The sequence below is a fragment of the Vigna umbellata genome, chromosome 8, assembly GCF_029865625.1.
Source record: "Vigna umbellata cultivar VRB3 chromosome 8, Vumbellata_1.0, whole genome shotgun sequence".
NCBI classification, from domain to species: domain Eukaryota; kingdom Viridiplantae; phylum Streptophyta; class Magnoliopsida; order Fabales; family Fabaceae; genus Vigna; species Vigna umbellata.
This window is the reverse complement of record NC_142172.1, coordinates 16,154,613-16,226,701: the sequence shown is the minus strand read 5'-3', so window position 1 is coordinate 16,226,701 and position 72,089 is coordinate 16,154,613. Positions and strand designations below refer to the sequence as shown.

The 72,089-nt window shown below is 30.4% G+C and overlaps 1 long non-coding RNA gene, 1 other non-coding gene and 1 pseudogene across 3 annotated transcripts; 2 read left to right on the top strand and 1 right to left on the bottom strand.

Annotated features, from left to right (window-relative positions):
* Positions 1-28,541: 28,541 nt before the first annotated feature.
* On the bottom strand, positions 28,542-29,195 carry LOC148194126 (uncharacterized). The gene is made up of 2 exons (XR_015781317.1): positions 28,953-29,195; positions 28,542-28,876 (listed from the first exon to the last, which is right to left on the bottom strand). It is a non-coding gene; the product is annotated as an uncharacterized LOC148194126 (long non-coding RNA).
* A 9,988-nt stretch (positions 29,196-39,183) lies between these two features.
* On the top strand, positions 39,184-39,266 carry TRNAL-UAA (transfer RNA leucine (anticodon UAA)). The gene has a single exon. It is a non-coding gene; the product is annotated as a tRNA-Leu (tRNA).
* Positions 39,267-42,280: 3,014 nt separating this feature from the next.
* LOC148194124 (uncharacterized) lies at positions 42,281-60,359 on the top strand (annotated as a pseudogene). The gene is made up of 6 exons (XR_015781320.1): positions 42,281-42,438; positions 42,963-43,063; positions 58,138-58,613; positions 58,918-59,061; positions 59,148-59,558; positions 59,633-60,359. The product of XR_015781320.1 is annotated as an uncharacterized LOC148194124 (transcript).
* Positions 60,360-72,089: the final 11,730 nt, after the last annotated feature.

Sequence of the window (72,089 nt, the reverse complement as noted above, 5' to 3'; positions counted from 1 at the left end):
ACAGCAAAAGACCATAAAATTATGGGCAAATGGGATTGAAACATTAAAGATATAACAACATTGAGAATGTGTTGATGTTTTCTCTCAACGACTCCATTTTGTTGAGGTGTTTCAACACAAGATAATTGATGTTGTATCCCTTTTTGTCTATAAAAATCTGTCATTGTAAACTCATTACCATTACCTGATCTAACAGCTTTTACATCAATGCTAAATTGTGTTTTTATATAAGAAACAAAGCCAATAAGTTGTGATCTTGTATCTGATTTACTTGCCATAAATTTAATCCATCTGTATCTAGACATATAATCCACTATAGTTAAAAAATATTTGAAACCATCAACAGAAGAAGTACAATAGGGCCCCCAAATATCAACATGAATTAAATTAAAAGAGGCTTTTGAAACAGTAGTACTTAATTGAAAAGGCAATTTTCTTTGCTTAGAATAATGACAAGCATCACAATGAGTGTATTTTGTATCGGGTAAAGTGGCATATATGTTGCGTAATTTGGTATAACAAGAAAAAGAAGGATGCCCTAGTCTATAGTGTCAAATATCTATAGAGTTATGTCTTATTGTAAAACAAGAAATAGAATTCGCAGGAGTAATAGCAGCTGGTGAACCAAGGGGTGTGGGTGCAGGAACTATCATGACATATAAGCCATCTCTTTCTTTAGCTTTCCTAATCATCTGCAGGGTTGACTTGTCCTGTATTTCACAGGAAAATTCAGAAATGTTAAGTTTACAAGATAGAGATTTTGTTAACTTTGTGACTGAAATAAGATTGACTGAAAAATTAGGAACAAGACATTATGTAAAGTAAGGTGTGGGCTAAGTGAAACTGTGCCAGAAAAATGAGCAAATGAAGAGTTTCTGTTGGGTAATGATATTGTAATTGGTGAGATTCTATGAAAAGAAATAAAATGAGATAAAAAACTGGATATATGATCAGTAGCACCTGTGTTTAGAATCCATTGGGAATAAATATTACCTGGAGCCTGAGAAGAAGTGGAAGCATTATGAGGGCTCACAAAATTGGTATAATGTGGGACTCTAGGATTAGATTGAGGAAGAAGTGCCAATAGATCATGAATTTGCTCTTGAGAAAGTCCCAAAGTCGAGGAATGTGATTGTGCCTGAGAATTATTATAAGAAGGAACTACTGTAGAAGAATGTGTGGTAACATTGTGGACTCTTTTGAATTTGAAATCAGGTGGTAATCCATGTATTAGAAAGCAAGTATCAATGGTGTGGTTGGTCCTGCCATAGTGAGTGCATTGTCGAGGTGCACCAAACCTTCCCCTTGAGGAGCGAGCCTGAGAACCTTGATAGAGCCTGAGAACCTTGATAGAGCCTGAGAACCTTGATATGAAGATCTTCCCCGACCATAATCATTGGCAGGGGAGGGTTTACCTCTGCCATTGAAGGTAGAAAAAGAAGGTTTAGATTTAGAAACTTGTGCCGCCATGACTGGAGGTTGAGAAAGAATTCCTGATTGTAATTGTCGCTCATGTTGAATTATCATCGAAAAAAATTTGGGCAAAGAAAGCAAGGGATCCATGAGAAGGATCTGAGAGTGGACAATAGAGTAATTATCATTCAAGCCTCTAAGAAAACAAAGAACACAATCATTTTCACGATATTCCTTCATTGTCTTAGAAACAACACAACAAGAAGCATAAGATTGTCATTCAGGAATTGGGCGAAAATTGCAAAGTTCATCCCAGAGAATCTTCATTTTAGTGTAATATGTAGTAACACTTAGGTCAGATTGATGCATTGAATAAAGATCTTGATGCAATTGTGAAATTTGACCAGAATCACCTTGGGAGAAATGATCTTTGAGATCCTTCCATGCCGCAACGACAAAGTCAATCCAAATAATACTTGTAGCAATCTCATGAGAAACAAAATGATTGATCCAAGATAAAACCAGATTATTGCAATGCTTCCATGCTGGAACCATGGGATCTGTATCAGCTGGACAAGGAATGGATCCATCAACAAAGCTAAATTTATTCTTCATTTGTAGTGCCATATACATCGAGCGAGCCCATTCATGATAATTGTGACCTTCAAGAATCGGGGAAGCAAGCACCAACGAAGGATTCTCGTTAGGGTGAATGTAATAGTCGTATGTTGTATCTTGCAACGATGCGAGAGTAACAGAGGTAGTAGCCATAGAAGGAGAAGAAAAAGGCAGGAAAGTCAAGAACAAAAGGTAGAAGATGAAGATCTGGGCAGAAACAAAATTGGTTTGCAGAAGAACGTGATGAAGAATTAATTTTCTTCTGATATCATGTTATGAGAAAAGAAAGGATGGAAATTCTATTTCTTATTCCATAATAAGAAGAGAGTACAATTTACATATATATAGTTGTTTGAAACAATATAAAAACGGAATATAAATATAAAAACAAAATATAAATATACGAACATAAATGCACATATATAAATAAAAAATAAATTAAATTCAATAAAGACGAAAAAAATACATAGGTGAAAAGTTTGATATTGTTGATTTTTGTATGTTCTGGTTACGAAAGGGGAAAACCATATCTACTTAATAGGTTATGAATCCTAACAATAGGACAGTTACTAGAAAACTCTTCTTAATGTTATATATTATATATATATATATATATATATATATATATATATATATATTAATTGTTGAGAATTTAAGATGAATCTAAGTTTCATATTGAATAAAAATAAAAGAGTTTAGTATCTTATTTGAAAGAAAAAACCTATAAATGTATTATTTTTATTTTTTGGTTAAAAGTGATGTTATGTACGTTAAACTTATGTCTTATTGTTTTAGTATTTATATGGTAAATTTCTTTAAAAGATTAATTAATGTACTATATCAATACACGTGGTTATGAAGATAATAACAATGTAAAAATGACTCAAAAACCATAAATAGTGTGTTAAGATTTTGAATTGAAAGTGACATTAATCTTTATATGAATTATTTTAGATTAGTAGTTAAGTTAAACTCATATATTATATTTCTTTAAAAAATCTATCATATATATTAAATAGATTTTTCAAAAATTATAATAATAATGATATATGAATTTAACTTAATTACTAATATAAAATAATTTATATAAGAATAAATATCACTTTTAATTCAAAATCTTTAACATACTAGATTTATGGTTCTTGAGTCGTGTATATGCTATTTATTATTTGTTTGAAGTATTATAAATTTGTTTTCCATTTTTATTTTACACAAAAATTAGTTAGAATTAATGGAGTTATTTTAATATCAACAACATTAATATCTCATCTAATAAATTTGAAGGAACTCGGCATAGAAAAAAAAAGAAGAAGATTAAATTTTAAGATTTACTAAATTAAAAAAAGTTATTATATATCATTTAGCCAACAAAATAAATATATTATTAAATTAGCATCATAATTATGCCAAAGTTTCCTATAACTAGGGATGGCAAAAAAATCCGCGCCCGCGGATATCCGCGGATAAAATCCGCGACGGATAGTTGGTACCCGCGGATATTTACTATCCGCGGGTTGCGGGTAGCGGGTTTTTTAATACCCGCTTATAAACGGGTCGGGTGCGGGTATTATACTATCCGTATCCACGGATATCCGCTACCCGCAAAAAATAAAAATAAAAATTTAATTTATATTTTATTAAGTTAAATTTAATTAAAATTAACATTAATTTATATTTTATAAAGTTAAATATAATTAAAATTAAATTTTAATTTATATTTAATTTAATATATATTATATTTTTATATTTTTTGTAATTTTATTTAAATTTTATTATAATATTTTATAAAAATATATTTTTTTAAATATTTACGGGATATCCACGGATATCCACGGATATCCGCGGATTTTAAAATATCCGCGGATATTTTTTAAGCGGATATCCGTGCGGGTAGCGGGTAGCGGGTCGGGTAGCGGGTAGATTTTTTTTTGTCGGGTCGGGTTGCGGGTAGGCACTATCCGTACCCGACCCGATCCGTTGCCATCCCTACCTATAACATTGTAATAAATAACTCTAGAACATAGACTTTATTTTTTTATTCCACAGAACATTCGGGCAAAATTCCAGTTTTCTTTTTCTGTAAACGACAACATCCTCTATGACTCGTATTTTGACCCTTTCTTTACCCATATCATTTTAATTATATATTTTAAGGGGAAAGTACGAGCATACGACAGACACACACATAGACATACACACATACAGACACACACATACACACACACACAGACACACCCACAGACACACATAGAAACACAGACACAGACACAGACACACAAACACACACACATACACACAGACACAGACACAGACACACACACACACACAGACAGACACAGAGACACACACAGAGACACATAGACACACACACACACACACACAAACACACACACACACACATACACACACACACACACACACACACACACACAAACACACACACACATACACACAAACACACAGACACACACACACACACACACAGAGACACATACACACACACAGACACACACACACACATACACACACAAACACAGACACACACATACACACACAGACACACACAGACACAAAACACACACATACACACACAGACACACACACACACACACACAAAGACACAAACACAGACACAAACACAAACACACACACACAGACATAAACAAACACACACACACACACACACAAATCCTAAGTAATCAACAAAAGTTTTTTTCTTTCTATTTCTTATATACATATTTTAAAATACAAAGCATTTTAATTAGTCCTATCAAAATGTCTACCGATTCAACCCGGTTCAGTTTATTGGTCACTTGCTGAGTCAATCTAACACAGTTAATTTATTGGCAAGTTGAAAAAATTTGAAACTGGTCTGACTCATAATAGGTTAGTGAGTTAATCAGATTAACTCATTAGTTTACTTAATTATAATTTTTTTTAGTTTAAAAAAAATAACAATTTTTTTCTAATCAATCTAACTAAATTTCAATAGGTTAGATACCAAAAAAAATTCAAAATAAAAAATATAATAAAATTCAAATACAATCCAAAATCATCTTAAACTCCAAATATAATCCAAAAATAATAAGTTTGTGAGTCAACCTAACTTACCACGAGTTTAATTCTGATAATTTTGGTTTTTAGTGGATCAAATTCAAAATTAATCTATATAAAAATTCATTTTTTTTCAACCTAACTCGACTCGAATCCATGTTAAACCAGATTGGCTCATGAAGTTTCACTGCATTAATTTTAATCACAGTTTTATTAATTTATTAGTATACAATTAGCATGGATGAATTTGACATTGGGAAAATTATTGTGATAAGAAAAGTTTTATTTAATAAATGTTTGCGAGACGTAACTATTTTAATATATAAATGAATTTAATTATATAAAATTCAAGGGTTAAATATGTTTTTAGTCCCTAAACTATTGGTCGTTTCTGGTTTTCGTCCCTCTTCCAAAGTAAGGTACAATTTGGTCCTCATTCTTTAGAAAAACGTTCGTTTTAGTCCTCAAAATTTTGTTTTTAGTCCTCGTTTTAGTCCTCAAAACGTTCGTTTTTTCGACTAAAACGAACGTTTTTTAAAGATTGAGGACTAAATTGTACCTTACTTTGGAAGAGGGACGAAAACCAGAAACGGTCAATAGTTTAGGGACTAAAAACATATTTAACCCAAAATTCAATAAAAGAGATTATATAAACCTATAAATCTATCTAGGATTGTTACTAGAACACTTTTATATATTAAGTATGATTATAACAAGAATCGACCAATCACATAAAAATTGATAATTATTTAACATTGAATCAATAATGTAAAATGAACAATTCACATTACAAATTCTATATTTGTTATCGAAAAAAATGACTTAAAAATGTGTTGTCCATTACTTAGTCTCTTCTCTCGCTTTTTTTACCCAACATAAACTTTAAATTTCACTTAACTTCTATTTCTTTTTCTCTTTTTTTTAGCTTTAATCATGTTTATAACTTCACATTTCTCATTCACTTTTAGGACATCTTCAATGCAACGTCATAACCTATATATTTAAACTTGAATATCATAATCTTAAAAATAACTTCACTTATATAAAGGTTGCACCTTCATTGAAGTATAAACGAAAACTTATAAGAAACGTAAATTGGATTAAAGCAAAACTTACAAAAATATTTTAAAAATAATGTGACAATTGGTACAAAATAAAATAAGACATCGTATTATAACCTTTAAATTGGAGATACTATCAGTTTCTTTTTTAAGCTTTTACCATTTTACAATTTGCAAATACACTTCTTTCCTATTTTCTTTCTGAAACTTTAAAATTTTTTTCTTCTCAAAAGTTATACACATTTTTTACTTGCTAATTTTCGTGATCAAATTTTAATTCGACGGTGATCCACTTTTATGTATCTCTACTGATTTTGTTATATATTATTATTATTATTTTGTAAAAGTTTGTATATTGTGTTTACCAAATTCAGACTTCAATTTCGATATGATTAATATTCTGATTAATAGCAAATTAAGAGCTTACTTAATATCACATTCTCATGGTAGAAATGAAACGTTCATAAATCAAGAAATTTAATTATGACTCATTTCGATTTTGTCTCACAAATTAAACTCTATTATTAATTAGATTAATCATACACATAATTCATTTTTATCTCGTAAACAAATTTTCACTGTCAACAATTAAATCTTAAATTTCATGCCAACACCACTCAATTTTATATATTACACTACACTTATCGGGCAACGGTCAAAAATCATTATCGAAATAAGAATAAATAATAAATTTTTATTATTAGTTGTATACTGAGTTTTATTTATCTTTAATTTAAAATATATAGTAAAAATATTTTCTATTTATTTTAAGTAAGGTGTTAAAAATATAAATAGTAATAGATAATAATTATTAAAACATGTATAATTTAGACCACACTATTAAAATTATAAGTAGCTTATATCTCGGATTTAAAATTATAGGTAATTTAACTTTAAATATTTTAGATTACTATCATATGATTCAATAATACTTACATTAATTTTTCATTACAGAGTGGATCAAGTGATGAAAAGTTACCTCCTCACTATATGTTATATTTAATAGTTATATTTTTTTAATTTTTTAAAAAAGTGTGAAAGTCCTACCTCGACTAGAGATAAAGTCAATTTATAATATATAAGTAGGTGCAAACTTCACCTTACAAGCCATTTTTGTGGGGTTAAGTTATGTTTAAAGTTTATTTCTTAACATGGTATCAAAGCTATGGTTAGAATCTATTCTAACGATATTTGTTGTTTGTTAATATATAAGTGAGGTTGAGTCAGACTTAAATTTTACCTCTTAACAATAAGTGATTGATCTATCGTTAGTCTAACATTTTTTCAAAACATTTGTTATTCTAGGAAAACAAATTGTTGTCTTTGAGCAACAACTATAACTGAAAAATATTTACATAACCTTATAAGATCACAATTTTTTTTTATTTTTACTTTAGGTAGCATTTTTAAGTTGTTGTGTAAACTTAAAAAATGGTGTAATTGCTTTCCCTTATAAAATTTCTTTGAACAAATTTTTTTGGCTACATTTCAATACTTTTTATTCTAATATTGCATCATTCATAGTATTTGTGGAGTTTCAAATAAAAACAAAATTGATAAATATAATTATTTTCTTAACTTTCATAATTATTTAGACAAAAAGATGACATGCCTAAAAAAAATCTCAACTACAACAATCTACCGAACTATAAACTATGGTCGAGTTATTCAAAATACCAAAATCAATTTGTGAAAAGGATACATTGAATGACATGAAGTTATAATTATTATTATTTTTTTAAATAAAGTATACCATACACATAAATGTTTAGGTATATAAAATTGAGTATTCACTTAAAGTAGTATTTTTTATTTTTCAGTTTTCTTTTTTGATGTTTGATACTTGATACGTTAACTCATTAGACTGTTAGAAATACTTCAATGTTTAAGTTTATTCGGTATTTAATTGTTTTAACAATTAATAATGTAAAAAATGTATGGTAAAACTCTCCATAATCATTCCTTTAATTTGTATTTATCGATTTTTTAATGAAATTTTGATTAGGATAAGCCTAATCACAATTTAATTTAAATTCTATTAAATCTAATTATTAACATGTTTAAGTTAACTTGAGTAGTTAACTTTGATCGATATTGATTTTTTTCTAGTTCAAATTATCGATCCAATCAAAATGTTTCAACCTTCCTATACATATCCAGTACATTAAAATAATAACTTTATTATAATTAGAATTTCAATTACTAATGTTTACTTGCGTAACTTGCATTTAGTTATATATCGATAGAGGATACTAATAAATTGACTTTGTTTTCTTTAATAACAAAGAAGTGGACAGAATTAGCAAGGGACACAAAATAACACAATAAACAAAAGCCTCATTTGCACTATCAACATCTTAATGTCATTTAGGACACTGTTGAGGTTGGTAAGAGTGGTAATCATTAGTAACCTCAATGTTTGGAGTTACCAATGATTTGCGTTTGCTTAATTTGGAGAACAAAAATATATGGCAAAGTGAGATAATAAAAATTTCATGTCCTTTTCATCTATGGATTTTCTAACTTATAAAAGATGACAAAAAAATCCATAAATGTTCGTCAACTTGTACTATTTCTTGTGCAGGTAGCAATCGTGACAAACTATGGCAATATGTATAGGTTACAGAAAAGGTGTATGACTAAAAAATATCATAATTTTATCTTTAATTTACTCACTAATTTTTAATTCTTAAATTAATTTATATATATATATATATATATATATATATATATATTATATTATTTGTAATTAGATTGATACTTAAAAATTATAATTTTCAATAAAAAAATATGTAAAAGTATTGACTCAACTGACCTAATTCAATTTAACTCGTTCAATAGTAGGTTGAATTTGATTAAATTTAATATAAAAAAAACTAGAAATTTAGATGACACAAAAATTTGTAAGCAGATATATTTAAAGGTGAAATTTGTGATAAGTGTTCATTTGAAGATAAATTTGACAGGAAGTGATTGGATGCATTTAAGTAGATTTAATGGTAAAATTGTGTTTTGTTTTTTTAAAAAAGATTTGGAGGTAACGTTTAAAAAAAAAAATTGACTTATATGATACATTAAAAGAAAGTTTTAATGGATAGAAAAGTAAGATTAATAAATTATCCTTAATATTACAAGTAATATAAAATGACATTTAAATATGTTAGATTTATTTTAAAAAATATATTTTAATCAATGAAATTTCAATGAAAATTAAATGTTTAAATATTAAATATTTTTGTTGTAAATAATTTATTCATATGGGATATTAATTTTTTTTAATATTAATTTTAAAATTATTTTTCTATTATTATAATTATTAAAGATTATTCACGTGATTAATTTATATAAAATTGTCGGATAATAAGTATGGTCTCAATAAGTTGTTATTTAAAATGTTCGCTTAATAAATCAGAACTTTGTTCAATATATTTAGATGAAAGGGTTTCACAAATTAGATTGTTTTTCTTAGTAAGGAACGTATTTCTATATTCAATAGCTTCAAGTTGTCTGCTAATAATGACAGACATTTGACTTCTTTGATAATTTGCTTCCTTCCATGCGTCTCTTATTGTAGAATCCATATTATTTGAAGATCCATAAGTTAATAATAAAAAAGTATTAAGAAGTTTTAAAGATGAAATATAGTTAAGTTGCTGAAATGTAATGAAGCAAAAAGTATGAGATACAATTTTTGTGAGTAGAGTCCTCTTAGTCTCTTATTTGTGAAGAATTATGTTGGCATTGAAATTCACTTCTTCCATTGGATAATTTTTTTTCCAATTCATTGAACACATCCTTTCATACCTCACCAACATAGATCAACACTAACAAATCACAAGCACATAGTGTCACCTCTACAACGACTCTTACACCAAGATTCAGCACCTTCACACACAACCACAACTAAAATCAATGCAAATGATGCACAAGGCCACTATCAGAAATCACCATGACAGTTCCACAACCTACATAGACTACCACATATCAAAGGAAGGCAAATGAAAAACACGGACACCTCCATGAACAATGAACTTAGATCCACAATGTATAGAAGCACATCAAAACATCAGCATCACCACCTCCACGAGTTCAGAAGCATGTTTGCTCCACCACCTCTATGAACCATGAACTCAAATCCACCATGTATAGGAGTACATCACAATGTTAGTACCACCACCTCCATGGACCACGAACTCAGCTCCACCACCTTCACGAACCACAAACTCAACTCCACTATGTATAGAAGTACAACACAACGTCAGTACCACCACCTCCACGAACCACAAACTCAGCTCCACCACCTCCATGAGCCACAAACTCAACTCCATCATGTATATAAGTACATCACAACGTCAATATCGCCACTTCCACGAACCACAAAATTGTTGCCATCTCTAGTCTTGCGTTGAAACAATTGAAAAAAACCGAAACAAATGCAACAATAGAACGCGCTTGTGAAGAAAACTTGTTATACATTAAGGGTATAGTTGTATTTGCACATGTATCACCCTCAAATCACCTTACTTGAAAAAATATTCAAAAATCTCACAATCACGCTAATCCCTCATTTTCTCACTCTCACATCAATGAATGCGAACATGACTCTCACCCGTAAATCATTTTCCTTGTCGCTCACCATAGTTAATCGTCTACAAGCGAACATAACATAAATTTTTATCTTTGATGGATACTCGTTGATAGTAAATAACATTATTTAATTACTTGTTTGTTGATGGGACAAGTATGTACCCTCCGATCTGCGAATATCAACTATCTACTATTAATTATTAATGAAATTTATTTGAGTTTTTTTTTTAAATTTAAGTGATAAACATAAAATTATTAGTGAAATAAATATTATATTAATCATAGAATAATATTTTAAAATTTCAATTCATATATTTCTATTTTTTATTTAGACTTATGAAATTAAATTATTTTTCTAAATTTATCTTATTCACGACTCATTTAAATTTATCTTTAAAAAAATAAAATTCATTTTCTTTAATATGTTATGCACTAATTTGATTTTAATTATACTTAAAAAATAATTTTTGTATCTAAGTTTATATTTTAAATATTTATTTTCAAATAATTTTATTTAATATTTAAATAAAATAAAATATAAAAGTATCTAAAGTATCATGAACATCTATGAATATAAAAAAAGTCCACAAATATTTTTTTACGAATATGAATATCTAACTAATAGTAGGGGAGCGATTTATTTTAAATGAACGGGTAGCATCTAACCACTACCGTCCCGACCCAATGCATTATTATCTCTAATCCTTCCCAATGACATTATTTTAGTGGGTTAGATAAAGAATTTGTCAAAATCTTATTTAATCCAATGAGTAAACACTCATAAGACGGATCTGACCTATAATTTTATTTATTTAGAGGAGTAAATATTCTTGTGTGTTTGTAGCTAAGATGTATTTTTTTAGCAATTAAATATTATTTGACAATTTCACGTATTAAATGAATTCTATTTTATTTGTTCAATTAAATATGTTAATTTTCAAGTATATTGATTAGATAAGATAATAAAAAAGAAAAATTGATTGTAAATTGATTGGAAGTAGGAATGACAATAGGTTGGGTCAGACACATATAGTGTCTATCCACAATCTAATCCGAAAAAAAAAAATCACCCGCTGTCCGTACGGATATCCGCTTAAATATACCTGTGGATATTTTAAAATCCACGGATATCTACAAATATTTAAAAATATATATTAAATTATTAAAATAAAAAATTTAAATAAAATTACAAAAAATATATAAAATATAATATAAATTAAATTAAATATAAATTAAAATTTAATATTAATTAAATTTAACCTTATAAAATATAAATTAATTTTAATTTTAATTAAATTTAACTTAATAAAATATAAACTAATTTTTTATTTTATTTTTTGCGGGTATAGATAATATAATACTCGCACTCGACCCGTTTATAAGCGGGTATTAAAATACCCGCTACCCGCAACTCGAAGGTAATAAATATTCGCAAATATCAACTATCCATCGCGAATTTTATCTGCGGATACCCGCGAGCACAAATTTTTTTGTCATCCGTAATTGGAAGTCAATTGTAAGCACGTAATTTTTTTATTCGATATATTATTACTGGTAGAAATATCTATGTCATAAAAGTTCATATATTATAACAGGTAAATCCAATTATGTCATAAAATATTCGTTTGTTAAATGAAAAATTATCATAATGAACTGCACATATTATGAGAAGTAACAGAAAATATGTCATAATATGTTGAACCTATTATAACGTACTTTTCTAATACATCATAAAATGCACAGACATATTATGATACCCAAAACTATGATGTCAATCTATCTGTCATAATAAATCATTTTTATCCGTCATAAAATGTGATTTCTTCACTAGTCTCATTGTAAACATGAAGTTGAACACCATGTATCTAGATCTTCCAAAACAAACATAATAATTATCATCTCCAAGTTGGTTCCCAATTTTTCTTTTATATATATGTACATAATATATAAATAAAAGTGTTTTGTTTTATAATTTCAGTATATTTTATGTATTTAACACTCCAAAATTTTTGTACATATATTTTTATAATTCTTAAATAGTTTTTTAATATTAGAGAAAGATAATATTTCTCTTGAACTTTTAATTTCCTTGAAAAATAGACCATTAATTTCTTCCGTGGATTAACACAAACCCAAGTCCCTATATATTGTAATGCATCATAGAAAACCTTAAAAAAAGTTTCCTTATATCCGGAATCGTTAAGAATGGTGAATTAGTCAAGCTATGTTTCAACTCAAAGAAATTGGATGGTCCGATAATGGCCCGATAGCGGGTGGAATAGAAATGCCCAATAAATAAGAAATATCGCTAGTATAGGCTCCAACCATGGTCTGATACCATATTAGAAATGAGTTTTAAGCCTAATTCAACCCCACAAAATCGGTTTGTAAGGTGAAATTTGATCCTCACTTATATATTATAATTTGACCTTATCTTTAGTCGATGTAGGACTTCTAACAGTGTAAGACTACATTAACTTTAGAGGGATACCCTGAAATCTCTTGTTTGAGATAACATTTCTCAAAATTTCACCTCTTAGTCTACAAAATTCACACATAAACAATTTGACACATAATTTTTTCTCTCTCAAAATGTCCAAAATTATTTGAAGGTGTTGCTCGTGTTCCTTTTAAGTAAAAGAATAAATTAGAATGTTGAAAAAAAAAATTGGTTAGGAATGTAAATTAGTTTGTAGTTTTCTTATGTTTCTAATTCATTATAGAAAACTACTCTAAAACCTTAATATTCATGATTCTCATGCAATCATACATATAAATTATAATAGGATATTAAAGATTTAATGAGAATGCATTCTTCAATATGTTCTTCAACTTCCTTTATTCAATTTAACTTTTTGTCTTTTTTTTCTTCTCACTTTCTTGATGGTTTATTGTGAAAAAACTTTATAGTCATTGACAAAAACATAATCCCTTTTATAAAAATCTATCAAGTTAGTTTTATTTTATCTTTATTTTATTTTTATTATAACATTAATAATCACTAGGTTCTTATTTCAAATGAATTATATAATAAAATTGATTTATCAATTAATTCTAACATTTTTCCACTTGACTCATACCATGTCATAGCATTTTGTGATTTAATACATAAATAGTGCATTAAAGAACTTTATATAAATTGGTTTTATTATTGTTCATAATTAAAATATAGAAATAACAAGAGTCATCACGATTGCACATCTGTCATTAAACATGCTCCTTTCCATGTATTACTGGATCATCCATTTTCTTCTGAATATGACTTTAGAATCATAAGTTCATAATGGATTCAAAGATAATATCATTTCAATAACAATAACATAATTTGTTTTCTTCATCTTAATTTACATGAGTAAAAACATAGAAAAAAACATAAATTTCATAAACTTGTACATAAAAAAAGGTGAAAATGTCAAGTAAACATTAATAACATTAATGCATTCAACAATTACTAATTGACATAATACCCATTTTTTAGATGGTCAACAAATAATTTACACAATAACCCTTTTATCAAAGAATTAACAATTATAAAATCAATATTAATATGTTTTATTGTCACTGTATATTTTGAATTTTGTTTTAGCGAGAAAATATTTCAATTTCACATGTTTAACGGATTTGAAATGCTTATGAGAAAAAAAAACTCTTACAAATTATCATAATAAATTTTTAACAGTAATCAACTACTCCAATCCTACGACAAAGTTCCCGTGATATTTTATTTACTTAAATTTGACTATTATACATATCTATGACTTTCTATATGCATGATGTTTTATTCCAGAATTGAAACGGTAAACGATATTTAATGCTCCTCTTGTAACTTCAAATTAATATTATGTTTTCCTTTATTTAAGGGAACATCGAAGCTATAACCATTTCAATTATGTTATTCTTTATTTTTTTTATGTACATATTTATCTTATGCTATATTTTAAGAATTACTTTTCAAGTTTGTGTTTGAATTAAAAGTAGAAATGATGAAAAAAAAAGAAAAGAAAAAGTAAAAAAGAAGAGTAGAAACAAATATAGACTAACTGTTAGTGGTAACGGGAAGATACTAATATCAAACAGGAAAATTAATATTTCTAATTTAATTTCAAATATTATTTATAATTTAAAAAAAAATTAAAACAATACAAAATATTTGATTTATTATATATCTAACTAGATATTGCGTTATTTTTTATTTTTGACATTTGTTTTTTCCACTCTAATATTATCACAAATATCTATTTCATGGATTCCACTGTCCAAGATCTATTTTCTAAAAGAAAAAAAGAATAAGATTATGGAAATTGGATGACATCGAGATCCATTTATTTAATTGCATGAGATTATGGTTCTTAATAACGTCAAGACATGAGAACATAAAATATAGTTTTTTGTCATGTGTTTCCACTGCACATGTGAACATGTTTCTTCTTTCTATGTTAGTGGGTGAAAATCTGTTCATTTGAAGTCAATTCCTGAGCTAAAAACAAAACATCATATATCACATTAGGTGTTTCAATGTTAACCATTGGTGTGAAGTCTCATTCCTCCATAGTTTTACCTTCAATTTATATCCCCATTTGTCACTTTTCAATTATATATTCTCATGAAGGTTGTAAACCTAGTCAGGTTTAGGTTTACAGCATAACATAATACGATAAACTAAAGTTATCTTTCATAGTTTAAAAAAATGAACAGTATTAAAAGAAATTAACAATTAATATATTTGAAAGATATAATTTTCATAGTTTAAATAAATGTTCCCATTTGTTTTTATATGAAAGATTAACCACTAATTTTACCAAAGATGATTTAGAAGAGATAAGTAAAAATTTAGAAGACAAGGACAATAGCTTCTTTTATTTACTTAGACAAACTTTTTCGTAAATATTTTAGAAGCGAAGAATTAAAAAGGAAAAAAAGTTATAAGTTAAAATTGGCTTATTATACATAAACTGATATAAAAAATTTCATATGTAATTTTCTTAATTTATACTATACTGATTTTAACTTATAGAATATTTCTTATATTCTGTTTTCTTATTCTTTTGAAAAGTTATTCTAACACGAGCTTTAGTTGAAGATAAACATGCCACCTTTGCAGTTGTGTCTATACAAGTTTAAGTGATTTATTTAGAAAATTGATTAAATGAATGATTAGTTTTAAGATTATGTTTGACTTGGTAGAAAGTTGACTAACCAGCAGGGAACATCCTTTTGCATACGAAGTCAAGAACAAGGATGTGTGTTGCGATGAATGCTCATCATTAACGTCATCTATTGCTGCAATTATATGTAAATTAGATAACAATTTCCAGGGAAACTTCTCTGTGTCACAAGCTTGAATTTCCACTGCGTATATATCATGATTAGGGTTACAATAAAAGTATCTGGGAGTTTTTTTTTTTTCATAGTTTTAGTGCAAATTAAAAATAAACATTAAAAATATATTATATTGAAAAAATTTCTACTAGTTAACTTATATATAAACCAATTTTAATTGTTTTCTTCTAGAGATATTTTAAGAGAAACTTGTTAAAACCATGAATTAGAAAAATAAAAATAAAAAGAAGATCAAAATAATTATAAATTTTAAAAAGATTAACAGCATTGTAGTGATTGACTGCTCTCACAAGTCTCCGTGTAGCTGTCAAAGTCATATATCTGATTTTTATTCGGCTAGAAATGATGGCAAAAAAAAGGAAGGTTGAGCAAATTTCCAATTAATGGTGTCTCTCTTAACTTCTTGTTAGTCTTTGATAGAGACATTAACTTGCTAAGCTTCTAAGCATACCATTGACCACTTTTTTTCCATCATTTTTTTTTTCATATTTTATGATTATTAATCTAATAATTGTTTTAAACTGTTATTGTCATAAATAATCATTTTCTACTATCAGTAACAACATAAAAAAAAGAAAAAAGAAAAAGTAAACTTGTAAATTTTATATTAGAAGATTTGAAAGGAACGAGATTTGAAAAGAAAATAATAATAAAAAATAAAAGAATTTGTGATATATTTTGGTTTTTAAGACATTTTTATAGTTTCTCCGTAAGTCTCTTCCTATATGCGAAACGAGTAAAAGATATGCTTTGCTTTTCGTACTTTTTTAACATTTTTCTTTTTGTTTTTCATGCAATCATCTCTTCGCAAATCAGCAAATTCGTATGCAGAAACAAACATATCCTTAGGGAGAAAATAAAAAGTTTTGTTTATTTTTAATTCAATTTTTATTGTATTATTATTCTAACCATTAGACGAGTGAGAATATGATTATTGAGAGATAGTGACCATGTCTTTTTATTTTAATATTAACAAAATTTAAATTAGTTTTTTAGTGACTAATACGAAGTTTTACCATGATAAAAAAATATGAAATTATTTCATTTTCGTTTAATATTTATTTATCTGAATCTCCAATATCAAAGATTCAACTATAATTTCATCAAATATTTATTTTATTAATAATACAATTTTTATTGTCTAATTTTAGGTTTTATCACTAGCATATCTTTATATAGAAATTTTTGTGTATTAATAATAATTGCTATAATTTATACTTAGTTATAATAAAAATTAGATATCTAAATTAAAATTAAGAAGTGCATATAATTTAGAGCTGTCAAAATGGGTCACAACCCACGAGCCAACCCGGTCCACCACGGGTTTGAGTCGGGTTGGGTTAGAAAAAATTGTATTTTTTTTATGCGGGTCAAATTTCAACCCGGCTCATGCGTGTTGAACCCGTGGTGGGTTGGGTTGGTCCACCAACCCACCTACATAATTTTATTTTATTAAAATTTAATTTAGATATCTAATTTTATTACAATAGAATTGTATTATAGAAAGTTTGTAATTTTTTGTTATTTAAAAAAATTGTAATTAAGTGAGCGAGTGAGCCAATCCGTTTATCCACCAACCCGTGGTGGGTCGAGCCGGGTTCGAATTTTTCTGGCTCGCTAATAAATGAGCTGGGTTGGGTTGGCTCACTAAGTGACCAACCCGTAGTGGACCGGGTCGGATCGGGGCAGGTGGCCCGTTTTGACAGTTCTAATATAATTTAAAAAATAATTATAATAAGTAGAAATTAATTAAATATAAATAAAGTTAGAAACATCTAACAAAATATTTATAAAATAAACAAAAATTGTTTAATAATTTCATAAATAAAATAAGGTTGCGGGTAATTATTTAGTAATTTCACAAACAAAATATTTTTTCTTTATCTGAATACTTTAGGTATTTTTCTGAATTTTTTATAATATAATTTTTTTGATTATTTTTTTTATTGTTTTGCTCTCATAGTCTTCTTCTTCTTTGTGAATTTTATATAGTATGTTTGTTTTCATTAATTTTCTTTTGTTCTGCTCTCATAATCGTCGTGCTCTTCTTCTTATTAATGTCTTGATTAAATAAAAAGATATTTTATGTTTTTTTTATATATCAATTAAATAGCTATGTTTCAAAGTAATAAAATATTTAAATCATATAATAACAATACGGTTTAAAATATTATATCAGAAAATATTGTATTATAAATTTAGGATATTATTTTTTCTTGATGCTCTAATGTTTAATTTTGATTTTCTGGTTGATTTTTTATTTTTTCTCTCTTAAATCCAATTTTTCATATCATAATACAGTTTTAGTGCTCAATATTAATATTGTATATCAATAAAATTTAAGACTTGTTTATAAGTAGATATTAATATTAGGGTTTAAGAAAGAATAGTAGTTGTTATAATTTAAAGGAATTATGTATTACAGTGTATATAACGTATAGTATGCCTGAATCACCAAAGGCCATGATTTGGTTTAACTTATTTATTAGAAAGATCAAGTTTAAGCTTTCAAAAAGCATATTTAATCAATAGGGCTAGACTTTAGGTTTTACAACTTAACTAGTCTTGACAGATTCATGACTCATTTATATATATATATATATATATATATATATATATATATATATATATATATATATATATATATATATATATAGAACATTTTTATATTTTATTAACGTAAGTAGACTATCAAATTATTTTTCTTAAATTACATTTTAAGTACAATTTTTTTTTACGAAAGACTGAATTTTTATTATGTTTTTTCTTATAATTTTGTAGGTTTTTTCTCTTGAAATTTTATTTTTTGAAAAACCAATTCTTAATAATATTTTCTCAAGTTTTATAAATTTGTATATTTATTTATAATAAATTATTTTATTAAAAATGTATAAATTTTTATAAATCCATGTGAATATAAATTTAAAAAATATACTTAATTTAATGTTTATAAATTAATTGGGAATAAAGAATTTGAAGAATCATTATAATAAATAAGATAATTTAAATATATTGTAATTATGAAAATAAAAAAATTTATCATAATAAAATATTGTAATTGTTACATCCTATTTTAATAGTATAAAACTATTAAAATAAAATGTTACAAAAATATAAATTACAAGAAACCTGAGATTTAGAAGATTTTACACTTGGATAACAAAAACCTATTTATTCTACTGATTCACCCTTAACCTTGTGTGAAAAACAACTAGAAAGATGTTCCCCTAAGCTCACATCAATTAAGGTGATAATTGCAAAAGAAAACAAAACACAAACAAATAACACCAAAACAAGGATAAGTTAATGATAAAAAGAAACCAACAAATGTCATAGACCTAAACTTGATCATCCAGATATAGTATAAATGTCCTACAATGGTTCATGCACTTGTAGTAGTGAAACAATTGAGCCCCCAAGCTACCACACATGGTTAATCCGTTAAACAATGCGTTTGGCCAAGGTAAAGCCCATTGGCTAGGACCTCCTGCTTAATGTTGGGTCTAACAAATAGGGGGTTCACTGGGGAGACACAAATACCAATGAGATCTGAGCTCAACCACATAAGAGATTATCACCACTCTCTACCCAAAACCTTAAGGCAATGGGTTAATGGGTCTTTCATCTTTATATAGTGCTCTACTTTCTCATTTCTATCCAAAGTGGGACTTAGACTCACACTTGGATTCCCAACAATTTGCCCCTCAAGGGTGAGTCCCTTCCACATAGGTACACTCCCCCTCTAGCGGAAGCATTCCCAACCAACCACAACCACGAGTAGCCCTTTCCAACCATCGTTCATCTTAACGATACTTGCTTACTTGAATACCCTTTGCCAGGAAGGCTTACATGATCCCTATAGACCAAACATATATTAAATCATCAATATAATTATTATTCACAAAAACATAAAAGAAAGAAACTCAAAACTCACCATAGGAACATGGCGTTCAATGCTAGAAAACTACTCCTCAATGCCATATCAGATGACAACACCCTATTTTTATGGTTTTTATGCACCTAGTATTATACAACTGAACAAATTGCTTCTTTAAACATTAAAATTGATGTGAAAACACACTTATAGATAAAACTAAGTACCCCTTTATCATTAGACCAAAGAATAGGTGCTTTAAACCATTTGACATCTCCAAAAGTACCCAAACTCATAATTACACCTTCTAACACCAAATTATGTAAACTAAAGGTCTAAACAAGTGATAATGGAATCTAACCAATGTATGTAATGACTCGTCTAATATATTTTTTTATACTCTTCTGATTAGTGTATCTATAGTCTCGTGTAATCTGTATTGTTAAACTTGTATAATATTTTTTGTAATACTCGCCTAATAAGTTATGAAAAGACATGTATAATGTGTATTCTTAAATTCATCTAATTAATGATTGACAAACCTTTATATGTATTGTTAGACTTGTCTCATAAATATATGGACACACTTGTATAATGTGTACTACAAGACTTATTCAATTAATGAATGGACAAACTTGTATTGTATTAATAGACCTGACTAAGTTGTGTATAGATAAATCTATCTAATGTATATTGATAAGGTCATCTTACCATTGTATGTTGTTATTAGACTCGTCTAATAAGTGTTTAGACAAACTTTTCTAATGAGTATTCCAAGACTTGTGTAATCAATGTATGAAATATCTCTTTTAATGTTTTTGACTATATTTGTCTACGTGTGTATGGATAAATTTGTTGTTAAACTTGTTATACTTTCTAAATTTTATTTTATTAAAAGACCAAGTAATTAGAAATTATAAAATGGTAGAATTAAAAGTTAAAAGATAGTATAGAAAAAATAATTAATATTTTTAATATAAGTTATTTTTATTTAATATTTTTGTTATATTCTACGTAGTTAAACTCGTCTAAATAATATATAAGTATATATTCATAGATATGGATATAATGATAATATAAATACTAATGTAGTACATTTTAAGATAATTAGTATTAAAGGATAAAATTTAAAATAAAAAATAATATAAAAAATTAATGCAAGTAATAAGTTCTTCTTTAATAATTTATTAAATTATTAAGTAATTAGAAATAATAAAAGGATAAAATTAAAATAAAAAAATAGTATAAAAATTAATATTTTAAATATAAATTATTATTAAATAATAAATATATTGAAATTATACTAGAACTTGTAATTAAAATTTACATATAGATATACAATAAAAGAAGTAATTATTTATTATTAACTAATTTTTAAAATAATTTTTAGTCATTGCTGAGTAACGAAGAAAAACTTCAACTTTATAATTGATTTGGAAATTGAAATGAAGGTTTAAAATTTAAGGAATTAATAGTACTATTTAAAACTATATTTCTATTGTTTTTAGTAAATCAGTTTCAAAACAAATAAAATAGATAAAAGAGTAAAATAACTCTTTAGAGAGACTGTAGGTTATTTTATTGAAGGAAAAGTTCATAACACAAGAATATAAAACTGCATTATTGCTTTTATAAAGCAAATAACTGAACATAAATACACGTAAATGTTGGCATCTAAAACCACTAACAAATTAGTGCTCTTAGTGCCTAGAAAATAGCAAATAAATCATACCAGTCAACATGACTTTTATTTTCCTAAAAAATAGCATAACATTTTATTTTAATTTCTAAATTTCCAATAGTCATCAATCAACACTCCTCCTTGACTTTTGGAACTGCAAACTCCAAGCTTTTCTCTCAAGAACTCAAATCTAGATTTTGGAAGTGCCTTGGTTAGGATATCAGCCACTTGATTTTCTATTTTGCAGTAAACTAGTTTCACTTGTCCTTCTCTTTGAACTTCTCTTAAAAAGAAAAGCTTTATCTTAAAATGCTTTGTTTTGCCATGAAAAACTGGATTATTTGCAATGGAAATTGCAGCTTGATTATCCACAAAAATCTTTGTGCTATCTTCTTGTTCTATATGTAAATCAGCCATGATCTTTCTTATCCAAACAGTTTGATTGACAGCAGCTGCAGTAGCAACATACTCTGCTTCTGCTGTTGATTGGGCTATAATTTCTTGCTTTTTGGAACTTCATGAAAAAACTCCAGAACCAAGAGAGAAACAGTAACCAGAAGTGCTTCTCATATCATCAACACATCCTGCCCAATCACTATCTGAATATCCATGAAAACTTAAGCTTTCAACTTTGTTGAACCATATACCATAATCAATCATGCCTTTAACATATCTAAGAATTCTTTTTGCTGCTTGAAAATTTATTTCACTAGCACAATGCATGTACCTTGATAACAAACTCACTGAATGCATGATATCTGGTCTGGTGGCATTTAAATACATTAAGCATCCTATTAAGGATCTAAACAACTTTTCATCAACCTTTTCAGCACCATCTTCTCTGCAAAACTTTTCTTTTTGGTTCATTGGAGTTGCAGCTGACTTACACCCTTCCATCTTGAACTTCATAAGGACTTCCTTTGCATACTTTTCTTGGCACACAAAAATTTCATTTTTCTTTTGCTGCACTTGCATACCAAGAAAAAATGTCATCTTTCCAAGGTCTGTCATTTCAAAGATATTTTCCATTTCTTCTTTAAACTTGTCAATCATCTCCTTACAATTTCCTGTAACAAATAAGTCATCAACATACAGAGATATCGTAAGTATATCTTCATTCACCTTTTTAATATATAAGGTGTACTCACTTAGACTTTTCACAAAGCCTAAGCTCATTAAATGTGCATCAATTCTGCTATACCAAGACCTTGGTGCTTGTTTCAAACCATATAATGCCTTTTTCAGTAGATAAACCTTGTCTTCTTGTCCTTGAAGAGAAAAACCTTTTGGCTGTTCCATAAAAATTTCTTCCTCCAAATATCCATTCAAAAATGCTGATTTTACATCCAATTGATGTATAAGCCAGCCTTTTTGTGCAGCTAATGCTAGCAGCAACCTTATTGTATCTAGCCTGGCAACTAGGGCAAATGTTTTAGGGAAATCTACCCTAAACATCTTAGCATATCCGTTGATAACAAGTCTTGCCTTGTATTTGTTCACAGAACCATCAGGATTGAACTTGGTTCTATAAACCCACTTTACTCCAATGGCCTTTTTATGACTAGGTCTATCCACCAACTCCTACGTATGATTTTTTTCAATCATTTTAAGCTCCTCTTCCATAGCATTTATCCATCTCTTGTCAGTCGCAGCCTCTTCATATCCACTAGGTTCCATCACTGCAAAATTACACCTTTGATAGATGTCAGAAAGCAATCTTGTTCCTCTGACAGGTTCATCATCCACATCTTCATTCTCCTCCTGCAATCCAAGCTCATTGTTGCCTTTCCAGTTCAAACAATCAAATTGTTCAAGGAATTTGTTGTCTTCCCAGCTCCAACAATCAAACTCCAAGAATTTCACATCCCTGCTAACAATGACTTTGTTGTTATGTGGAAGATAGATCATGTAGGCCTTTGAAATCAAGCTATAGCCTACAAAAATTCCAAGCTATGCTTTCTTGTATTTGTCTCTCTTAATATGAGGAATATAAGAGAAACACAAGCAACCAAATATCTTTAAATTAAAGAGCTCAAGTTTGTAACCATACCATGCTTCAAAAGGCGTTCTTTGTTGTAAAGCTTTTGTTGGCAGTCTATTGAGTAAAAATACTGCTGTATTTACAGCCTCTGCCCAGAATTTTTTAGGCAACTCTTTGTCATGAAGTAAGCACCTAGCCATCTCCATAATCATCCGATTTTTCCTTTCTACAGTGCCATTTTGCTGAGGTGAATAAGGGGCTGTAAGTTGGTGTTCTACACCTGTATCTTCACAAAACTTGTTAAATTTTTTGGAAGTATATTCAGTTCCATTGTCGGATCTGATCATCTGTATTTTGCACTTGCTTTGATTTTCCACCAAAGTTTTAAACTTCCAAAAAATGCCAACAACTTCATATTTAAACTTCATAAAATATATCCAACACATTCTTGTCATGTCATCAATGAAAATAATATAACACCTACTGCCATTCAATGATGGTGTGCTCATAGGACCTCCAACATCTGTATGTATCAATTGTAGATTTTGTATAGCCCTCCAAGTCTTGTTTTGTGGAAATGGGAGTCTTGTTTGCTTTCCATATTGAAAAGCAATGCATGTAGGAAATACTTCTTCTATATCAGGTAAGCCTCTGACCATGTCATTCTTCTTCATGAATATTAGAGCATTGTGATGAAAATGGCCCAATCTTTTATGCCAAAGTATTGTACTGTTGACCTCTTTGTGCACTGTAGCCTGTTCTTCACTCATAAAGTCCAAAGCAAAGCTTTTTCCTTTCATTCTAACTTTAAATACTTCCTTGCATGCTGAATCTTTAATCATGCAGTTTTTGTCTTCAAACAACACCTTATAACCTTTTTCAAGCAATTGAGGAACACTCAACAGGTTTTGGTTAATTTCTGGAACATATAAAACATCTGAAATTAGTTTCAAACCTGTTGACCTTCAATTGCCACTGTTCCTTTGCCTTTTACTGCAATATATGCTCCATTACCTACTCTAACTTTAGAAAGTGCAGTTTTGTCAAGTTCTTTAAAGAGTTCTCGATCATAACTTATGTGATTTGTGCAACCACTGTCTATGAGCCAACTTTCTGTGGAGCTATTGGTAGCAAAGCATGTAACAACAAACAATTGTTCCTCTTGTGGTTGATCCTCAGCAACTTTAACTTCTCCTTGTTGTTGATGAGATTTGCAAATCTTTTCCATGTGCCCTAGCTGCCCACACTTATGACACTTTACATCCGGTCTCCACCAGTACCTTTTTTTGTGGATGATTGGTTTTCTTACAGTGAGGACAAGGTGGAAAAACCTGAGTATTATTACTCTTATTGTTGATCTTGTTTAATCTTCCAGGTCTGGTATCATTGTTCTGCTTCTTCCTCTGTTTGTTGCCATTGCTCTAGAATTTGACTTGAAAAGCACCCTCCACAGATCCTTCTTGCCTCATAAGTCTTCTTTGCTCTTGGGCCTATAAAGCATGCAGCACCTCTGCCAAAGTGATCTTAGATAGATCCTTTGTGTTCTCCAAGGTAGCTATAGAAGCTTCATATCTTTCTGGTACTGATACAAGAATTTTTTTCAACATTTCTTGAATAAGAAAAAACAGTGCCCAACAATCTTACTTTGTTGGCAATGCCAAGCAATGTATTTGAGTACTCTTTGATGGTGTCTGATTCTTTCATTCTTTGCAGTTCAAATTCTCTCATTAAATTCAATACTTGCATGCTTCTAATTCTCTCATCTCCTGCATATTCTTCCTTCAAGTAATCCCAAATTTCTTTTGCTGTGTTGTGAGACATGATCCAGGTGAAAATTAGTTTTGAAACACCAGAAAATAGACATGCCTTTGCCTTTGCTTTGCTGGTTTTTTTCTCCTTGTAGGTTTTCATCTGGGCTACAGTGGGGTTGTCGAGCAGCGAAGCAATATCATAATCCTCCTCCACCGCTTCCCAAAGATCCAAAGCTTCTAAGAAGTTCTGCATTTTTATGGCCCAGAGATCATAGTTATCTCCATCAAAGATAGGAGGAGCAACTTGAGAGAAACTTGTTTCAGCATCCATAGGTCCCGTAAGATGTAGCTCTTGATACCAATTTGTAGGTTATTTTACTGAAGGAAAAGTTGAGATAGAGGAACACAGGAAGATAAAACTGCATTAATATTTTATTGAGGAGTGCTATTGCTTTTATAAAGCAAATAACTGAACGTAAATGCACGTAAATGTTGGCATCTATAACCACTAACAAATTAGTGCTCTTAGTGCCTAGAAAATAACAAATAAATCCTACCAGTCAACATGACTTTTATTTTCCTAAAAAATAGCATAACATATTATTTTAATTTCTAAATTTCCAATAGTCATCAATCAACAGAGACAATATTTTATATGATAATAAAAACACTTTGTAATATTAATAAGATTTAATTATTATTGTGGTCCTTACTTTTGGTTCAAAATCATAAATCGGTCTTTCTAATTATTTTTTGTCAATTAAATCCTTAATTTGAAAAAATTGATACAATCCTACCTTTACCATTAATTTGGCTAAAACAAAGTTAGGAGATGATCGGGTGGACATGTATATATGGTATTTGATGTTGAAATGAATGGAGAGTTTTCGTTGTAAAGGTCGAACATGGTGCTCATGATTTCACATGGTGGTGAAGAAAATCTGGCAGGTTTGTGGTGCAAAGAAGGTGGCGTGGCCAAATTCATAAGTGGAAGCTTTGTATTTTAAAGGAGGTCTTGTTGTGGCTTTGTGCTCGCGATGAACGTGGCGACGATTTTTGCTATTCACGGTGGATTGTGTTGGTGGGATGAACGACGAAGATATGTGGTTGTTGTTATCGTGAATGGGTGATAGTGGCGTCAAAGTGACGGTGGTGGCACGTTGAATAGTGGTGTCATGGTGACTAACGACATGGAAGAACTATGGCTGTCACGAGGTGTTCCGTGGATTAGTTGCGATTTGGACTACTCACGAGATAAATTTGTATTGGTGCTGGCTCTGTTTTGTTGTAGATGCATGGATTTCGCATCAATGGGTGACCGTGGTCGAAAGAAATTGATATACCTCGGCTGATTTATGGTGCAGTGAAGTTGGATTTGTGATTTTGGTTTCATGATTTCGAACATGGTTTGTGTTTTTTGTGGCACTTGTGATCTCATTGGCAAGTGTACCAAATCGTTCAAGTTAGGGATGACCAAAAAATCCACGGACACGGGTATCCGCAGGTAAAATTCGCGGTAGGTAGTTACTATCCGCAGATATTTATTATCCGTAGGTAATGGGTAGCGGGTATTTTAATACCTGCTTCTAAACGGGTCGGGTACGGGTAGTATATTACCCGACTCCCGGGTACTCATTACCTGCAAAAAATAAATAAAAAAAATTCATTTATATATTTTTTAATTAATTTTAATTTTAATTAAAATAAAATTATATTTTATTAGGTTAAATTTAAATAAAATTAAATTTTAATTTATATATAATTTGATTTATATTATATATATATATATATATTGTATTTTTATTTAAATTTTATTTTAAAAATGTATAAAATATTTTTTTGTGTGGGTATTCGCGGGTACCCGTGGGTTTTAAAATACCCGCAGGTATTTTCTAAACAGATATCCGCGCGGGTAGCGAGTACAATTTTATCCGACGGATCAGGTTGCGGGTAGGCACTATCCGTGCCCGACCCGACCCGTTGCCATCCCTAGTTCAAGTAATATAAAATGGTAAGACCAATTATCGTTTCCGGAGAGACTCGTGTAATACTAGTTAATTATATTATTAACAACTCATATAGACTCAATAACAACATATCAATTGAAAAATAAGTGCAAAGAAGATAAAATTTCAACTATACAAGTTTGGACTTTGGTGTTTGAAGACACTTAAGAAGGGAATAAAGTAGGAATGATATGAAATGACATTGCTAAGGTTAGGATTCATCAATTCACCTTTGTGCATACACAATTTCATCTCCTCTCCATCAAATTACTAAATTCAATCCACAAAATTACTCTAGCCTTAATCCCTTAGGTGAAAGAGCCTAGTTTTTATCTATTAACTATCAAACCACTGATTAATTAACAAGCAAAACCCCCATTAAGAACTAGGATCTTAAGACAACATGTGAATCATCTTCCATCCCTAGAATCAATGAACCACAAGGACTCTTTGTTAAACTGCCTTTTAGTCGCCTAAGGCAGAACAAAGTCTGGTCCCCACTAATGTAGTATAGGGATGACCAGAATATCAATCCAAGGACTCAGTTTGTTAAGTTTCAAAATGTAGAGTCAGAGCTTGTTTTATTTATTTACTATCTAAACTACTAACTGGGTGGGGACAAAGAAATGAAATAATGAAATTTAAAACGAAAAGAATCAAATTAAAAACAAAACCTATTTAAAGAAAAGAAGTATACAGAACGTATATACTAAAGCTGGAAGAATTCAAAATATATTTAGAAAGGTAAATGCTAAAAAAAATGCTAACTAACAATAGCTAAATGAAATTAAACTAAACATCTTAATCATAATCTGCAAGATACAAGAAAACTCATTCATGCAAACCAAAATTTCCAGAAATCAAAATCAACCATACTAACATCACAAATCTCAGAAATTGAATCAAAGAGTAATAAAACAAGTACCTAACCCCTATACATTACACATGACGTGAAACATTATCTGCACTTCTCTCAATCAAATCACAGAAACTATTAAAAACTCAACTAAGTACAATTAACAAATCATAAGCTCATAAAACTAAAACCTACTCTATGCAAATTGCAATAAAAGTAAATCATTATAAACCTAAACTAATTCAACCAAAGCTGGAAAATGAAAGCTGGAAAATAACAAGTAAGTGCTGGAAAATAAAAGTTGTGTAAGAAATCAAAGTAAAGACGCAACGAAAGTAAAATTGATGCGAGAAATCTAAAAGAAATCCAAATCTTTATTACAAGAAACGAAATAACTATAATGTACCGAAATCAACACCACCAAGATGTTCACGGACTGTAACCACCGTGAAATCTAGCTTGAACAGCCAAAAACACTAGAAAAACTACTTCTAAGGAAAGCGCATAAACCCTAAAATCGCGAATTCAGATCGTCTCTCTCGTGTGGAGTTTGTCACCCTCTGTTTTTCACTCGCTCGCGAAGTCTGTTACCCTCCGCGTTACAATCCTCTAGAGCGAACTCTGTCACCCTCCACTCGATACCTTTTTCAAAAGCTATTTACATCCCTTTATATAGGGTCAGAAAACAATGAACAAGGAAGAAAGGGGAAAGGGAAGATAAGTTGAGAACCTTCGACGCTTCGCTTTAACGATCCAACGATCTGTCTTCTTTTCTCGCAATCTATGCATCTTAGCCCTTCGATCATCTTCTCTTCGGTCAACTCCAATCAGCTTCTTCCCCGGGCAGGATTGCGACTTCGTCTTCTCCTCTCTTTCTCTCACACAAGCCCTAGCTTTTGGGTGTTTTTCTCCAGAATGAAGCATGTCTTCGAGCTTTACTCCCTATAACAGCAGCAACGCAACAAAAACGCACCACATCAATAATTAAAACGCTGCAGTTTCATTAATTGGAGCCCAAGTAAGGTAACAACTGCACTTCAATAAGTGGGAACCCAACCCAGCTGCCCATAATCTAGTGCACAAGCAACCCAAACAATATCTACAGCAGCAGCGTCCAACAACCCATTCTCAAGTGTGGTAGCAGCCCAGTTTTATTCCATCTCTCCAAGGCTGAGCCCAATATAAATGCATCAACAACAACAACCCAAGTTTAATCCATTCAACCCAAGATTTCTGCAACAAAGAAAAATCAGTACAAAAATTAAAGAAAGTAAAGGAAATTTAACAAGTAAAAAGAGAGAATTTTTATCAAAAGATTTTCTAAAAAATATTAATATCTTAACTATTTACAAACAGTAAAAATTACTTCTAAAACCTTAATTTAACAAAGAAAAATCAGTACAAAAATTAAAGAAAGTAAAGGAAATTTAACAAGTAAAAAGAGAGAATTTTTATCAAAAGATTTTCTAAAAAATATTAATATCTTAACTATTTACAAACAGTAAAAATTACTTCTAAAACCTTAATTTTAACTACAATTTTACAAAACTACAAATATAAAGAAAAATCCTAAAACTAGCCTAATTCTACCCAATAAGAAAATAAAATGGACTCCTAAGCACAGAAAGAGTGGCAAAATTGGGGAGTTATCACTCTTGTTTTAGTTCTAGGTTCCATCTTACGTTCCCATAACCCATGAAACCCCAAAATCAAGTCATGAACATTCCTATTACATGCAAGCTTTAAGATTGGAAACAAGAATACCAGTAATTGATAAAAAAGGCATCTATATATTCAAATCATTCAACAATTACACAATAATTCAAAGGCTACAACTAACTCCAACAAGATGGGAGTCTTCCCACAAACCCTGGCAGCCTTTCAAGCTCTCCTCCGAGTGAAATCGCACCTCCAAACCACCAAAGACCCATTTCTCTTCGTGTTTCTGACTTAAATAGACCATATTTGCCACATCAGCACCGCCAACTTTCTGCAGATTGGCCGCCCAACGTTGGGTTGTCAGCGCCCTGGGCGCAACTTTCGCAAAATGCAGCCCTCAACGCTGTCCTGGGCGCTCCACACCAGGCTTACTTGAATCAATACTTGCTCTTCATCAATGGGTGGCGCTTAGTGCCACTCGTTCTGGTATTCTGATTCCTCCAGTTCTATGCAGATTTACTTGCTTTTGTGGTTGGTCGAGACTCTTCAATGTAATGGAGGATCTTCCTAACATCAAAATGGATCAAAATAGGGGATTAGAGTATTATTTAGGTAATGTAACCCAAAATATAAGTAAACACTGAAGCAAGATAAAAGAGAGGATTTAAGCAAGTAATAAGCTAAAGAAGAGTTGATTTTGCTACTGAAATGATGCTTATGTAATGGTAATATTTAACATTATCATCACTGAGATGGCACATCGAGGAGTTTCCATAGTTGTGCAATTTTTTCATATCTGCAATTTGGGTTTTGCAAATTAGGGCTCAATAGTGGAACAAAAATGCTATCACGAGGTGGATTCATGATTTGGTTTTACGAATTCGAGCATGGGTTGCGTGAATAGGTGGTGAAGATGACATTGTGGTTAATTGTCGATAGCAGTGACTCCAATAGTGATGGTTCGAATCTTGTATGTGTGAAGGTCAAGGTCAAGGTCAAATGTCACGTATCCATTATACACTTTCATCTCATGATCTCTTTACATGTCCACCTCATTATCTCCTAACCTCGTTTAATGAATTTAACAACAAAGGTCGGATTGCATCAATTTTTTCAATTTAGAGACTAAATTTAGACAAAAAAAATTAGAAACAACTATTTATGATTTCAAAACAAAAATGGGATTGCTATAATGATTAAACCTATTAATAAATATTTTTTTTAAATAATACTTTTTTAATAGAAAAAGTTAAATATATTATTCTAAATTGAATTTTATTACATGACAAAGTAGTTAGAAATAAAAAATATAAAAAATATAAAAAAATTAATACTTTAAATATAAGTCATTCTTTAATAATTTATTAAATGACACAATAAAAAAATATTTATTTATCTATTTTAAAAATAAGTAATTTTTAAAATAATTTTTAGAGATGCATGAATTAAATTAATAGAATTTGAATTTAAGACATAATTAACATTTTAGAAGTTGATATAAATATCTTAAATTTGGAAAACTAAAAACGTAATTTAATAATTAAAATAATATATTATTAAATATTAAATGATAGAGTTGAAATATATTTTTATTTTTACGGTAAATAAGTTTAATAACAAACTAAGTGGATAAAATAGTGAAATAATTAGTTAGAAAGTTTGTATTATTAATTAAATTATATTATTTTAAGAAACTTATTTAATTTTATTAAATGATAAAGTAATTAGAGTTAATAAAAGGAAAAAGGTTAAAATAAATGAAAAAATAGTTTAAAAAAAGTAATATTTTAAACCTAGGTTATTTTTTAATAATTTCTTAAATAATCAAATAAATATAAATTATAAAATAATTAAGAATAAAAAATAATATAAAAAAATATTTATATTTTTAGGATAAATCAAATAGGTGGCAAGAAGCAATGGGAGGTTGGAAACAGAGAGGTAAGGGATGCGGTAAAGCTAAGGCTAAGATGGACAACATATCTTCTTTTTTAATTGAGTAAATTAATTATGAGATACTTTTGATTCATTTAACACATAGTATAATAGTAAAATGGTCATAAAATATAAAGTTTTGTATTTTTTTAAGAAAAGAGAGTAGAAAATAAATATAACGTTGTAAAATATTCAGATATATCAAATAATCCTTTTTTTTTTTCATTTTAACAATTCAATATTTTCTTGTTGAATCTTTTATTCTCGCAACTACGAATGGGCGTTGTTGTGCTGGTACATTATCTGAGGGAAAAAGTCATTTGCAGAAAGAAAATCAAAATTGTAACATCACGAATTTTAGAATCCGGAAGGCATTTAAAAAATAATGCATTATGGATTGAATAATTCAAAGTAAAATTAATATTTTCGAATATGGATCACGTAATCCAAATATCTACCGATTATACAATCCAAAACTAGAATTTAATCACGGAATATGTGAAATTTTAAAAATGTATAGGTGCATAAAGAAAACAGGGTGCAGGGAGAAATTCTTTGTATAATGAGTATTGGGCCAACAAGTTTTAAGGTGAATAAAGGTGGGGATTTCTATGTTTTTCTTATGTACCCCTAAATTTTACTAAGCTAAGCCTATAGATTATATATATTTCCTTGATTTCAAAATCCAGTTTCGGAATTCTTGGATTTTAAAATTCGATAATGTATTTTTCTCGGATTTTGAATCTAGTTTATATATTTTCTCTGATTTTTCCAGATTTCAAAATTTGATTTGGGATTTTTTCAGATTTCAAAAATGAATTTTTCTCTCGTTTTGAATCTAGTTTATATATTTTCTCTGATTTTTCCAAATTTCAAAATTTGGTTTTGGATTTCTCGAATTTAAAAATTCATTTTTGGAATTTTCTGGATTTTTAAATCTGATTCTGAATAATTAGAAATTGGATTTCAAAATCCGTTTTGGATTTCTGGATTCGGAAATCCAGTTCTACATTTAGCGGGGGGTTTTAAAATGTGGTTCTAGATTTTCCAAATTTTGAAATTTAGTTTTGGATTTTTCAGAATTTTGAACTCTAATTCTGAATTTTCTTGACTTTTAAAATTCAATTATAAATTTTTTCAAATTTCGAAATCTAGTTCTGAACTTTTAGAAATTAGATTTTTAAATTCAATTATGAATTTTTCAAATTTCAAAATTTGGTTCTAGATTTTTTTCGTATTTCGTAATCTAATTTTAGATTTTCCCAAATTATTAAATATAAGCATGAATTTTTTTTTCAGATCTTCAAATTTGATTTTGGATTTTCAAAAACTAGATGTGAAATCCGGTTCTAGATATTTTTATTTATTAGATTTCGAAATATATGTAGAGTTTTTCTGTCAGACCCCATTAAAACACACTCAAAAACCCTAAGTAGTGGGATCCATGTGCCAAGAAGTGAGTGAACGTCTCAGTGGAGAACAGGTGGCTGCAAGGGAGTGACCGTTCGTTTTGGGCGACGACAATATTTAAGACAAAATTTTAAATGTCGTGTCACTTCTCTGCATGCCTTTTTTTTCCTCGCTGAAAACCATTTTCTCATTCTTCTCTCTAAAATCTCCTCCTCTCTAAGAAAACTTCATCATTTCTTCTTTCGATCACCTCTCAGACATCGTCTGAACACTCCCGGCGTCGAGGGCGTTCGTTTGAACCGATCAGTTTTGGATTCTGGACTGGTAAGTTTATCTCTCTCAGCCAAGTGGTTTTTCTGTACATGCAAACTCAGTTTTCGGTTACCTGTTCCTTAACCCAATTCTGAACGCCTTCCTGGTCTTTCATTTGGTTAGTTTCGTAAATCGTGATCTTAGTCTTCTAAGAGATTGGTGGTGAGCTATTCTGTTCAAATTGTGAATGTTCGGTCACGCTTAGAGGTAAGGAAAACTTATATAATTTAATTTAGCTTGTTGTGTTGAATGTTTGTATGCTTGCATGATACGTGTGATTATTTGATGAGTATGAAACATGATTGTACTGCTGGTTTGGATGTGTGGATGGACGTATGATATACGCTGTGAACTGAGTTGGGATAGAGTTTAATCTTCAAACCGTAGTATTCTGAGCAAATGTGTTTAGCATTGTCGAGCGTCATTAGCGAGCGTTCGGTTCTTCTTGGGAGTACATGGTCTTACTTGAATTATCATGAGTTAGGGATAGTGTTTAAGAGTCTTTCGGTAGTATTATATAGGAATAGATAATCTGTGATCGAGAGTTTGTATTCATAGTTCAGTTTTCGTTGAGCGTCCGTTCATTTTAAGTCTTCTTTAGACTTCCTAAACAATTTAGTTAATGTGTTATATACTACCTAAAGTCGTAGACGTTATCGTTCTTTTCATTCAGAATAAGTGGTGGCCTAATGGTATATATATATATATATACTCATTCTTTTTTTGTGAGTTTATAAGCAATTGGTCTTGGACCAGCGCTCGTTCAATAGTGTTCGGTTTCTACAAGGCTCGATCTTAAACCAAGCGTTGGGTCTTGCTTTTTGTAATATAGTATTACTGTGCTTAGAATTAGAGTCTTTATTTAAACTAGCTAGCGTTCGTTAATTCATAGTTTCTCATCAGTATTAGTATTTAGTGTAAATCAGTGTTGGTCTTTAAAAGGTGTTCGGCCTAGAGTCTTAGTACTCGGCCTAGGCTTCGTGGCGTCCGGTTGAACTCTTAGGAGTCTGTTTAATGTAGTAGATGAGTAGCGCTCAATGTCGTTAATTTCTAAGAAGCGTCATTCCAATTGTACTTGGGTTATCATAAGAGCGTATGATCTTATTTCCTTTGAATGTATGGATGATTAAGTATGAGGAAAATTGAGATGTGATGTGTATGAAATAGTTGATTATGAACGAGTATTCTAGGGAGGAATATCTTAGAAAGTGGTTATTGATTGGTAAAGTATGAATGTGGGCAAAGCTTAGCGGGCGTTCATCCTGATATTCCATGATTACTCGTTCTCATGTAGAGAGGAGTAAGTCACGTGTGGGAATGACAGGAGGTCCTAGTCCATAAGGTTAACTTGGACGGAACGGATCAACCTCGAGTGACAGCTGTTGAGGGTATCCCAGTTACTACATCTCCCGGGTGCACGAACGTCGTAGCTACACAGAATTCATACAGTCCGGACAGTCATAGTCATGTGGTCGTTATTTGCATGCATGGATGTATGAATTATGATGTGGTCGTTGTTGGTTTTGTTATGAATGTTGTATGTTGTGATTGAATAAATTAAATTACATAAGCTTACCTTGTTTATCATTTTTGTCTGTGTTGTGTGTTCGGTCGTTGTCCTGTTGCAACGATCATCCGTGTGAATGTGAGCAGAAGGAGAAGAGCTGCTTGAAGAAGTTTTGGAAGATGCAACGGAAGTGAAGGCCGAACCTTGAGAGCGTTCGGTCTGGTGTTAGCTTTACCTTTTGTAAGACCGTTCGGTATAATTTATTTTGTACACTGTTCGGTCTAATAGTAGCTAGAGTAGTGGTTTTAAATTCCCTGTTATTGTGTAAGGCAGTTCGGCCATAATCGTATCTTGTTCAGCGTAGAACTGATCTGTAGTATTGTTAACATGTGATTATTCTCTATATGATTTTACACTGTATTTTTGAAATGTTACATTTTTTATTTATTGAATTTTAAAATTTAGTTTTATGTTTAGTTTTTTTATTTATTACATTTCAAAATTCAATTTTTGAAAGTACAAATGGGATGAAGAAGGTACAGGCGAAGGATGAAGCGTGCAAATGGGGTGTCAAACCCTAGTCAAAATCAAAGTTAAAAGTTGCTAAGACTAACTTAGGGATATGGAGAAGTTTGGGGTGCAGAAAGAAATTTGTAGGATGCAGTAAGAAGCCCGGTTGATCAAAACATATTGAGTGATTCATCTTACACCTCCAAGATCTCATTCTGCACCTCCAAAAATTCCACTTTTAACTTTCTGACATCTCATCATTATCCTAAACCTTTATCTTTATAGAAAATTTTATTTTTAATTTTAATAAATATATTTTTATTTTCTTCTTTTTCTTATTAAAAAGACTCTATATCACCTTAATAATAACTAAATTTAAAATTTAAATATTATTTAATATAATTTTATATTTTAATAATTATTAAAATATAATTTATGTTATAATAATAATTATACTAAAAATATAAAAATAAAATAATTAAAAATAAAAATAATAACAAAGTAAATTATATTAAATAAAACATTTAATATATTCAAATATATTAAATTATATTAAAATATTAAATTAAATTAAATAATTATTAAAATTTAAATAATAAACAAAATTTTAAAACAGTTATTTATCAAATAACAAAAAAAATTATATTAAATAAAATATTTAAATGTACTAAATAGTATTAAAATATTAAATTAAATTAAATAATTATTAAAATTTATATATAAAATAAAATTTTAAAACCATTCTTTATCAGATATGGATATCCGATTTATAACTTATTGGATATTTATATCCGATTAACAAATTTTTCCAAATTTTGTTTTCTAAAATTTTAATAATTATTAAATTTAATTTAATATTTTAATATAATTTAATATATTTAAATATATTAAATATGATTTTAAGTATTATTATTATTTTTTATTTTTATTCTTATTTTAGTTATTATTTTTCAATTTTCTTAATAGAACTATTTTAAAAATATAAATTATATTTTATTAATTATTAAAATATAAATAAGTAATATTATAATTTTTATTTAAGTTTAATATTTATTAAATTTTAAATAAAAAAGCAAAGTATTAACATATTTTATAGATTTTAATATATAAATAAGTTTTTTAAATTTTAATTTTTATTTAACATTTAATAATTATTTAATTTATTTTAATATTTTATTATAATTTAATATATTTGAATATATTAAATCAAATTTGTTTTTATTATTATTATTTATTATTATTATTATTTTTTATTATATTATTTTTATGTTTTTAATATAACTATTATTATAATATAAATTATATTTTAATAATTATTAAAATACTAAATTATTTTAAATAATAGCTAAATTTTAAAATAAATTAAATTAAATTATTATTAAGGTAGTGAAGATTGTTTTTAATAAAAAAAAATGGAAAAATATTTATTAAAGTTAAAAATAAAGTTTTGAAAAAGTTGAAAGTACAGTATGATGATGAGATGAGATGTCAGAATGTTAAAAGTTAAATTTTTGGAGGTGCACGATGAGATTTTGGAAGTGTAGGATGAAACACTCAAAGATATTTGAACTCGAATAGTCTCGTCACTCTTTCATTCACGATTTTATGTTCTCATCGCTTCTTCACCAACATAACTTAATATGCATTTGAATTTTAGAGTATTATTGAACATGTATTATATCCCACAACTATTTATAAAAGTATTTATATATAAGGTAAATATTAACTTATCTGAAGATTAAAACAAAATGGATTATTGGTTCATAATATTTAAAATAATAGTGCATCTACTATAGTACCAAACCCATTTACATTTTTTCGTTAAAAAAATAGTAAAAGGGTTGATTCCACATATTTATACCTTTTTTATTTTACAATAGAGATATTTCTTTAAAAATAATTCAAAATTCAAAATTTAAATGTAAATAGATTTAAATTAAAAAAATGGTTTATAACAGATATCCTCGTAATTTAAAATCGCATAACAAATAAACATAAGTTACTATAACTGTTTCGGAAATTTGAACATATGATACAGGAATTGTTCATCACATTGATTAGAGTCCTAGTTATCCATATGGTAATTAACTATCTAATGTAAATAATTACATTGTATAATTTAGATGTAAGAATAAATATGTTTATAATATTATTTAATTATGACTTTTCCGTTTGAATAACCTTGTGTTTAATTGTTTTTAGTTTCATGCTTGAATTTTGTAATGTTGTTTTAGATAATTGAAAAGTTAAATTTCAAATTTTTAAGAAAAAAAAAATCTATTGAAAAAAGATATAAAAGTTAAAACGTAAGATATAGTCAACCTTGAAGAAAGCTGACACTACTACTAGTATATCAATAAACATTTAATAATTGATATTCCAATTGACAAAAGAATCATATGTTGATTTTGTCCAACAATAACATAAAGCCAATGGGTATAGTAAATAAGTATTTGTTACATAGTTTGCCAAATTCACAAAGATAAATGTATTAAATAATATAAATACTTCATGAAGGTAACTTCCATCATATATTCTGGACTATTTACACTTACATATAGATATACATATTTTATTTTAAAAGATGCATAGGAGAAAAAGTATTATGTTACTCTACAAAAGTCTACCATTGCAATATGTGGTTAAAACCAAGGCTTTGAACATAAATATTTGATTTTATAAAAGTTTCTTGACATTTCCATAAAGATAATTTAATATAAAGTTTTCAACAATGTTATGAACTTCTTAACAATAACTACACTAAGGGTTTAGTTTGAACATAATAGCCTATTTATTTCTCTTTATCAAAATGAAAAGTTTTTACTTTTAATTTAGTCCTTGGCATATTTTGATCAATGTATAATAAAGGTTTAATAGATTCGGAGGTCCGTATATTTGCGGGTTTGTTTCAATTGGGTCCTCCAATTATGAAAGTGATCAATTGAGTCCCTAATTTGGTCAATCTGATTCAATAATAGGATCGTCGTTAAATGGAGTTAACGATGTTAACTTTGTTATCAAGTGGCAAGCTGAGGCATCTAGGTGACATCCTTCATGGATTTTTAACATTTATAATTGTTAAATATATTTATTAAATATATTAAATTATTAAACATAACTTTATTAAATAAATGAAAATATAATTGTTAAATATAATTATTAAACATATTAAATTATCAAACATATTACGCAATGTTTCTTATTTTGGGGTAGCTTCTGACTGAGAAATTGGGGAAATCTGCGAAGTTAGGGTTCGTTGGTGAAAATGGCATTGTGCTGGCATTTGGGGAGCATCGCTTTTGCGTGAAAAATTACTTAGACATAAGCTTTCGTTGTATAAAATATAGGGACCTCCGAACCTATAATAAATAATAAGACAATTCCAAATTTCAAAGAAAATCAATTATGTTAAAGTCAATTTACCAATAATGAGAATATTTTGACTTATATGAAGTTCATAAAGAACATTTGAATGTTCCTTTTCTTTTGACTAAGATGTGATCACTGTTTTCTATTTTGAATTAGTTAGGTTAGCTAGCTAATTAGTGTCACTTTGCCAATTTTCACTTATGGTTAGAGATACTAATATTGTAAATATATAATTAGAATGCCAAATGAAAACAAAAAAGCAGGTTTGCCCGAGTGGTTAAGGGGGAAGACTTAAGATCTTCTGCACATAAGTGCGCGTGGGTTCGAACCCCACAGCCTGCAATTTTTTAATATTTTTTTCTTCTGCTTTAGAAGTTACAAATTTTTTATTATAATTAATGTAGGTTTATATATGTTTTTTAAACTCAAACTTTTTATATTTATTTTCTAAAATTTAGATCAAATTTTATTTTAATTTCTCAAATTAAAAAAATGGTGTTTTTATTCTCTCAAATGAAAAATTGTTTTTTTCTTCAAAATAAAAGTATCATATCTAAAAATCATTAGCATAATCTTAATTTGAGAAGTACTCTTTTAAATATTTTTCTTACTTTTCTATCTTTTGTTTTTCTCCTATTCTTGTTACAGCAGTTAGTGTTATTATAGTAGCAAAATATTCGTGCTCACAATTATATGGACGAAGCTTTAACTTTTGTTTTTATTTCGAGATTAAAGTATAATGTATTTATATTACATCATTAAATTTTCAATGCTTAACAATCATGAAAAATTTAATTTATATTAAAATAATTGGTATTTAAAAATAATATTAAAATAAAATAACTTAATTATACTTCTAAGAGAAATTTCCACATCATTTATGCACATAAGCCAATTCAACATGGAGAAACCCACTCACTTGAAGAACAAAGAAATGGGAGTTGGGTAGTCCTGCAAAAACTTGCCCACACCAAAGTTTTCTCATGCATAATGCTTATACTTATAACATGGAGATCTCGATATTTAGCTTCTCAAAATTCAACATTTTGTTTACTTGATAATCCAGGTAACGAGAGTTTATTTATTTTTATAAATTTTAAAAAGAGAGTTTATTTATTTTTATAAACTTTAAATATTGATTTGTTGTACGTAGATGTGATAGAATCAATTAGTTGTTTTAAAATAACATTATTATTTTGTGATTAAACTTTTTTATATAGTTGTGTGAATGTTAATAGTAAGAGAATCTTATTAATTTTTATAAGTTCCAAATATTAATATAATTTATGATTTGTGATTTGGTCAGATTGAATTAATTTTGTTGTTTTCTAGTCTAATGGTGAATTGTTGTACATGTATTTGTTTGTGTTTTCTAAGTAAATTATATTGATGATGAGAATGTGAATCATATAATTGATATATGATGTACAATTTTGGTGTGTTTTTCTCAAATTCCCGTTCAACTAAGCAAATTTTCATTCAAGCGAAAATATTATTGTAACTTAACTCATTTTCTATCAAACCCTCATTCAAACAAGTAAACATTCGCTCAAGTGAGACAAATCTTGCTCAAGTAACACCATTCTTGCTTAAAAGAGAATGATACTACAACTTAGCAAAGCTTCTACGCATAAGTGATAAAATTGTTGCCCAAGTGATAAATATTGTTACTCAGCGACTAAATTTTCACTTGGGCGACATCTCGTTTCATGGTCAAACTCATCTTGAAAAAAAGTAAGATTCTCGTTTCGTTACTTGTTAGATTGAATTGAAATTTTAAAAGTGAATTTTAGACACAGTTATTTATTTTGATCGGTCAGATCTTGAATTAGAAGTTTGTAGTGAGAACAATTTTCCTTGTAAGGTTCCTCTAGATTTGGTTGTTGACAGCTTTGACTTGTGTTTTTTCTCAGTGTATAACTTTTTTACGGGTGTTCAATTAGGTTTGTTCTTTTTACATTATGTTTTTGACTCAATTATCTTTAATTTGAATGTAAGAATATAATTTTTGAAAATTTGTGGAAGCTACAATTTTATTTCTAATGTCCCAAAAAAATTTGTAAAATTTGCAGTTAAGTTGCTAAGAAAAATACTTGAGAAAGTTGTTTTTTTTAAGGAATGAGAACTAGTTATTTCCATAAAAGACATTTTTGTATGATTTCTAATATATGTTTTCAAATGCTTGTGTGAGAATGTATAGAACCAATTGAAATTATAATGATCTTTTTGTTGAAATTGTTGGTGATATATGAAAAATTTGTAATTGGTTTGTAAAGTGAAACAATAGAGAATGAATGGTATGATTATATATATATATATATATATATATATATATATATATATATATATATATATATATTTTATTGTATGCATTTTATTAATATGGTCATTTTTAAGGAGAAATATAATATCAAATAATACTTATTATATTGAGTTGGAATCTAAAGAGTATAGTTGTTGTGACCCTCCTAAACTTTTATATTTATTTAAAAAATGTAATTTATGTGGTAAAAGTCAAAGGAGATTCCTAGCTCAAAATCGGTATAAATATTATTGTGAGTTAAAGAAAAAAAATTAATAGTGATTTTAGGATAAGAATGATAATTTTGTGATAAAAGAAATATTGTTGTTGATTTTGAATTAAGTAAGAAATAAATTTATGATAAAGTACATTACTAACAATTATATTTGATTTAATGTGTGGTATTTCGGAATCTAGTTTAAATATTTTAAGTCATGATTTAGATTTGAGTGATGATTTAACGTAATTGATATGGATTGGTGTTGTTAAATTTTAAATGATGATGTTGATGTCCTAGTGTTAGATTTTCACTAACTATAGGTTAAACTTTTAATTGATGAGAATTTACCCTTACAAATTGTATCATAGTGATTTTCACAGGCAATATCATTGCATATGTATTTTTGTATATATACGAAAGTAGATGTCTATGGAGGAAATATTTCCTAGTATTTTTTTTCTTAGATTATAATAGATACTTATTCCTTTTGTGATCTTTTAAAAAAATCAATAATATATAATAAAATATATTTACAGAAAACAATTCATTTTACCGTGAGAAGAAAAAGGTTATTCCATTTAATTTTATCCTAATTAAGTTTATGTTGAAGATAATCATTTTACAATAAAAATATGTTGAAGATTTTACATTATTTAAAAATGGAACAAAATTATAGTATGTAAATAATATAGAAATCTCTTCTCATAAAGCCATCCTGTTATGGTGACTTAAGCTAGGGATTATATTAAATTGACTTAAAAGTAAAGCATGTGAAGAAAATGTTGTTTGATTGATAATATCGTGCTCCCACTCTATAAAAGTACTATCCAGCAATAATTTATCATTGACTTCACCAACATGACTGCACTACTTCTCTAAAACTTTCTCTTTCTTCTTTCTCTGCTTCTTCTTTTGCAGGGCAAAAAGAGGGCAATCATGCTGGGAGGCTAAGCATGGAAAATTGGAGAAATTCTCAACATTTTTCTTTCAAGGTAATCAAATCTTACTCCTCACTGCTTCTCTCAATTTGTTTTCTCTGTTCCAATCTGTATATCTTCTGTTGTGCCGTGCTCATGGAATAAGATTAAAAACCAAATCTGAAGAACACTAGAAAGAAAAATTTCCTATTTCAGATCACAGAAGAAAGCAGTGGGAAATAACCTGCTACAAGTTTTACGAAGACCTTTTGTAAAGACTTTCATATACCCATAAAACAAAGAAAAATCTCATGAATAAAGTATCTTTTACTGTATCTTTAATTGTTTTAACATGTTAATTTGACTGTTATTTCAATTTTATACAAGGAAGTGTGTAAATTAGTTTATGCAGAATGGTTGAATTGAGCAAAAGATAATTTTACAGTAGAATTGCTTGTGATTAGGCTTAAATTTGAAGTACTGTGTGATTGTATTCCTTTGAGTTAACATTGGGCATTATTGATGTAAGCAGTGTGATGCATATTGGTGTTGTTGAGTAGACAGTGAAGAATAGTGTATAATGTGTGTTTTGTTGACAGAGAAATGGCTACAGCAGAGTCAGTAGGTGTCCCAGAACAACTACTTCAGAGGGTTGCTTCAGCACAGTTTAGGAGACCTCTCCTTCATCTAGTCTCCTCTCGTAACCTCTTCCTCCCTTCAAATTTTTTCATTCACAAATGTTAAATATACATATATACACATTTTTATAAGGTCAGATTTAAAATATTTATATTTTATAGGACTAGACAGTAATAAACAATTCCATAATAACTAAATAATAAATTGCATTAAAGTAGAATTTAAATCATGATTATGATATATTCACTAAAAAAACCAAATTAATGATCAACTTAACTTTTCATTAAGTTATTTTTTAAATTTTCTATGGGGAGATGGGAAAGAAAGTAATGACTGTGGAAACTATCTATCACGTTGTAAGACCCATGAAAAATATTTATCTTAATAGTAACAATTTTATTACTAGTAGTAATAAATTTATTTGTGAATGAAAAATATAATTAATAAGTTTATGTAAAAATAAAATGTGGGAAACTAAATAAGAAATTTTGGTAGCTTAAATGGTAGAAAAATGTGGTGATTTCAAGAACATGGGTTCAAACTCTTTCTACCTCTTTCTAGCTTAAGAGGTAGGGGAACTAACCTTTCTAAGCTTTTATATTATGATTTAGTATTGTTTTATTACTATTCATGTCTTGAAATTTTGTGTGAATACTGTTAATGAAAAACATATGTGCTTGTTATATATCTATCTATATTGAATTTATGTGTTAATATTATATGTTGTTGTTTTGAATCTGTAAATAAGAAATTTGCTAAAACTAGTTGATGAACACTTTGGCTAAAGAAAGACTTTGTAACATCTCATAATCTCACACTTGATAATTCATAATTGATATATTGTAGTATTACATTCAAGGTAACATCCCTTAATCTCACACTTGATAATTCATAGTTGATATATATATATATATATATATATATATATATATATATATATATATATATATATATATATATATATATATATTAAACTCAGATTTCAACTACAAACTCATAAATATAACTCGAATTCTTCTAATTTATTCTTCTATCTCTTTCTTCATTGGTACTGAATCAGACGACATTCCTTCATTTGTTCCCGTATAACGAATTATACGATCATCGCACATACACAAACACAAACAAGTAGGGTGAGCTAACATGCAAAAAATAAATTATAAAACATGCATAATTACTTTGATACACTCAACAAACATCATATAATAATTATGTCAGACACCCTCATACCATCATACCACAATCGCACCATAGATATTCATCCCATCATACCACAATTCCTAATAGACACTCATCCCACAATACCCAATAAACACTCATCCCACAATACTTAATAGACACTCGTTCCACAATACTCAATAGACACTCATTCCACAATATCCAATAGACACTCATTCCGCAATACCCAATAGACACTCATTCCAAAATACCCAATATACACTCATTCTACAATACCCAATAGACACTCATTCGGATGATACGTTGATGAGCGGTCACGGGAGGTTATGCACTTGTGATGACTTCTACTTCTTCTTACAAATACACTTCCACAATACTCATACCATCCACAAGGTTAGTCCTCAACACTATGTCCAAAACTGGCACATAGACCAAGACCTCCTGCCCCTCTCACCACATAATTCATCATTCTCTACTTGAGACTGGATGATTATTAGAGTATTAGGATAACCTCAAACAACAGGACCCTCAACATCAACATATACACAAATACCGTATCATTACAGAATCTCTCCACGAGACTCATACCATGCTCATATTGCTCAACTCATATTATACCATTACAAAATCTCCCCATAATACTCATATCATGTTCAGATGCATAAATTCAAATCCAATATAATAAAATACAATCATCACAGAAATCATAAAAATTGAATATATCACAAAATAAATTAACAATACTAAAATATCACCATAAATGGTCACCAAAGAAGAATAAAATGTTTGACGAATCAAACTCACCATAAACGCCAGTACATATAACAATATTCACACAGAATTTTAAGACATGAATAGTAATAAAACAATACTAAATCATAACATAAAAGCTTAGAAAGGTTAGCTCTCCTACCTCTATTCCAGACTTAATCTCTTGCTCATAATTTGTTTCCCTGAAAACCCTCAAGAATCTCTACTCTTCTTACAACTAAAAATTTCTTCCTAACTCTTTCTTCTCTATTTATCAAGGTTTCGCACTTGATTCTTCCTCTCTTTGTGCAGAATAACCTCCCCTCTCATGACTATTTATAGTCCAAAAATTTTACTATTTAACAAAATTTTAATATTATTTATTATTTTAATATTATTTTATTATATTAATATTTTAATCACCACTTGACATATTGGATCCCTCAATAATGCCTTCAAACGTGGAGTGCTTATCCACTATCAATATTTTAAATTATTTTTTTTAAACAAAAAGGTAGAAAAGAGTTTGAACCCATGTTCTTGAAATCATCACAATTTTCTACCATTTAAGCTACCAAAATTTCTTATTTAGCTTTCCACATTTTATTTTTCATAAACTTATTAATTATATTTTCCGTTCACAAAGAAATTTACTACTAGTAATAAAATTGTTACTATTAAGGTAAATATTTTTCATGGGTCTTACATTCTCTCCAACAACAAAAAAAATTTCGACCTTGAAAATTCTATACTTCAAGAAAATAGTTGAGGGTATAATTGCTTCATTTTTCTTTTAGTTCCCATGTAGAGTCACCTGTTCTCTTATCCCAAACCTCCCTGACTAAATTGATAGTTTTTCTCCTAAGTTCCTTTGGTTTAGTGTCTTCTATACAAACAGGTTGTACTTCCACTAAGAGATCCTCTCGGATTTAAATCTCCTCTATTTCTAAAATGTGGGAAGGATCAGGTACATACTTTCTTAGCTGGGAAACATGAAAAACTGAATGGAGATTGGCCAACTGAGGGGGTAACGCAATCTCGTAAGCGACTGGCCCAATTCGTCTCAAAATTTGGTATGGACCAATGAACTTAGGAGAAAGTTTCCTCGAGCGAAGGGCTCTTCCAACACCCGTGGTTGAAGTTACTCGCAGGAAAACATGATTCCCAACCGCAAACTCTAACGGTCTCCTCCTTTGATCTGCATATGATTTTTGTCTACTCTGAGAAGCCTTCATTCTTTCCCGTATCAATTTTACTTTATTGCTGGTTTGACATCGTCTGCCATACAGAGCCTCATAAGATGCCATACCTATGCTTGCTTGGAAACTGTTGTTGTAGTTAAATTCCACAAGAGGAAGTATTTCATCCCAACTACCAAGATGATCTGATACACAGGTTTTCAACAGGTCTTCTAAGGACTGGATAGTTCTTTCAGATTGTCCATCAGTTTGGGGATGATACGCGGAACTCATTCGTAATTTGGTACCCATAGCTTCCTGTAGGGTTTGCTAGAATCTAGAAGTAAATCTTGGGTCTCTATCTGACACAATGCTAGAAGGTATACCATGAAATCTCACTATTTCTTTTATGTACAATTGTGCCAGCTTAGTCATTGACATTCTCAGATTTATTGCTGAGAAATGAGCACTTTTTGTCAATCGATCAATGATGACCCAGATGGCATCGTTACTCATTGTTCGTGGTAAATGGGTAACAAAATCCATAGCAATGCTATCCCATTTCCACTATGGTATGTCTAATTGTTGTAGCATTCCTCCAAGCCTTTGGTGTTCCACTTTTGCCTTTTGACAAGTCAAACAAGCCGCTACAAACTACGCTACTTCCTTCTTCATTCCAGGCCACCAAAAGGACTCCTTAAGATCTTGATACATTTTAGTCATGTTGGGATGCATGCTAAAACGACTCTTATGTCCTTCTTCAAGGATTAATCTTTTTATCTCTGCATTGTCTGGTAGACACACTCTATTTCTAAATTTTAATACACCATCAGGTCCTAACCCAAAATTCTTTAGTTGGTTCTGTTTCGATCAATTCTGCTATCTTTTTCAGGTTAGGGTCCACCAAATGTTTCTCCTTGATTAAACTTAGAAAGTCACTAGATATAGTCAGACTACTACATCTAATGAAATCTACTTCATACTCCATATGTAGCTTCAGATCTCTGAATTTCTCCACCAACTCTAATTCTTTGATCATCATATGGGAAACATGTACCGTCTTCCTACTCAAAGCATCAGCTACTACATTCGCCTTTCTCGGATGATACAAAAGTTCAAAGCCATAATCCTTTAAAAATTCCATCCACCGCCTTTGCCTCATATTTAGCTCTTTCTGGTCAAATAAGTACTTCAAACTTTTGTGATCGCTGAATACTTGAAATTGGACACCATAAAGATAGTGTCGTCAAATCTTCAGAGAAAACGCCACTGCTGTCAATTCTAGATCATGAGTAGGATAATTCTTCTCATGAACCTTTAATTGTCTTGAAGCATAAGCCACTACCTTCTTTTCTTGCACGAGCACACAACCTAACCCCTGGTATGAAGCATCACAATAAATCTCAAAAGACTTACTTGGATTTGGGGTAATCAATATTGGTGCACTTGTCAACCTTTGCTTCAATTCCAGGAAGCTTTTCTCACACTTATCCGTCCAAACAAACACTTGATCTTTGCGAGTTAGTTGTGTTAAAGACGCTACTATTTTAGAAAAACCTTCTATAAACCTTCTATAGTATCCAGCTAAGCCCACAAAGCTCCGTATTTTCGTTATAGTCTTTGGTCTCTCCCACCGTAGCACTTCTTCCACTTTGGTTGGATCCACCGCTATGCCTTGAGCTGATATAATATGTCCCAAGAATTGCACCTTCTGTATCCAGAACTCACTTTGACAACTTTGCATATAGTTTATTTTCTCTCAAGATCCCAAGCACAATTCTTAAATGCCTACCATGTTCTTCTCGACTTTTGGAATAAATGAGTATGTCATCTATAAAGACTACGACAAACTTATCTAAGAAGGGTCGAAAGATTCTGTTCATGAAATCCATGAACAAAGCTGGAGCATTAGTTACCCCGAACGACATAACTACATACTCGTAATACCCGTATCTCGATCTAAAAGCAGTCTTCTGTACATCTTCCGTTTTAACCAAAATTTGATGATATCCAGACCTTAGATCTATCTATGAAAATACTTGAGCTTCATGCAACTGATCCATCAAATCGTCAATCCTAGGCAAAGGGTACTTGTTCTTGATGGTTAGCTTGTTCAACTATCTGTAGTCGACACACAATCTAGAGCTACCATATTTCTTCTTCACCAGCAGTACCGGTGCCCCCCATGGTGATACGCTTGGTCGGATCAATTGTTTTTCTAACAGCTCTTCAATTTGCTTCTTTAGCTCTGCCAACTCTGCTGGGGCCATTCGATATGGAGCTATCAATACTGGTCCAGCTCTAGGTATTAAATCGATGGAGAATTCTACTTCTCGTTGAGGTGGAAATCCTGGTACTTCTTCTTGGAACACATCACTAAACTCATTAACTATGGAAATATCAAGATTTTGTTCATTTTTCTCAACTTCCACATGAGTCAAGATAATGAAACACGAAGATCCTTCTTTTACTTCTTTTAACACTTGTTGTAATGACAACAACTCCGATTCTTTAGGATCAGGGAAAATCAACTCCTTCTTGTTACAGTCTATAAGGATACGATTGACAGATAACCAATCCATTCCTAAGATTACATCTAAACCTTGTAGAGGTAAAGATATAAGATGTACTTTGAACCTACGTCCTTCTACAACTATTGGACATTGAGGACACATCCTCGATGTTTTTATCAATTTAGAGACCGATGTACATACTATAAGATCATACTGTAGCTCTTTCACGGGTAGGTTCAACTCTTAAATAAGAGTTTCAGACAAAAAGGAGTGTGTCGCTCCAGAATCAAACAACACATTCAAGTCTCTACCAGCTGTAATACAACATCCAATGATGAGGTTACCTGATTTGGCAGCTTTTGCTCCCGTTGAAACATAGATTCTTCCAGTCGCTTGTGGCCTATTGTCAGTCCTTCCCTTTTGAGGCGGTTGTTGAGGTTGAGTTGTTTCTCTTATGTTAGAGGGACAATCTCTAGCAAAGTGTCCTTCTGCTCCGCAAAGGAAACATTTGTTACGCATAGTAACTTGTGGACAAACGCTCCTCAGATGAGGTCCTCCGCAGACAAAACATCAGATTACTTTCTGTTGGGGTTGTTGCTGATGAGAATTCCTCTGAGGTTGCGGTCTTTCATAAGGCTGGATCCTTACATTCTGTCCAACTCGTGACCAGATGGTCCTCCCACCCTTTGTGACTTCTGCTGAACTTTAATCTCACTCGTCAACCTTTCCGCAACTTTGGCATTTTCCATTAAAGCATAAAACTCTTTAATAGCTAAAGGGTTCACGGCTAATTGTATGTCTGCTCTCAATCCATTTTTAAATTTCCTACACCTCTATTCTTAATTTGCTGGTTGGGTATAGAAACGTCCCAAATGTTTGAACTTGTCTGCATATTCAACTACCGACTTGTTACCTTGCACGAGCTGTAAGAACTCCATCTCTTTTGCATATCTTACATTGTCCAGAAAGTACTCAGCATAAAACTTATTCTTAAAAACTTCCCAGGTAATAATCTCACCATCTTCCTTTAATACTAGCTTCATGTTGTCCCACCAGTATACTGCATCTCTAAACAGATGATACTCGGAGTATGCCAACCTAGTTTCTGATGAACAATTTTTCGCATAAAAAATCTTTTTCATATTTCTTATCCATAGATCAGCCTCGTCCGGACTTGTCCTCCTATTAAAAGTAGTTTGCGGTGTTGTAGAAAGTTTTCTAAGGTCCATTCCCGAATCCTATGAGATTGAGCTTCTACAGACGTGTTATTCTCAGATAGTTGCCTTAAGGTTTCCACATGTTCTCTTTGACTGGCTTCAGAATTCAGCCTAGCCGCTTCTAATTGTTGCAGAGCCGTTTCGGGCTGTTGCACTAAAGCAGCGCCCTGTTGTTGAAGAGCAGATGTGATAGCCTCCAAAGCCCTTGCCAAGCTAGGCATATTAGAGGTTTCACAGTTGAGTTGTGTGCGTGTCATTTCTCTGTTCACACAGAGCATTATTGTCATTATGATTCATAATATGAGTTCGTAGGTTAAATCCACAACTCTTAGGTCGTCATAAGGACGAACCGCTCTGATACCATTAATGTAACATCCCAAAATCTCACACTTGATAATTCATAATTGATATATTGTAGCATTACATTCAAGGTAACATCCCATAATCTCACACTTGATAATTCATAGTTGATATATATATATATATATATATATATATATATATATATATATATATATATATATATATATGTTTTAAACTCAGATTTCAACTACAAACTCATAAATATAACTCGAATTCTTCTAATTTATTCTTCTATCTCTTTCTTCATTGGCACTGAATCAGACGACATTCCTTCATCTGCTCTCGTATAACGAATTATACGATCATCACACATACACAAACACAAACAAGTAGGGTGAGCTAACATGCAACAAATCATTTATAAAACATGCATAATTACTTTGATACAGTCAACAAACATCATATAATAATTATGTCAGACACCCTCATACCATCATACAATAATAGCACCAAAGATACTCATCCCATCATACCACTATTCCTAATAGACACTCATCCCACAATACCGCATAAGCACTCATCCCACAATACTCAATTAAGTATTGTGTCTATTAAGTATTGTGGGATGAATGTTTATTGGGTATTGTGGGATGAGTGTCTATTAGGAATTATGGTATGATAGAATGTGTATCTATGGTGCGATTGTGGTATGAGGGTGTCTGACATAATTATTATATGATGTTTGTTGAGTGTATCAAAGTAATTATGCATGTTTTATAATTTATTTGTTGCATGTTAGCTCACCCTACTTGTTTGTGTTTGTGTATGTGCGAGATGATCGTATAATTCGTTATACGGGAGCATATAAAGGAATGTCGTCTGATTCAGTGCCAATGAAGAAAGAGATAGAAGAAGAAATTAGAAGAATTCGAGTTATATTTATGAGTTTGTAGTTGAAATATGAGTTTAAAACATATATATATATATATATATATATATATATATATATATATATATATATATATATATATATATATATCAACTATGAATTATCAAGTGTGAGATTAAGGGATGTTACCTTAAATGTAATGCTACAATATATCAATTATGAATTATCAAGTGTGAGATTATGGGATGTTACATTAATGGTATCAGAGCAGTTCGTCCGTATGACGACCTAAGAGTTGTGGATTTATCCTACAAACTCATATTATGAATCATAATGACAATAATTCTCTATGTGACAGAGAAATGACACACACACAACTCAACTGTGAAACCTCTAATATGCCTAAGTTGGCAAGGGCTTTAGAGGCTATCGCATCTGCTCTTCAACAACAGGGCGCTGCTTTAGTGCAACAGCACGAAACAGCTCTGCAACAATTAGAAGCGGCTAGGCTGAATTCTGAAGCCAGTCAAAGAGAACATGTGGAAGCCTTAAGACAACTATCTGAGAATGACACGTTTGTAGAAGCTCAACCTCATAGGATTCGGGAATGGACCTTAGAAAACTTTCTACAACACTGCCCACCTACTTTTAATGGGAGGACAAGTCCGGACGAGGCTGATCTATGGATAAGAAATATGGACAAGATTTTTGATGCGAAAAATTGTTCATCAGAAACTAGGTTGGCATACACCGAGTATCAGCTGTTTGGAGAAGTAGTACACTGGTGGGACAACATGAAGCTAGTATTAAAGGAAGGTGGTGAGATTATTACCTGGAAAGTTTTTAAGAATAAGTTTTATGCTGAGTACTTTCCGGACAGTGTAAGATATGCATAAGAGGTGGAGTTCTTGCAGCTCGTGCAAGGTAACAAGTCGGTAGCTAAGTATGCAGACAAGTTTAAACATTTGGGACGTTTCTACACCCAACCAGCAAATGAAGAATGAAGGTGTAGGAAATTAAAAAATGAATTGAGAGCACACATACAATTAGCCGTGAACCCTTTAGCTATTAAAGAGTTTTATGCTTTAGTGAAAAATGCCAAAGTTGCGGAAAGGTTGACAAGTGAGATTAAAGTTCAGCAGAAGTCACAAAGGGTGGGAGGACCATCTGGTCACGAGTTGGACAGAATGTAAGGATCCGACCTTATGAAAGACCACAACCTCAAAGGAATTCTCATCAGCAACAACCCCAACAGAAAGTAATCCGATGTTTTGTCTGCGGAGGACCTCATCTGAGGAGCGTTTGTCCACAAGTTACTATACGTAACAAATGTTTCCTTTGCGGAACAGAAGGACATTTTGCTAGAGATTGTCCCTCTAACATAAGAGAAACAACTCAACCTCAACAACCGCCTCAACAGGGAAGGACTGACAATAGGCCACAAGCGACTGGAAGAGTCTATGCTTTAACAGGAGCAAAAGCTGCCAAATCAGGTAACCTCATCATTGGATGTTGTATTACAACTGGTAGAGACTTGAATGTGTTGTTTGATTCTGGAGCGACACACTCCTTTTTGTTTGAAACTCTTATTTAAGAGTTGAACCTACCCGTGAAAGAGCTACAGTATGATCTTATAGTATGTACATCGGCCTCTAAATTGATAAAAACATCGAGGATGTGTCCTCAATGTCCAATAGTTGTAGAAGGACGTAGGTTCAAAGTACATCTTATATCTTTACCTATACAAGGCTCAGATGTAATCTTAGGAATGGATTGGTTATCTGTCAATCGTATCCTTTTAGACTGTAACAAGAAGGAGTTGATTTTCCTTGATCCTAAAGAATCGGAGTTTTTGTCATTACAACAAGTGTTAAAAGAAGTAAAAGAAGGATCTTCGTGTTTCATTATCTTGACTCATGTGGAAGTTGAGAAAAATGAACAAAATCTTGATATTTCCATTGTTAATGAGTTTAGTGATGTGTTCCAAGAAGAAGTACCAGGATTGCCACCTCAACGAGAAGTAGAATTCTCCATCGATTTAATACTTGGAGTTGGACCAATATCGATAGCTCCATATCGAATGGCCCCAGTAGAGTTGGCAGAGCTAAAGAAGCAAATTGAAGAGCTGTTAGAAAAACAATTGATCCGACCAAGCGTATCACCATGGGGGCACAGGTAGTGCGGTGAAGAAGAAAGATGGTAGCTCTAGATTGTGTGTCGACTATAGGCAGTTGAACAAGCTAACCATCATGAACAAGTACCCTTTGCCTAGGATTGACGATTTGATGGATCAGTTGCATGAAGCTCAAGTATTTTTAAAGATAGATCTAAGGTCTGTATATCATCAAATTTTGGTTAAAACGGAAGATGTACAGAAGACTACTTTTAGATCGAGATACGGGTATTACGAGTATGTAGATATGTCGTTCGGGGTAACTAATGCTCCAACTCTGTTCATGGATTACATGAACAGAATCTTTCGACCCTTCTTAGATAAGTTTGTCGTAGTCTTTATAGATGACATACTCATTTATTCCAAAAGTCGAGAAGAACATGGTGGACATTTAAGAATTGTGCTTGGGATCTTGAGAGAAAAGAAACTATATGCAAAGTTGTCAAAGTGTGAGTTCTGGATACAGAAGGTGCAATTCTTGGGACATGTTATATCAGCTCAAGGCATAGCGGTGGATCCAACCAAAGTGGAAGAAGTGCTACGGTGGGAGAGACCAAAGACTATAACAGAAATACAGAGCTTTGTGGGCTTAGTTGGATACTATAGAAGATTTATAGAAGATTTTTCTAAAATAGTAGCGCCTTTAACACAGCTAACTCGCAAAGATCAACCATTTGTTTGGACGGATAAGTGTGAGAAAAGCTTCATGGAATTGAAGCAAAGGTTGACAAGTGCACCAATATTGATTACAATCCAAGTAAGTCTTTTGAGATTTATTGTGATGCTTCACACCAGGGGTTAGGTTGTGTGCTTATGCAAGAAAAGAAGGTTGTGGCTTATGCTTCAAGACAATTAAATGTTTATGAGAAGAATTATCCTACTCATGATCTAGAATTGGCAGTAGTAGTGTTTTCTCTGAAGATTTGGTGACACTATCTTTATGGTGTCCAATTTCAAGTATTCAGTGATCACAAAAGTTTGAAGTACTTATTTGACCAGAAAGAGCTAAATATGAGGCAAAGGTGGAGGATGAAATTTTTAAACGATTATGACTTTGAACTTTTGTATCATCCGAGAAAGGCGAATGTAGTAGCTGATGCTTTGAGTAGGAAGACGGTACATGTTTCCCATATGATGATCAAAGAATTAGAGTTGGTGGAGAAATTCAGGGATCTGAAGCTACAGATGGAGTATGAAGTGGATTTCATTAGATGTAGTAGTCTGACTATATCTAGTGACTTTCTAAGTTTAATCAAGGAGAAACAATTGGTGGACCCTAACCTGAAAAAGATAGCAGAATTGATCGAAACAAAACCAACTAAAGAATTTTGGGTTAGGACCTGATGGTGTATTAAAATTTAGAAATAGAGTGTGTGTACCAGACAATGCAGAGATAAAAAGATTAATTCTTGAAGAAGGACATAAGAGTCATTTTAGCATGCATCCCAGCATGACTAAAATGTATCAAGATCTTAAGGAGTCCTTTTGGTGGCCTGGAATGAAGAAGGAAGTAGCGTAGTTTGTAGCGGCTTGTTTGACTTGTCAAAAGGCAAAAGTGGAACACCAAAGGCCTGGAGGAATGTTACAACAATTAGACATACAAGAGTGGAAATGGGATAACATTGCTATGGATTTTGTTACCCATTTACCACGAACAATGAGAGGTAATGATACCATCTGGGTCATCATTGATCGATTGACAAAAAGTGCTCACTTCTTAGCAATAAATCTGAGAATGTCAATGACTAGCTGGCGCAATTGTACATAAAAGAAATAGTGAGATTGCACGGTGTACCTTCTAGCATTGTGTCAGATAGAGACCAAAGATTTACTCCTAGATTCTGGCAAACCCTATAGGAAGCTATGGGCAGCAAATTACAAATGAGTTCGGCGTATCATCCCCAAACTGATGGACAATCTGAAAGAACCATCCAGTCATTAGAAAACCTATTGAGAACTTGTGTATTAGATCATCTTGGTAATTGGGATGAAATACTTCCTGTTGTGCAATTTACCTATAACAACAATTTCTAAGCAAGCATAGGTATGACACCTTATGAGGCTGTGTATGGCAGACGATGTCAAACTCCGTTGTGCTGGTATCAGGATGGTGAATCCGTTTTAATAGGACCTGAGCTACTACAACAAACCACCAATAAAGTAAAATTGATACAGGAAAGAATGAAGGCTTCTCAGAGTAGACAAAAATCATATGCAGATCAAAAGAGGAGACCGTTAGAGTTTGCAGTTGGGAATCATGTTTTCCTGCGAGTAACTTCAACCACGGGTGTTGGAAGAGCCTTCGCTCGAGGAAACTTTCTCCTAAGTTCATTGGTCCATACCAAATTTTGAGACGAATTGGGCCAGTCGCTTACGAGATTGCGTTACCCCCTCAGTTTTTCATTTTTCCCAACTAAGAAAGCATGTACCTGATCCTTCTCACATTTTAGAAATAGAGGAGATTCAAATCCGAGAGGATCTCTCAGTGGAAGTACAACCTGTTTGTATAGAAGACACTAAACAAAGGAACTTAGGGGAAAAACTATCAATTTAGTCAGGGTAGTTTGGGATAAGAGAACAGGTGACTCTACATCGGAACTAGAAGAAGAAATGAAGCAATTATACCCTCAACTATTTTCTTGAAGTATAGAATTTTCTAGGTCGAAATTTTTTTTGTTGTTGGGGAGAATGTAAGACCCATGAAAAATATTTACCTTAATAGTAACAATTTTATTACTAGTAGTAATAAATTTCTTTGTGAATGGAAAATATAATTAATAACTTTATGTAAAATAAAATGTGGAAAGCTAAATAAGAAATTTTTGTAGCTTAAATGGTAGAAAATCGTGGTGATTTCAAGAACATAGGTTCAAACTCTTTTCTACCTTTTTGTTTAAAAAAAAATAAAAATTTAAAATAGTGATAGTGGATAAGCACTTCACGTTTGAAGTCATTATTGAGGGATCAAATATGTCAAGTGGTGATTAAAATATTAATATAATAAAATAATATTAAAATAATAAATAATATTAAAAAAATGTTAAATAGTAAAATTTCTGGACTATAAATAGCCATGAGAGGGGAGGTTATTCTGCACAAAGAGAGGAAGAATCAAGTGAGAAATCTTGAGAAATAGAGAAGAAAGAGTTCGGAAGAAATTTTTAGTTGCAAGAAGAGTAAAGGTTTTGTAGGGTTTTCGGGGAAACAAATTCTGAGCAAGAGATTAAGTCTGGAATAAAGATAGGGGAGCTAACCTTTCTAAGCTTTTATATTATGATTTAGTATTGTTTTATTACTATTCATGTCTTGAAATTTTGTGTGAATACTGTTAATGAAAAACATATGTGTTTGTTATATATCTATCTATATTGAATTTTTGTGTTAATATTATATGTTGTTGTTTTGAATCTGTAAATAAGAAATTTGTTAAAACTAGTTCAGGAACACTTTGGCTAAGGAAAGACTTGGTACTTAAGTTGTCCATTGTGATGCACCTCTCTTTCTTGGAAGTCTACTTGACAAATTTTTAACTTAAATCTTATTGAACAGATTATGTATTGTTAAATTATTGTGTAATATATCTTGTTGGAATGAAAATTTCTGATGAATTCATGTTATTGTGGTGGATATGAAATTATGAATTTGAGCATGGTATGAGTTGATGAATATGAACATGACATGAGTCTCGTGGAGAGATTCTGTAATGATATGGTATTAGTGTATGTGTTGATGTTAAGGGTCCTGTTGTTGGAGGTTATCCTGATACTCTAATAATCATCCAGTCACAAGTAGAGAAGGATGGATTATGTGGTGAGAGGGGCAGGAGGTCCTGGTCTATGTGCCGGTTTTGGACATAGTGTTGAGGACTAACCTTGTGGATGGTATGAAGTATTTTGGAAGTGTATTTGTAAGAAGAAGTAGAAGTCATCACAAGTGCATAACCTCCCGTGACTGCTCATCAACGTATCATCCGAATGAGTGTCTATTGGGTATTGTGGGATGAGTGTCTATTGGGTATTGTGGAATGAGTGTCTATTGAGTATTGTGGGATGAGTGCTTCTGGGGTATTGTGGGATGAGTGTCTATTAGGAATTGTGGTATGATGGGATGAGTATGTATGGTGCGATTGTTGTATGATGGTATGAGGGTGTCTGACATAATTATTATATGATGTTGGTTGAGTGTATCAAAGTAATTATGCATGTTTTATAAATGATTTGTTGCATGTTAGCTCACCCTACTTGTTTGTGTTTGTGTATGTGCGATGATCGTATAATTCGTTATACGGGAGCAAATGAAGGAATATCGTGTGATTCAGTGCCAATGAAGAAATATATATATATATATATATATATATATATATATTATATATCAATTATGAATTATCAAGTGTGAGATTATGGGATGTTACCTTAAATGTAATGCTACAATATATCAATTATAGATTATTAAGTGTGAGATTTTGGGATGTTACACATCATGTGAGCAAATCAAACAACAAATACTGAACGAATTTATAAAATTTTGATTACTTAATATAATATTTTTTAACAAAAACTCAATTAAAGTACTCAAATTTAATTAAGTATACATATTAAAATATTCATTATAACTAAAATAACAAGTAGTAAAAAAAAAATAACAATGAATTCAAATCTGTTTAATGACTTGTGATATTTCTACATACTCACATACACACACATTGAAAAGATTTTTTTCTTTAAAAATCTATATTATTCAGAGTCAGAGGTGCATCAATTGCATTGAAAAGCCTACTCAACGAAACTCATTCAGTTCACTGCAATTTTCAAATCCTCTAAAGTGAAGAAACTTATCTTTTTCCCCGAATTCGACATTCCACGAACAACATTACTCAGTGCTAAAAATTCATAGGACTGAAGTTATTTCCTTTCTACAAATGAATTTGTTGCAGAAGATGCCAAGGGAAGATACCTGAGCCAGTGTGTTCCCCTTCACAAAGCAGCACTGAAAGGTGACTGGAAAGAAGCGAGTAAAATCTTGGAACAAGATTTGGAGCTGCTTACATCCGCCATAACAAAGGGTTGGGCCACAGTCCTCCACATAGCAGTGGGTGCTAACCATGTTCACTTTGTGGAGGAGCTACTGAAGTTAATGCAGCCTGATGAATTAGAATTGCAAGACTTCAAGGGTAACACTGCATTCTGCTTTGCTGCAGCGGTTGGGAATGTGCAGATTGCTCAGATCATGGAGAGAAAAAATGAATCCTTGCCAACAATCAGGGGTGGAGGAGATTTCACTCCTCTTCACTTGGCTGTTTACTGGGAAGAACTGAAATGGCATGGCATCTGTTTCCTAAAACCAAACAAATATTTCAAGAGGTCGATTGGACCACAGTTTTCTTTCTTTCTATAAACTGTGGCCTCTACGGTAAGCATTTTTTGTTCATAAAATCTTGCATGCACACATTAATAAGGTTTTAAACTGTGTAGTTCTGATCACACAATCATGATGTTGCAAGGAATTGTGATTAAATACAGCTACATATCTCCCAATCTCCCACTTGATGATGATTGATGCTATCTTAATGTTGTTGATGTGTCATTAGAATTTGCAATCCACAGAAGTTACCGAGAATTAAAAGTGATGCCAATTCTTATGTGAATTAAACATAATATATCCTTAATAACACTTCTGTATGAAATATCGGATCAGAAGTTGTAATATCTTGCAGATTTAGCCCTGGAAATGCTAAAGGAGAAGGACACGCTGGCTTATTGCAGAGGTGATGACAACTTGACAGGTTTGCATGTCTTGGCTCGAACTCCTGGTTGTGGTTGCCAAACTCCACGATGTAGAAAACACGTTCTACCTTTCTGTAAGTGACATACAATGATACAATTAAATTCCATTCAGAACAACATAATCAGGTTTTCAGTGATTTTTTCTCTCTATAATTCTCAGATAAGGAGACTCCTATTCTCAAACTTGTGAAACGAATGTGGGAAATAGTTGTTTCCCTGGATGAACAAATGATGATGGATATCCTCTCGGAACCATCTCAAGTAATATTCATAGCTGCAGAAGTTGGGAATTTTGAATTTCTGTCCGTGGTCTTGAGTACTTACCCTGATTTGATATGGGAACTAGATGCCATGGATCGAAGTGTAATCCACATTGCAGTCCTGCATCGTCATGCTAGTATCTTCAATTTGATACATGAAATAGGCCCTATCAAAGAGTTCATTCTAACTTTCAAAGATGATCAAGGGAACAATTTACTTCATTATGCTGCAAAACAAGCACCACCAGACCAACTTAATATGGTTTTCTGGAGCAGCTCTTCAAATGATGCTTGAGCTGTCATGGTTTGAGGTTTGTTTTCAAAGTTTATATTTCCCATTCATGTGAGTTCATCAGTTTGAATTATGCGTATCTTGATGTGACAGGAGGTGAAGAAGATAATGCCACTGTCATCCATAGAGGAACCAAATTCTTTCGGCATTATTCCTCGACAAGTATTCAGTGAAGAGCATGAAGAATTGCGGGAGAAAGGAGAGTCTTGGATGAAGAGAACTGCAAAATCATGCATGGTTGTTTCAACTCTGATTACTACTGGAGTTTTCACTGCTGCATTCAGTGTTCCAGGTGGTATCAATGATGCTAATGGTGGAACTCCCAATTACTTGCAGGAAGCAGCATTCTTGGTATTTGCATTATCAGATTCCATTGCATTGATCTCATCATCAACTTCGATCCTAATTTTCTTGTCTATCCTAGTCTCTCGATATGCGGAGGATGATTTTCTTATGTCACTGCCCTCAAAACTTATGTCTGGTCTTCTGGCACTGTTGATCTCAATAATTAGCATGATGGTAGCATTCAGTAGTGCCTTCTTTATAACATATTTCAATGGAGTAATCTGGGTTCCTAACCTCATTTCTGCAATTGCTTTTGTACCAATACCTGTATTTATATTTCTGCAGTTTCCCCTTTGGTCTGACATTGTCTATTCAGCTTACATTTGTAGTTTTATATTTAGACCAAATAGACGTATGATTCACTAGGAAGGCAACAATTTCAATTTTCTAATGATATATTGCGTCTAATTAATGTTGTTGTAACACAATATTATTGGTTTAGATAAGCTTTTGGTCTCCTAGAGTCTTTCTTTTCTATATGTATCACTTTTATTATTTGTGTCACTTTAAGTTGTTTCATGTCATTCAATATTATCATGTAGTGGTAAATTCGTGGATAATTCATCACATTATTTTTTTCTAAAATTTTGATTTACGCACACATTTTAAATAACTTAAATATTAAGTTGTTGTTATACTTTAATTCAAAAAAGTACATGGTAAAAATGAATTAAAAGATTAAAAAGTTTAGAATTATCCTGTACTTTAAGTTAAATTTATGATTTTAAGTATGTTATTTAATTATTTTACAATTTAAATGATATTTTTAAAGATTTTATATTGATAAGAGATATGCTTATATTATAATATATAAAATCTAAATATCATCTTATTAGGTTGGTTTTATGAAATTTTAAAATATACTTTTAAGATAGTATCTCAATGACAGAAACTTCCTTATTCATTTTCTAATTATTTTTATATAAATAAAAATTAATAAATAAATAAGAGTATTCTTCTTTTAATTTTTTGAATATATGTCACTAATTATTGTTAGATCTATTATGTGATGTATGTTATCATATTCTTCCATTTATTTTAACACACTTCTACTTATCTCAATTAGTTATTATTGTATAGAAAAATAATTAGCACTAACCTCTTCCCAAAAAGTATAAAGCAATCTTGAATCCACTCAACACGTCAAACTCCTCTTCCATCATTTTTATAACCTCAACTCTGATGCAAGGACGCAATAGAAAAAAAATAAAATTTATCTAGCAAAAACGTGTCCACGAATGTGAGTATAAATAAAAATACACAATAAATTTGACATAAGCAGAACCATTTTTACTTAACATGCAATTTTTATGATAAATATTACAAATTTGTTTGCAAGAAAAATTGTAAATCCTCCCATGTCACAAATATCTAAACCCTTTATACATTTAAGAGATTTATTAAGTTGTGATGATATTTTTTTTTCTTTATCCGTATTAATTAACACAACTTTAGAACTAACATATTTACTGATGGTAAGACCTAAGAAAAATATTTTTCTTAATAGTAATAATTTTATTACTAGTAGTAAATTTCTTTGTAAATATATAATTAATAAGTTTATGTAAAAAATAAAATGTGGAAAGTTAAATAAGAAATTTTGGTAGCTTAAATGGTAGAAAATTGTGGTGATTTTAAGAACATGGGTTCAAACTCTTTTCTACCTTTTTTGTTAAAAAAAAAAATTAAAAATAGTGATAGTGGATAAGCACTCCACGTTTGAAGTCATTATTGAGGGAGTGATTAAAATATTAATATAATAAAATAATATTAAAAAATTGTTAAATAGTAACATTTTTGGACTATAAATAGTCATGAGAGGGGAAATTATTCTGCACAAAGAGAGGAAGAATCAAGTGAGAAATTTTGAGAAATAGAGAAGAAGGAGTTAGGAAGAAATTTTTGGTTGCAAGAAGAGTAGAGGTTCGGGAGGGTTTTCGGGGAAACAAATTCTGAGGAAGAGATTAAGTCTGGAATAGAGGTAGGGGAGCTAACCTTTCTAAGCTTTTATATTATGATTTAATATTGTTTTATTACTATTCATGTCTTAAAATTTTATGTGAATACTGTTAATGAAAAACATATGTGCTTACTGTATATCTATCTATATTGAATTTCTATGTTAATATTATATGTTGTTGTTTTAAATCTGTAAATAAGAAATTTGTTAAAAACTAGTTGAGGAACACTTTGGCTAAGGAAAGACTTGGTACTTAAGTTGTCCATTGTGACACACCTCCCTTTCCTGAGTCTACTCGATAGGTTTTTAACTTAAATCCTATTGAACAGATTAAGTACTGTTAAACTATTATGCAATATACTCAATTGATATAAAATATGTGATGAATTCATCTTTCTGGAAGGATAAGAAGATGTCTAACCGACTATGCCAGATTCAACTTCTTAGTTCCCCAAAACGTTTATATTAAGGTTATATTTGTGATGGTAGGATAGAGGAATCTTAAAAACCGGAGTTGGTACATCCCTGATCATAGAGCAATCCTGGTCAAATCCAGTAAGTTGTGACTAGTCATATGTACTGGAGTTTATGGTGAGTTTGATTCGTCAAACATTTGATTCTTCTCCGGTGACCATTTATGGTGATATTTTAGTATTGTTAATTTATTTTGTGATATATTCATTTTGTATGATTTCTGTGATGATTGTATTTTATTATATTGGATATGAATTTATGCATCTGAACATGATATGAGTATTATGGGGAGATTTTGTAATGGTATAATATGAGTTGAGGAATATGAGCATGGTATGAGTCTCGTGGAGAGATTCTGTAATGATATGGTATTTGTGTATATGTTGATGTTAAGGGTCCTGTTGTTGGAGGTTATCCTCATACTCTAATAATCATCCAGTCTCAAGTAGAGAAAGATGAATTATGTGGTGAGAGGGGCAGGAGGTCCTGGTCTATGTGCCGGTTTTGGACATAGTGTTGAGGACTAACCTTGTGGATGGTATGGAGTATTTTGGAAGTGTATTTGTAAGAAGAAGTAGAAGTCATCACAAGTGCATAACCTCCCATGACCGCTCATCAACGTATCATCCGAATGAGTGTCTATTGGGTATTGTGGAATGAATGTCTATTGGGTATTGAGTGTCTATTGGATATTGTGGAATGAGTGTCTATTGAGTATCGTGGGATGAGTGTTTATGGGATATCGTGGGATGAGTGTCTATTAGGAATTGTGGTATGATGGGATGAGTATCTATGGTGCGATTGTTGTATGATGGTATGAGGGTGTCTGACATAATTATTATATGATGTTTGTTGAGTGTATCAAAGTAATTATGCATGTTTTATAAATGATTTGTTGCATGTTAGCTCACCCTACTTGATTGTGTTTGTTATGTGCGATGATCATATAATTCGTTATACGGGAGCAGGAATGTCGTCTGATTCAGTGCCAATGAAGAAAGAGATAGAAGAATAAATTAGAAGAATTCGAGTTATATTTATGAGTTTGTAGTTGAAATCTGAGTTTAAAATATATATATTTATATCAACTATGAATTATCAAATTTGAGATTATGGGATGTTACCTTAAATATAATGTTACAATATATCAATTATAAATTATCAAGTGTGAGATTATGAAATATTACGAAGACTTTCTCTTTATAAATACAAACTTTTCCTTGAGATTTTACAACTTTTCACATAATTTATTTTATGATGTGAGTTCAACTTTTTTCGTTAATATAAAATATATTGTTAATCGTTAATATAAAATATATTGTTAAATATATTTTTGCTTCCTAAATTATTAAATGATTTTAGTTTTGATTTCTCTCTCAAACTTTGATCAATTTCCAAATTCAGCGAGACATTATCCAGAAAAAACATACAACATCCATAATTCTTCACGTTCGGACCAATACACACAAAGAGACAATTATTTATCCATTTAAACATTTCTCAATGCATCTCTCCCACCTTGAGAAACATTATTATTATTATTATTATTATATATATATATATATATATATATATATATATATATATATATATATATATATATATATATATGCCTTGTTTTTTTCAACAGAATGATTCTGTAATAAAAGTGACAATTGAAAAGTCGTATGCCTGTAATCATTTAACTTATATCCACTAGTAAAAAAATTGATTTTAAACTCGCGTTATAGGCACCGGTTTAGGTGAAACCGAAGCCTAATAAAATACGGTGGCATATTACCTCGGTTAAAGCAGCGACCGAAGTCTAAAAGCTACGAAACAATGTTTATGCCTCGGTTTAAACGGAAACCGAGGTATATAGTCATTTTATATTTTTTTTTAATTTTTTTATGAGGATTATATGCCTCGGTCAGGTGTAGAACCGAGACCTATACACATCTATTGTTTCGGGTGAGAGAGAACCGAGTCATATGCACTTATCTTAATTCACCTTTCATTTCCTTCTTCCCTCAGATCCCACTCGCGCTCCCTGCTCTCCCTCCTTTCCCCAGATCTCGCTCCCTCTTCTCCCTCCTTTCCCCAGATCTCGCTCCCTCTTCTCCCTCCTTTCCCCAGATATCGCTCCCTGCTCTCCCTCCTTTCCCCAGATCTCACTCCCACTCTCGCTCCCTGCTCTCCCTCCTTTCCTTCTTTCTCCCCACCCTCGCTCCCTCGCTCTCCCTCCTTTCCTCCAGATCTGACTCCCTCCCTCCCACTCCCTCCATCGCTTTCTCGCGTCGTCCCCGACCGCACCACCGGCGACATCGCCTTCTCCGACAACGACCCCAACGTCCTTGAGTCTAGATCCCGTCGCGCGACAACACCCACACAGCCAGCACAGCCGCGAGATCGGTGGTTTTCGACGAGAGAGAAACGATGGTGGACGCGGCGACGGCGAGGACTCGGCGACGGCGAGGATGCGGCGACGGCCAGGACGCGGCGGCAGCGAAAATTCCTCGATCTCCTTCACCATTTCTGTTTTCTCTCCTATCGTTTGAGTTTCTGTGATTTGAGTTTGGTTTTTTTCGATTTGAGTTTGGCTTCTGCGATTTGAGTTTGGTTGTTGCAATTTGAGTTCCGTTTCTCTGATTTTTGAGTTTCTGGGTTCTCTGTGCAGGTTGGGGTGGAGAAGATTGAATCATGGAGGCACGATTTGGGTTTTGGGTTGCTGTTATGGTGGTTCTGGGTTGTTGTTTTGCGTTGCAGGTTGTCGTTCTGGGTTATGTTTATGGGTTGCGCTTCTGGGTTCTGCAGTGCAGTTGCATTTTTGTGAATCTCGGTCACCATCTCACCATCTGCTTGAACTGAACTGAACTGGCTTACCTAAATTTTTTTAAAAAAAAAAAACTGTTACGACCTCGGTTATTTTAAAATCCGGAGCATAATCTTACCACTTTGTCTCGGTCCATGACCGAGGCATAAAACCTATATTTTTTTACCTCGTCTGATTACGCACCGGTTGTAGAACCGGTGCCTATAATCAATTTTAACCGATGTTATATCGTGCTGGTGTACTAGATCCCTATCATCAATTTACTACCCATACACGCCCATGCATGATGTTACAATAAGAGAGTCTCTAATTTATATTGGCCACAAAAAAATGTTTTTGCTTTTACTATTGTTTCAAATTTCCTTTTCCCTCAGAAAATTGGTTCAAATTTCAAACACAGAAAACCTGTCTGTCACATTCATATCTGATTGCTTATTAATTACTATTCTTTTTTGGGTCTATAGACGAATAATTTTTGTTTTGGATAATGTTATTCTTTCTCATCACTTTCATCCAAGGAAAAATGCCCCTTGGAGCTGCTAGGGGTCATTAAATTTCATGTTGCTGATTCAACTGTCATTATGCAGCTACCAGATCTTGTATGATTCAAGTCTATCTTAATTTCTGTCTGACCCTAATATGTCAGAAAAACACACTCAATAGTTAATCTCGGACTTTATGTTTGTACTATTAAATTTATAAAATGGGTAGACCCTCATTTGTGTATCTCAATTCAATTTGATTGTACCGTTCATTGACCTCAGATTTTCAACACTTTGTTTTCACAGCGATAGATGAAACTGATTTAGATTTAGTGGATGATCCAGATATGAACTTGTTATTTTATTTTATTTATCTTTTACTTTTTATTTTTCTTCTCAAAAAATGTCTATGAATTAACATTGGTGATGAGAAATTGCAGTGGAAAATGTGCTTTCGAGATATGGAGAAGTTTAATAGTAGTAGAAAGTTTAATGAGATAATGTGGTCCTTCTCTGAATCTGGTCATGCATTGGTGCGACGTGCACGTATAGTCTCACCAACATTTTCTTGGATTGAAATAAAACGTAGAGAGGAATCGAAACATATCCAACCTCCACGTCTCCATCATTCAACTGTTGTTTTCTTTTTTAAATAACAAATAAGTTAATTCTTTGTTTTCTGTTATTTATTATTTGACTTAATTATTATTTTTTATCGCTATTTTAGTCTATTTTTTTAATATGATTTTCATTTTTTTTCATATTTTAAAAAATTTTATTCAGGTTAGTCATTTTTCGTGATGCCTTTTAAATTATTAAAAGGAAAAATATCTAGGGTAGACCTGTCAAAATGGGTAACCCAGCTTGATCTTGTCCGGTTTATCACGAGTTGGTGGTCACTTAGTGAGTCAACTCAACCCGGCTCACTTATTAACAAGTTGAAAAAATTTGAACCTAACCCATCAACCATGGGTTGGTGAGTTAAATGGATTGACTCACTGACTCACTTAATTATAAATTTTTTAAAATAAAAAAATTATAATTTTTTTAATTCAAATCTAAATAAATTTCACTCTAAAACAATATTAAATTCCAAAGACAATTCAAAAAAAAAATCTTACAATCCAAACGTAATCCAAAAAAAAGCACAAAAGGCGAAGAAATAAGTTTTTAATATTGACAATTCTTGTATCACTTCCATTTATAATATTAGAGTCTTGAGTAGATAAATCTATAATATTTTTTTTCTCTCAAAACATCTTTTTTATTCTCATCTACAATATAATAAAAAATTGCTAACTAATAATATTAAAACACAATATAATAAATAATTAAATTAAATTAGGTGGGTTGGTGAGCCAATCTGGCTCACCACGGGTTCAACAAGATGAGCCGGGTTCTAAGTAAGCTGGGTTGAAAACTAATCCGCATAAAAAAATTACATTTTTTTTCAAACTCAACTTGGCTCAAACCCGTGGTAGGTCGGGTTGGCTCGCAGGTTACAAACCATTTTGGCAGTAGGATGCTCTTTAAACTAGTTGTGTGATTTTTGCTTAAGTGGCATGTATGAGTTGTAAAACATTATGGTCCACCACCACCGCGAGATAAAAGCATGTATGTTCCATAATCACAGTTCCATCTTTGAACAACCACACACCTATCAAATTTCCCTATCGCACCACCATGAAACGTGAATCCACTTGGAACACGCGGCCACTTTTCGACCTTCATTTAACGCAAATTGCGAAACCCTCATGTACACGAAATCCTTAAACCTGCATTAAAAAAATTTTCAACCCCTTTCTTAATCAATTTTATTTTCTTTTCTAAAAACTCACACAAACACAATCACTTTTAAATTAATTCCCATTATCAACAATCATCTACCTCACACACACTTCATTCATCAATCTACACTTTCTACTTCCATTCCCTTTGTACATTCCATTTTTCATCTTTGCAATAAACCATCATTATCATCATTTTCACCATTATAGATTTCGTTCTTTTTCTTCATTTATCATTTTTCATAATAAACTGAAAATCTTTCTCTATGATTTTCGAGCTTCTCTTTGGGGTTGTTGAGCTTCTCTTTGGAATTACTGAGTTTCTCTCTAGAGTTGTTGAACTTCTATCTAGAGTTGTCGAGTTTCTCTCTATGATTGTCAAGTTTATCTCTAGGGTTGTCGAGCTTTTATCTAGGACTGTTGAGATTCTCTAGAATTATCGAGTTTCTCTCTAGGGTTGCCGTTGAGAGTGGTGACATCTTTATCAACCATGGGTTCATGGAACCCTAACATTTTTGAATAAGAAGAGAAAGTCACGTCACAACGTACACCTCAAATAAAATATTGTCATGTCATAGGAGTGTCCATCTTGTACACTTTTCTGTTAATAATTTAGACGACGTCATGAAAAAAAATTAAATTAAATAAAATTTATTGAAATAAGAACCAAATTGAATGCATGAAAAAAATAAAACCACGTTAAAAAAAAGTGAACCAAAATAAAAACCAAAATAATTATTAAACCTTATTCTTGTATCTTCACTTCTATTATTCCTTGGATATTTACAATTTTACTATAAAAAAAAGTCTAATTATATATTTTAATTGTTTTATAAAAAGTTCATTCAAATAAACTCATATTTTAATTATTTTTTAATAAATTATTATAAAAGTTATCTTAAAACAATTTCGTGTTAATTATTAATCTTCTAATAGTTTCTTTATTTTATTTTATTTTTCTTTTAAGTTTTTTTTTATTTAATACGTGATTTTTAATTCACCTTAAACTCTAAACAATTTATTATTTAAGGATGATTTATTTATAATTCTCAATGTGTCTTATGTGAGAGAATTTATTTTTGAAAAACATTTAGTAAACTCAAGTTATATAGATGACTTTTGATTTTATTAAAGGTTCTATTTCACTTTAGTTGTACCATAATAAATATATAAAATAAATTAAAAATTAAAATATCATAAGTGAATCAAACTATTAATCTATCAATCAAGAGTGGATAAAGTCAAGTTATAAAATTGTAATCACAAAAATATAAATCTGGTTAAACTTATTTATTTTAGTTCTATCCGTAATTAGATGTGAATGAATTTGGGAACTTGTGATTATTGATGTTTTTTGGCCCTTTTTGGGACGTGAATGTAGTAACCAGAAGGTTTGAAGGTTGAAGAGAAAGTTGAGGCACTTTTTTTGACTGAATTAGAGGGTCCTAAATCCACGTACAATATTATTCGTTTTTGAGGTTGAATATTGCTTTCCAACCTTTAATTGCAATGCTAAAACCATTAATTTGATTCTCCACTTCCGATAATGACATTCACACTCTATCACCAATTCCTCATAAAAAACAAACTATTTACATATGCCACTATTCTATATACTTTCTTTTCATCGTAAAATACGAACCTACAAAATAAATAAATTAATATATATATATATATATATATATATATATATATATATATATATATATATATATATATATATATATATATAATTTTGAACACGACATGATATAATATTATTAAATATGATCGTAACATGCATACTATATCCAAAAGTAGCTCTAAAAATTGGATGATCATTAATAAAAATCATTAACCAATGGGTAAACTTGCAAATTAAATAGGTTTACATATAAAATATGTTTATCAATTCTTTGGTTGTAATTAGGTCCATGCTAATTAAAAACTCTTTCTGAAAATGTAAATGATTGCATTTATTGCATTATCGATAATTGATTCTGCTTATTAAACAATCATCTACTGACTTAAGCATCAGAGTACTTTTTGTAAAAAATCTCATTGCACGATTTTTAGGAGAGAAAAAGCCTAGACTTAGATTGTGAGATAGTTTGGAGTTTTTTTAGAGTTTAGTGTACAAGACAATTGACCTTAACTTCACTACCGAAACAATATTTTTAAATAATCATAACTTTCTTACATACATATGAGTACTCAAATCATACATAAATCAAAATCACTTATAATCTCTATAATATAATAACAATAATAACACATGATTCACAATCTAATAATATCTTAATAGTGAAATGCATCTTTAATGATATTAGGTTAATATGTTACCTTTCATGTAATATATTAAATATTTTTTACATTTCATGTAATATATTAAATATGATGCATGATAAATATTGGTAATTCAACTTTAATTCTATTTTATAAAAAATATGGCGCAAATCTCTTTTAATTTTTTATTACTTAATAATATTTTAATATATGTGATGTATATTATTAGTGAATTTAGGATATTTCATTTTCTTAATAGTTTATTATACTTAATACTATGGCTATAATTAGTCATAAAATCATGTTAGATATACATACAATATGCATCTTCATCTATAGTGATTCATATAATCTTATTTCTTTACTTATATGGAATTCATATGCATTTCTTTCAACTATTTCATATATACATACATATATCAAAATATTACTTAAAACATACATCACAAATATACATATGTCATAGACCAGAGATACATTATGTTGTTTGAATAATATTATTATTCCAAATTCACAATTTAGTTAAATTTATGTCATAAAATGAATTTTTAACATCATCTCCAATATTTCAATTTCAAAATATCATGATTAACTCCTCAATGGTATCTCGCCTTATAAGAAAATTAACTTCCATCATCCAAAAGTTGTCAAAACAATCAAATAGAACCATCAAATCTTCAACCTAGATCAATATTTTATATTAGCGTGCCTTGATCTGTTCGATGGTACCTAATTGGTGAAAAACAAATGACCGAAGATATATATAATAATCTTTAAAAACTGTAAAGTATTTTAGAGATTCATAAAGATGAAATTCAAAACAAATGAAAACTAAATTATATATTTTTAATTTATTTATAAAAAAATTTATAAGACATATTTTCTAATTACTTTAAAATATCACATAATCTAAATCAATAATAAAACCACTTGTGTATAGAGATGACAAAAACATCCGCGGCACGGGGTATCCACAGGTAAAATCCACAGCGGGTAGTTACTATCCGCGAATATTTACTACTCGCGGGTAATGGGTAGCAAGTATTTTAATACTCGCTTTTAAACAGTTGGGTACGGATAATATATTATTCGACCTGTGGATACCCGTTACCCGTAAAAAATAAAAGAAATAATTTATATACTTTTTAATTAAATTTAATTAAAAATAAAATTAATTTATATTTTATTAGGTTAAATTTAATTAAAATTAAATTTTAATTTATACTATATTATATATTTTTTAATTTTATTTTAAAAAAGTATAAAATATATTTGTTTTTATTTTTTGTGGGTATATGTAGGTTTTAAAATATCTACCGGTATTTTCTAAACGGTACTTATACGAGTAGCGGATACAGTTTTATTCGACGAGTTGAATTGTGAGTAAACGTACTTGGCCATACCTGTTGACGTCCCTCCTTGTGTACTTGCTCTTATAGTTATGATGAAACTTAAATATTATTTCTAAGTATTTAATCATGCTCTCAATTGGAGTATTTAACATTACACAATCGGTTAAATCAACTACATGCGAAATTAATTTTTATTAGAATTATTTTTTCATATTAATAACACTTTCCATTATTAGAATTGATTTTTTGTGGGAATACACTAAAAGTCAAGAATTTATGTTAGAAGTAATCATAATTAACTCTTTTAATATAATTTTATTTTTTCAAGTAATAACTAATTTGAACATGAAATTTTACATCAGAAAAATGAAAGAACGAAGCCATCTATACTATTTATATCATCCTCATCCAGTAGGGTGATTAGTTCGTTCGGGTTATCCAAAGCAGAATCAATGCCTTGTTATTAGGGTTCCTAATTCTTTGCATTATAGAATTTCATCCCTATATCCAACTTGTTTTGTCTTTATTAGTTTGTTTTTTCGTTCGCATGAATTATTCTTGCCAAACAAATTGATCACAAATACATTACAACTAAAAATAGCAAAAGTATTCGATAGATATCTACCAATAAGATCTGCGCTATAGTTAATAATTATGAATACTTATTATTAGTTAGTAACAAAAATTTTAATATTTATTTATAAACAAGTAAGATACGAATATCATAGTATCTATATATATATTATTTACAAAAAAATAAAAATAAATTTTAATTTATATTTTATTGAATTAAATTTAATTAAAATTAAAATTAATTTTTATTTTATTTTATTAAATTAAATTAAAATTTAATTTATATTATATTATATTTTATATATTTTTTATAATTTTATTTAAATTTTATTTTTAAAATTTATAATATATATATATATATATATATATTTAAATATTCATAAATATTCACATATTACTAATATTTTTAAACGAATATATGATGAATAATAAATGTTTTTTTTTCAAGTTGGATAATAGATCAACACTATCATATCCTATTTATTATCATTCCTAATTGC